The sequence below is a fragment of the Kogia breviceps genome, chromosome 19, assembly GCF_026419965.1.
Source record: "Kogia breviceps isolate mKogBre1 chromosome 19, mKogBre1 haplotype 1, whole genome shotgun sequence".
Taxonomy (NCBI): Eukaryota; Metazoa; Chordata; class Mammalia; order Artiodactyla; family Physeteridae; genus Kogia; species Kogia breviceps.
Window position 1 is genome coordinate 6,380,640 of NC_081328.1, and position 71,540 is coordinate 6,452,179.

The 71,540-nt window shown below is 44.6% G+C and overlaps 2 protein-coding genes across 2 annotated transcripts; both read left to right on the plus strand.

Moving 5' to 3' along the window:
• Positions 1–1,867: 1,867 nt before the first annotated feature.
• Positions 1,868–28,793, plus strand: LOC131746625 (myosin-8). The gene is made up of 40 exons (XM_067021526.1): positions 1,868–1,974; positions 2,178–2,208; positions 3,732–3,970; positions 4,663–4,806; positions 4,892–5,048; positions 6,599–6,626; positions 6,728–6,842; positions 6,926–7,018; positions 7,158–7,221; positions 7,889–7,987; positions 8,079–8,182; positions 8,337–8,475; positions 9,567–9,685; positions 9,762–9,911; positions 11,051–11,221; positions 12,118–12,427; positions 12,536–12,603; positions 14,383–14,470; positions 14,556–14,673; positions 15,022–15,145; positions 15,236–15,372; positions 16,873–17,128; positions 19,041–19,283; positions 19,375–19,551; positions 19,626–19,771; positions 19,856–19,946; positions 20,033–20,422; positions 20,843–20,969; positions 21,304–21,422; positions 21,550–21,746; positions 22,876–23,059; positions 23,145–23,310; positions 23,406–23,530; positions 24,443–24,751; positions 25,707–25,910; positions 26,191–26,316; positions 26,409–26,579; positions 26,747–26,851; positions 27,417–27,512; positions 28,521–28,793. Exons 3-40 carry the CDS (start codon positions 3,761–3,763, stop codon positions 28,668–28,670), a joined length of 5,820 nt encoding a protein of 1,939 aa, XP_066877627.1. The 5' UTR covers positions 1,868–1,974; positions 2,178–2,208; positions 3,732–3,760; the 3' UTR covers positions 28,671–28,793.
• Positions 28,794–53,369: 24,576 nt separating this feature from the next.
• On the plus strand, positions 53,370–61,023 carry LOC131746326 (myosin-7-like). The gene is made up of 7 exons (XM_067021484.1): positions 53,370–53,647; positions 55,658–55,781; positions 56,079–56,254; positions 58,606–58,693; positions 58,786–58,881; positions 60,385–60,518; positions 60,948–61,023. Exons 1-7 carry the CDS (start codon positions 53,370–53,372, stop codon positions 61,021–61,023), a joined length of 972 nt encoding a protein of 323 aa, XP_066877585.1.
• The last annotated feature ends 10,517 nt before the right edge of the window (positions 61,024–71,540 follow it).

The following is a 71,540-nucleotide window of genomic DNA, read 5'->3' on the forward strand; positions in this document are numbered from 1 at the left end:
AGTGTTTTCAAGGTTCATCCATGCTGTATCATGTATCAGTACTTCATTCCTTTTCATGACTGAATAATATACCACTGTATGGATATACCACATTTTATTTATCCATTTGTCTGTTGATGGACATGTGGTTGTTTCCACTTAGCTATTATGGATAATGCTGTTATGAACATTTATGTGCAAGTTTTTGTATAAGCGTATGTTTTCAATTCTCTTGGCCTTATATCTGGAATGGAACAGTTTAATTCACATTTATGATTACAATTATCAGAAAACCAGATATAAAGTATACAACAAATATCATATTTGATGAAACATTAGATGCAATCCAATTCATTTTAGTCTAATCTACAAGGCTTTAATTTTTCATACAATTAGAACGTAAGAGGTTACGCAACAGCACGTTTATCGAAACTCACAGAAATGAAGTTCTGCATCCTGCCTACACCAGTGGTCACAAGAAAGAGTGCACATGCAAAAACTCACAGAACTATAAAACAAAAGAAGTGAATTTTATTGTAAATTTAAAAATTTTTTTAAATAGCAGCAGAAAAACTCTCATATAACCGTCACCTAAAAAGAGTCAATTTTGCTGTATATAAATTATACCTCAATATCCCTAGCCATTAAAAAAAGAAAAGATTCTAATTTTAAAAGAATGATTATAATATAATTTGTTTAAAGAATAAGGGTGTAGGGACTTCGCTGGAGGCACAGTGGTTAAGAATCTGCCTGCTAATGCAGGGCACACAGGTTGAGCCCTGGTCCGGGAAGATCCCACAAGCCGCGGAGCAGCTAAGCCCGTGCGCCACAGCTACAGAGCCTGCGCTCTACAGCCCACGAGTCACAGCAACTGAGCCCACATGCCACAGCTAGTGAGGCCCGCGCACCTAGAGCCCGTGCTCCACAACATAGGGTAGTCCCCCGCTCGCCACAACTACAGAAAGCCTGTGTGCAGCAACGAAGACCAAATGCAGCCAAAATTAATTAATTATTATTATTTTTTTTTTTGCGGTACGTGGGCCTCTCACTGCTGTGGCCTCTCCCCTTGTGGAGCACAGGCTCCGGATGCGCAGGCTCAGCGGCCACGGCTCACGGGCCCAGCAGCTCCGCGGCACGTGGGATCTTCCCGGACAGGGGTACGAACCCGCGTCCCCTGCATCGGCAGGCGGACCCTCAACCACTGCGCCACCAGGGAAGCCCTAATTAATTTTTTTAAAAAAGAATAAGGGTGTAAATTTCATTAATGGTATGAAAATTACCTGTGATATAATTTTTAAAGTAGGTTGTAAGACATGTATGTACTTATGTGTCTATATCTTATCTCTGCATATTGGGATTATAGACATTTTTTCTCTTTGCTTACCTGTATTTTTTCCTACAATGAATATGTATTATTTTGTAATAAATAATCATTTTTTTCAGTGTTGGGTGGATGGGCACTGACCCGACGGTAGAGACTCAGGATAGCATCTCCTCTCACCTTGGCCCTGCTGCCCGAGCCCAGACTCCAAGGGGGAGCCTTGGCAGCGGCCCAAGGGTGTGGAGGAGGTGGGGGCTCCTGTGGTACCAAAGAAGGAAAAGTGGTTATAGGGCCCCGAAAGCAATGCGTCGCTGGGTATGTGATCACTGGGTCACCACAGGCATGTGCGAGAGGGCTTGCCAAAACGCATATAGCTTTTAGGAGGCCCCACCAGGCACTGTCAAAGATTCCCTTCCCAGCACACTAGAAAGCATTCTCTGCCAGCAGATTGGTCGCTGTCAAGTTATTTATAGGAGATTGGTTCACATACTCAAAATAATATGAATACTTCTAATTATATCCAAACATGACAAATGTTAGTACAAATTATTCTGAGGGTTCATGCTGCCAAATGTCTTGCTCTAACAAAGAGGAGGTAGCTGCAGCATCAGCACATCAGCCCCTATATAAGCACAAAGGAGCCCTCCTGCTTCATCTCCACCAAGAACCCAGAGGTAAGTGATGGGGGCCTTGGGACCTGAAGGGCTCTGGGGGCAGAGACAGCTTACCCCGTGGCCCATCTCTGAGCATGAGACTGTTCCCCCCAACTTTGACTTTTATTTTCATACAGCCAAGTTTTAGGCCAGGGAAATATTTTAGTTCTGTAACTATCTGACTGGAACTTCAGAGCTTTGCTAACAAGAAACTTGTTTTACAGTGTTAAGCGCTTCTGAACCTGCAATCCAGAGGTAAGACTCTGCTTTACTCATTTATTGGTGGCAGAGGGGATTCATTTAGGGTAACGAAGCTGGGAACAGCTCTTCACTGTACACCATTTCCGTATTTTTGCAGTTATGTAAATAGACTGTGCTTCCAAATGTCTGCTTATAAATGCTGGGAAATCATGTTTTCAGAATCTCTTATGCTCAGAGACCACCCGCATCTGAATTCCAGGATTAAAGGACCATTTAGGAAAGAATGAATTTTGACAGTGAGTTCTCAGCTGCACTTAGAACTGTCCAGGGGCAATGGACTATTCCATGCCAACCTCCCCCTCCAGACAAGCACTGAATACTCATACACGTTACCAATATTTTTTTTAAATGCTCAGAAAAATTCTTAATCTAAAAATGTAAGCAAAAACAAACATCTTGTTAAAACCATAGTATTTTAGCTACTTTTCCATGATTCACTGTCGTTTTTAGAAAGGTGTGTTATTGTTCGTTTAAAAACTCACAAGTATTACACCCACAGAGGGGTAAATATCATACCTAATTTAGAAGAGATCCTGGCCCTCCCCCCAGGGAATTCACTGCCTGAGAGCAAAGGAGAGACCCAACCGGAGTAACACGCCAACACTGAGAGACGTAGCTATCAACGGAGGACCATGGCTCACATACATGTGCTGAACTCTTAAATTTTTGTCTCTTTTCTTTCTCTGGATGGAAAGAAAAGAAGCCTATGGAATTTATGTGGGATGAAGAAACTTCTCCGTGCTGAAGCTCTCATTTCTCTGTGGTTAGATCTGTTAACTGACAGGTGAAATCTCTCATGCCAAAAGGAGAATGTTAAAAGAGATTTTGGAATTAAGGCAATGCTAAGTCTCTTGGTAACAAGCCCAAATGATAAAAAAAAAAAAAAAAAACCTAGAATGATAAGAATTTATTATGGGTTTTTTAATGACCCACCAAGAGATATAACACCAAATATTAACATAAAGTAGATGTTAAAAATAATTATTTGGCTCATGAGAGGAAAAAATGGCCATCTAAAAGGCAAAGATGTTTTCGATAGCTTGGAAAATATCAATCTCCATTTGCACAAAACAAACTTTCCCTCCTAACTCTACGATTGTCCTGGCAAATGGCAGATGCAAACATTAAGCAGAAGGAAAAGTGGGGATTAAAGAATGACAGTTGCTAGAAAACAATCCATCAACAACAGTCTTAGCTATAGATATTGTTACAGCTTAGAGAATAAAACATGCAAGGATTCCGTTCTCACTCGGTTGTAGATGCCCTAGCCCTGAAGGTCAAGATATGCCACCTGGGAAGGAAATTTTCAAGGCCCTAAAAATGAAGCCTCACACTGGTCATTCCAAACCAGCCCCGTGCTTGGGTTACTGTATGAGAACACTGGTCAGCAACAGCTTGGAAGAATAGTTAACAGCCCAGGCAGGCGACGGAGCCTCAACGTTTCTTGCATTTCAAATCCTAGCTCCCATGTATAACTTGTGGTTTCTATTTCCCCTCTCCCTCATTTTTCCCCCAAGGCAACATTCTCTCTGAATAAATCGCAGCCATGAGTGCGAGTTTGGATGCTGAGATGGCTGTTTTTGGCGAAGCTGCTCCCTACCTTCGAAAATCGGAAAAGGAGCGGATTGAAGCCCAAAACAAGCCCTTCGATGCTAAAGCATCAGTCTTTGTGGTGGAGCCCAAGGAATCCTATGTGAAGAGCATCATACAAAGCAAAGAAGGAGGGAAAGTAACTGTAAAGACAGAGTGTGGAGCAGTAAGTAAAAACAGAAGGAGAAGACACTCCCTGCTTTATTCCTCCACCTCCTCGCTTCAAACTGAAGCCTTCCTTGCTCACAATCTCTAAGCCTGTGCCAATACAGACACCCTTCTGGTCCATTAACAGACATCAGATTTGGAAGATAAAAGACATTCTCAGCAGTAACCTCATTTCTCCCTTTCCCAACTACCCAAAGGACTTTAAAGCCACGAGGCTTGGCCTCCAGCACCTTCCTTCAATTCCTCACTTCCCAGTCTAAATCCCCAAAGTTGGGAGAAATAAAAACTAGCTTCTCCTATCAAAACAATTACTATCTATTTAGATAAACAATGTGTTAATATCCCCATTACTTCCCCCCAAATTGAAGTTTCTTGTAATAAATGGCCAGAAAAAATGAAAAATTAAACCCATTTAAGTAAAATGATATAAACTGATAAATAAACCTGGGACAAGGAAATGTGGGAGGAAAAAAGTATTTTTTAAAGAGTAGTAAGTATTCTAGCTCATCAGAGGGGACAGATTTTCTTACCATCAAATGCTAAGATTAATGTATTTTCATGCCTTTATTTAAAGGACACCGAATAATAAAATGGAAAGTGTCCACCACTGTAGTCTTATAATTAAAGCAGATAAACATGAATCCTACCTCCAACTGTTAATACAAACTTGTCTCTTACTTTACTTGCCAGACTCTAACTGTCAGAGAGGACCAGGTCTTCCCCGTGAACCCTCCCAAGTTTGACAAGATCGAGGACATGGCCATGATGACCCACCTGCACGAGCCAGGGGTGCTGTACAACCTCAAAGAGCGCTACGCGGCCTGGATGATCTACGTGAGCGCCCTTCAATATCCCTTTATTCCACCTGTCTCTCCAAGTAAAAACAAATCCCTCATGTTGAATGTTCTGGTTTTCTCAGACCTACTCGGGCCTCTTCTGTGTCACCGTCAACCCCTACAAGTGGCTGCCGGTGTACAACCCCGAGGTGGTGGCTGCCTACAGAGGCAAAAAGCGCCAGGAGGCCCCGCCCCACATCTTCTCCATCTCTGACAACGCCTTTCAGTTCATGCTGACTGGTGAGTGAGTGATGCATCTATATTTACAGAAATGTGGAAACAGAACCTTTAATGAACAAACAGACTTTGATGTGAACTGTAGGCCCCAATACAGCATGAAAACCTTTTATCGGCACACATCAAATGTATTGCCTTTGGAAATATTCTAAATTCCTGAGTTTCCTGTTCTTCCATGAGATATTAGAAACTGGAGAAGATTCTGTTCCTTTTTGTTTTTTTTTATTTGATTGTTTGTTTTTTTTGCACTGTTTTTAAATTGTCTTTTAAAGGAGAAGGATATCATGCCAGGAAACTGTTCTTTGGTTGTCAGCAGAAGCTAGCTACCTTCCAGAAATTATCCAAATGTGGGCTCATTCCAGAGGTTTTAACACTTAGCAGTTGCATTTACATTGCTATGTACACCACCACCCCTACAGAGGTCCCCACGCCCCCAAGTTTTGGGACTGCTCCAAATTCAAGATTACTTATCTCCAAATGTGATTTTTGTAAAAAAAAAAAAAAAACCACCCAAAACTGTGGCATTTGACCAGGTTAGAGACTAGAACATTGTTTTCTTATCTATGCTCCCACTAGATGTGATATCTTTCTTGATTTTTCTTCTACTGGAAAAAGAAATCAACCTGAATATGTTCCAAAATCTCTCTCTACTTCCCTGAATAGAGCTTTGAAGTTCTCTAAAGTCTATATCCACATCTAAATAGCACCCAAATTAGCATCTATTTCTCTGAATAGATTTTTTTAGATTTGAGAATGCTCTAAAATCTATATCAGTATAGAATTAAAGATTTAACAAATCAGAAAATTGGTATATATCCAACATATCAGTCATATAACTAGTGACAATTTTTGGTTTTATTACCTAGAAACGTGCATAAAATAAAGAGGAAAATAAAAGTAAATGAACACCAACATTTACAATTCCAGATCCCTTCCTTTTTTAGTATTACCAGCTGTCAAATTAATATGAAAAACCGGGAGGAGGCCAGGTAGCAGAAAAATATATAAACTGTTAGTCAAATAGACCTAAACATCTTGATAAGCTATGTAACTATTAGAAAAGTAACTTATTTCTCGCTGGGTTTGTTTCTTCATCTGTTAAATGAAACTTCAGAATTGTATGATTCTTAATGAAGTAGTTACAGATGAAATTATATGATGCCTGGAATTTTCTTTAAAATAACCAAGTGAGTTTAGGATGGGAGTACAGGTTATACAAAGCTGGCCAAATAATAACTGTTGAAACTGTATGATGGGTACATAGGAGCTCTTTATACATTATTGCCTCTACCTCTGTATACGTTTGAAACGTCCCATAAGTTTTAAAACTAATAATATTTTCAGAAGAAACAGATGATTCTTTGCCTCTCGTTTTCACAAATTTTACTCCAAGAGGCAAGTACTATCTGGGAGCTGCACACAAAACCAAGATCACAGGCAACATCTTCAAAATGTTAAAAAGGATAAACTGATTAATCTTTACAGAGTCAATAATCTTTGTATTGAATGTGTACTATTTTTAAAAACTGAGGGTCTTGATTTCTTTTTTACAGATCGTGAGAACCAGTCCATCCTGATCACGTATGTGATTTTTTTTCTTCTTCTCTGGTTTGTGGTGACTGTCTTAGATGTCGACAACGTGAGCTGTAGTTCTGATCTCTTCTCTGGTTTCTGTCTGACAGCGGAGAATCCGGGGCTGGGAAGACGGTGAACACGAAGCGTGTCATCCAGTACTTTGCAACAATTGCAGTCACTGGGGAGAAGAGGAAGGACGAAGCTACTTCTGGCAAAATGCAGGTGGGTCTGACCGGCGGCTCAGAACCAAGACTGGCAGGGCGCACAGGAAGCGCCAGATGTGAGGACTGCTCTTGCCTTCACAGGGGACTCTGGAAGACCAGATCATCAGCGCCAACCCGCTGCTGGAGGCCTTTGGCAACGCCAAGACCGTGAGGAACGACAACTCCTCTCGCTTTGTGAGTCTCTGGGTCACAGAAGGGTTTTCTCAGGCCTTAAATGCCCAAAAAGGCCTGTCTGAGTTACTAACTCAATCCCTTCTTACTCGTGTGCTAACAGTGTTGTATATAACATCACATCGTCTTTTTCACTTGCAAGGGTAAATTCATCAGGATCCACTTCGGTACCACAGGGAAACTGGCTTCTGCTGATATTGAGACATGTGAGTAACAGGACCATTGAAAATCAAACAGAGAAACAAGTGATGTCATCTGCAGGGATATTTCGCAACACTCGTTGAGCACTGAGCCTGCTGGCAGTGCTGCCCGGGAGCTCATGCCAGACTTACCCATAATCGCTGTGTGCTCCATTTACCTCAGTCTCAGGCTGATGGCTCTATAACACATTCTGCAATTCCTGCCTCAGAAGCAACTATGACATTTTCTCCAGGAAAAACAGTAGGACTATCTACGGACTCCTATGAGTTATCTATAGGCTTACAATACATTTCTGTGATTTGCTCTTGATCTGAGCTTTGGTAGGTGTTTCCAAGGTCGTCCCTCACCAAAGAATCCAAGGTGATCTGAGGACGGAGGGGATATTAAGGATCAATCATGATACAGAGGTCGCAGGTCATCCATATGCAAAGTCGATTTTTACTGGAGCGTGCATACCTCACTCTCTGCTCTTAGATGGTGAGGACCGTGGGTAATTGCCATACGTGTTTGGAATTCTCACACGTAGTACCGACAGGGTTGATCATCACGTTGACATCTCAATGGAGCCTAATGTAATGTCCCCAATTTTAGCCAAAGACACTGCACTTCATTTAGTATCTCAGCAGCATTGATATTTCTTCTAATTCAATGTCTATTTCCCTCTCTTTCCAGATCTTCTAGAAAAGTCTCGAGTTACTTTCCAGTTAAAGGCAGAAAGAAGCTACCATATTTTTTATCAGATCACTTCCAATAAGAAGCCAGATCTGATTGGTAAGGATGAACTGAAATTCACAGACAAAAGTTAATATTTTTGTTGACAACTTCTCATGTAAAACATACACCCTGAATTCTATGTACCCAGAAACGCTCCTGATCACCACCAACCCATATGACTACGCCTTCGTCAGTCAAGGGGAGATCACAGTCCCCAGCATTGATGACCAAGAAGAGCTGATGGCCACTGATGTAAGACACACACTCACTTTTAAAAAATCCATTATGTACGGAAATGACAATAGCAACCACACTATAAGTGTGGTTACCTTAGAATAGAGTGTAAATTCTCCAAAATACGTTAGTCTCTTCTGCCCTATCTTTGTCCTATCATTTCTCCTGGCAGAGAGCCATTGACATCCTGGGCTTTACTCCTGAGGAGAAAGTGTCCATCTACAAGCTCACGGGGGCTGTGATGCATTATGGGAACATGAAATTCAAGCAAAAGCAGCGTGAGGAGCAAGCGGAGCCAGATGGCACCGAAGGTACCAAATGAACCTCCATCGGGGTTTAAATTAGAGAATACGCCAAGGAAAAAAAAAGGTTATTCTAAACTCACATTTCCTTTGTAGCTGGACTTCTGAGGGGCACGCACACATTTACACACACTGCAGGCTTTCCTCACCCCCCTTCCCTCCTCACATCTCCATATCTCCATCTTTCTATGCAGCCCAAATGAACCCTAACAGCCACTTGTAAGGATATATCTAAAAAGCACAACCTGGGGCCAGATCACTAGAGAGGGAATGAGACAGAGCCTTGACTTGCTTTGCCTTAGCAGTGGCGAGAAGGTATACAGGATAACTTGGCATATTGGTCTATTTCAGCACCAGCTGGGTAAACCTAGTGGAGGGATACAGGGTCTTGCCCAAACACAGAGCTGGGGCTGGAGGACATCTGTGCACGTGTGTGTGCGTTGTCTACATTTAACCCTCAGACAATCTAGGCAACAAGTAAGATAAAAAAGAAACTGAGAAAGAAAAATCATACACTCTATGTATGGAAAGAACATGGAACTTACAGGATCTACCATGGAAGCTAAAGTTATCTGCTCCTTTAAGCCTTTCCTGACCCCCCTGGCTTGACATTCTCTCTCCCTCATTTACATCATAGTCACTGACAAAATTTTAGAAGGGGACTCTGTAGGAATCATGCACTAAAATTTAAGCCTCACATTTTCAGATAAAGAAGCTAATTCGTTGAGGTTAAATTGGGAGGAGCCAAATTGAGATAAGGTGTATTTATCTTACCTTCCACCCCCACCTACTGTGTCTTAAGAGCAGGGACTCTTGGCTTTTGTGTTACATAAATTATTTCCATAAACACTGGACAAGTTTTTACTGTTGTTGAATTTCTCAGGAGTTGCTTGCAACAATTCACCAAAAGCCAGGGTAACTGCCTGACCATTTATTAGCAAGTGTATGCTCTAATATACAGAGAGCCTCACCTGATCTTCTATAGAATTATTTAAAGCTTTTAATTTAAATAATAACGAAAATGGATGGAGGAAAGTGGACAGACGACCTTGAAGAAGGATCTGCTGTTGAACAACATTCCGTGAACTGTGTCTCTGCAGTTGCTGACAAGGCTGCCTATCTCCAGAGTCTGAACTCTGCTGACCTGCTCAAAGCCCTCTGCTACCCCAGGGTCAAGGTCGGCAATGAGTACGTCACCAAAGGCCAGACTGTGCAGCAGGTAATGGCGCAGCCTCAGAGGATCTCACACTTCCCAGGCCTTTCATAGTGCCAACAACCTTACTCTGTCCGTGAAGGTGTACAACGCGGTGGGCGCCCTGGCCAGAGCCGTCTACGAGAAGATGTTCCTGTGGACGGTCACCCGCATCAACCAGCAGCTGGACACCAAGCAGCCCAGGCAGCACTTCATTGGCGTCCTGGACATCGCGGGCTTTGAGATCTTTGACGTGAGTGTATCTTCATGTTAATAAAAAGTGGGAGAAAGGCAATCTGGGTTTGGATGTACTGAGTATTATCCTTCATTTACACTTGTAGTGCTTACATTGCTTTCTCCAGCATGGCAGCTAGAACGAAATAGCCAGGAAGTAACTGGATAATAACAGAAGTAATCATAATAGCTAACATTTATCACGAAGCCTGTATTTCTGGCACTCTACTAAGCACTTCAAAATGTTACCTCATTTAATCCTCACAACAACCCATGAAGGAGTAACTAATATTACTTCTAATTACACGTGGAGAAACAGATGCAAGAAAATCAAAACACGTGCTAAAGATCCTCCAGCCATATAAGGCAAAGCCACGCCAGGAACCTGGCTATGCAATGTTTGGTCCATACACAAGGCACCTCCCACGGAGGAGAAATGGCCTAGAGGTAGAAGCGTGGTGACAGTCCATAGTCCTCCCTTTTCCAGATTCATCTGACACACACCATTTCCCCTCTGGGGCATCGGCCTTATCATCTATAAAATGAGGGTGTCAATTATTATAAAGACTCCATCAGATCTTCAATTTCTGTACCACGCCAGGTCCCCACTTTCACAGACCTGACAATGAGGATTTACCAAATGTCTGATATGAATAGAAGAGCAATTAGCCTATTAATTTCACTCTGCACATCAACTAAAGGTCTTAAGAAAAGCTTTCCTTAATAATGTGATGCCAAAAGTGAAAATGTGACCTTTATCTTGAATTGGGGGGGGGGGGGTAAAAGAAGTGAGGCTTTGCAATGAATTACTTTCACCCTTAAAACTGAACCGTAACTCACAGGATCATGGTTATACTTTTAATGCCCATGCAAAAAGCACATTTTTGCCCATGCAATCTTCAGAGGTGGAAAGAGGTAGATTGTACCAGAACTCTTGCTATGTGATTGACAGCTGTGCCTTTAAATAATGCTCAGAAATCATGAAAAGGGTTCATGTCAAAAATGATCATTTTTTCCCCCAGGATTTCTGAAGAGACAACAATCAGTTTAAACTTTATTTCATTACTGTATTCCACATATTTTCAATAAAAGATTTTTCAGTGATGAATTCTACTGCTATAAAAATCCCCTTAATGTTGGAAATTTGGTTTTGTGCAGTTCAACAGCCTGGAGCAGCTGTGCATCAACTTCACCAACGAGAAACTGCAACAGTTTTTCAACCACCACATGTTCGTGCTGGAGCAGGAGGAGTACAAGAAGGAGGGCATCGAGTGGACGTTCATCGACTTCGGCATGGACCTGGCCGCCTGCATTGAGCTCATCGAGAAGGTCCGTTTGACTTCTAAAGGAAACCCGAACTGAAAGGATAACTTCCCCAAGTGCCTTAAGCAACTCCAGAATGTACTACTGTAATCTTAAATAGACTGATATCAGAACAAGTTAGAAAATTACTTCAGAAATGACTTTCTCTTTTCAACTTTTACGTAAGGAGAATCAGAGAGTGTTTAGCTTCATTTTGTCGTAACAAGATCTGTTCTAACACTGACTCAGATCCAAGTTTAAAGCAGCATCTCTATTGAGATGGTCTGCTTCACTAGAAGAACTACCTCATTTGTTCTAAATCTATCTCCACTATGATCCAAGATGTCAACAATAGAAATAACTGCTTTCTAAATCAAAATTAATGCACAGGTAACACAGCTAGGGTTTATATCAAAGGTAATCTGTTTGGAAGTTAAGAGTCAAGTTGCAATGCTTCTTCATAATCTATCTTTAAGGGATTAAATGCACAAAATGTCTTAAATAAGGTTTGCATTATTTATACTGTTAAGTTATTGCATATATAAAGTAAACATCATTCTAAGTCAGTAAGTCCTTTCCATAGAAAAATAAAACTCTGACAATAGATTAATTCACCAAACAGGGGAAAATGTGGTAATCACGGAACATTTTAATAAGTCGCCCCCACTTATGCAGTGCTGACATTTGGAGTTTATATCCAGCTATTCTTTTAATTGAAAACAATGCTATGGATTGAATGTGAGAAAGAATAGTGGAAAAGTCATTCTAGTGAAAACAAAAGGACCTCTTTGCGCTATGACCCTGGTTTACTTTATAAATATATTTAATTAGGAGTGCTCATAATTCAATCGAATGACGGCCACTATGTCTACATCTTTTGAGACAAGATAGGTTGACACCAATGTCTACTTTTCTGAATTCAGCCACTGGGCATCTTCTCCATCCTGGAAGAGGAGTGCATGTTCCCCAAGGCCACAGACACCTCCTTCAAGAACAAGCTGTATGACCAGCACCTGGGCAAGTCTGCCAACTTCCAGAAGCCCAAGGTGGTCAAGGGCAGGGCCGAGGCCCACTTCTCGCTGATCCACTACGCGGGCACCGTGGACTACAACATTACCGGCTGGCTGGACAAGAACAAGGACCCCCTGAACGACACGGTGGTCGGGCTGTACCAGAAGTCCGCAATGAAGACTCTGGCCAGCCTCTTTTCCACATACGCTAGTGCTGAAGCAGGTACTTTCTGGGCCCCTGATCTAACTTCACCTATCCCCACAGAATGTTCACATACCATTCCAGCCGCTGGGATTCTACTTCCGTTGATGGGTTTTCTTTTTATCTTAGACAGCGGCACAAAGAAAAGTGCTAAGAAGAAGGGGTCTTCCTTCCAGACTGTGTCAGCCCTTTTCAGGGTAAAGTACAAATTTAATTCGAAAAGTCTATTCAGTTTCTATGACTTATCATAATTAGGATAAGAGTAAAGGATTTAGAATAAAATAGGAGGGAATGGAATGTTAATAGGAATTCCTTCAAATATGCTTTCTTGTCAGGGTACAGCCAAAGCAATCCTCCTCCCGTAGGGCTGAATGTTGCACCTCTTATTCCTTATTATGCTCATCTAATGTATTCAGGAATTCCGAAATGCCCTCAGAAGCTTTCTCGTTATATAATATGGCCGATTTTTAAGGAAGCACAGCTGAACTTCAGAGGTCGCCCTGTGGAAAGCCGCATTTTTATGGCACGAATAATGCTGCCCTTGAGAATGTTCCTGAGTTCCCCTCTGACGATTGAGCCCGAGACACACCCTTTAGGACGTCCTTCCATCAAATCACATCTTTGTCCTCCGAGGTGGATTTAATTTTTGGTGATAGCTGAAAATTATCTAAAGCCAAACCTAGTGATTTAGATGGATGATTAAGATAGAAAAATAACAGTAATAATAACATTACTACAAATAATGTGATTCTCTTAGATGGCTTAAAAACTGGCTCTTCTGGGGCTTCCCTGGTGGCGCAGTGGTTGAGAGTCCGCCTGCCAATGCAGGAGACACGGGTTCGTGCCCCGGTCCGGGAGGATCCCACGTGCCGCGGAGCAACTAAGCCCGTAAAAAAAAAAAAAAACTGGCTCCTCTAAAGGGGAACATGCGGAGCATCTGGTCTAATGGCTGCTTTGTCAGGATTTCTGGGGCTAAGTCTCGTTCTTTTTAGAACTAAAATGCAGATACTATGTATGACCTAAACAAGAAAACAGCCCTGTTCCTTCTTTTCTCACTACCAATTTGCATTATTTCACCAAATATGCCCTTGTTTCATCAACTTATCCTTGTACATAATTGCAAGATTAGAAACTCACATAACTTATTTTGTTTACTTCCTAATAGTTAACTGAGATATGAAAAATAAAGCACCTCCGCCTTCTCAACGAATATACCTAAGAAATACTGAGAAATAGCTACTTGCTAGTTTTCTGTGATGGAGTAAAACACCACTGTCTGTCATAATCAGTTACTCTATTTCTGGAATAACTCCCCCCATATGCTTCAGACTGTGATCATTCTCAGGTACCCAAGATCCACTCACACAAGGTCATATAGCCTTATGACTTTAGACTCTTCCCCCCCCCCCAAAAAAAAAAAAACCCGAAAAACAAGAGGTTACAGGTCCCAGGGAGATAATACACTCAAGGAAGGAACGGCAAACACTGGGACAGTGGCTAACCTAGGTTACCTCTGTAAACTACTACCGCGAAAAATATTAGCACTGAGAGAGATGGAAGAGGCCGTAGAGGTAATCCCAACTATTTCCAGATGAGGCCCAGAAAGAGAAAAGGGAGTTCATAGAGTCAAGCAGCTCACTAGTGGCAAAGCGAGACTGTAGACTCTTGTCCTCTGATTCTCGGTCAAGAATACTTCCTGTGTGTCAAGGCTACTGAATTTGCAGTTTGTTTACAGCAGAGATCCTAGGTGTCATAAATGAATTCCAGGGAGAGCTGCATTTCTTCCCAGAACTTTAGCCCTTCGGTTACTTGGCAGGCTAGAATTCTTGAGGCCTTTAAAACACAGAGCAACCGAAGCCTCACAGACTTTTACCGATTATAGTTAAAGAAGTACCTAGGTTCGTTCCATATAGTTACCAAAAACAGCAACCTGAAAGAGAACTTTCTCATCAAGTCCCTTCTACCTGGTTTTCTAGGAAAATTTAAGTAAACTGATGACCAATCTGAAGAGCACACACCCTCACTTCGTACGGTGTATCATTCCCAATGAAACCAAAACTCCTGGTAAGATCTAAGAGCATGAAATAATCAAACAGGCGCAAGTTTGAGCATTCAGTGCCCAGTAGTCAGTACTCTGATTTATTTTTAGGGGCCATGGATCACGATCTTGTCCTGCACCAGCTGAGGTGTAACGGGGTGCTGGAGGGCATCCGCATCTGCAGGAAGGGCTTCCCAAGCAGAATCTTATATGGGGATTTTAAACAAAGGCCAGTCTCCCTCTGTCATATTTCACTGAATGCTGTGACTAATTGATCATTTTCACTGTTGTCCTCTGTTCATTGTTTTTATGTATCCTGCTTCGCCAATACTATGAAATTAAGTCAAATAATATAGTCTTGTGGTGCTAGAACAGAATACAAGCCAGAGAAGGTGGCATTTCTTAAAAACAGGATGGAAGCATGCATTAGCTTGTGGAAAAATCATATTGTTTTACTATCTGAACCTAAAAGGACAGTTGGATTTTCTACTTTTGCTTTTTCTCTTTTTACTGACGTTTTCTTTCGGTGTCATTTGGTTTTCATATATGATCACACCTTCCTAATCATTCTGAACAGATACAAAGTTTTAAATGCAAGTGCTATTCCAGACGGACAGTTCATTGACAGCAAGAAGGCTTCTGAGAAACTTCTCGCCTCTATTGATATTGATCACACCCAGTACAAGTTTGGACATACAAAGGTATGGCTATTACTTACCCCTGACCCAAGTCCTCTGCCATGGCTGTATTCCTGTAGCCTGGGGATGATTTGTAACTTCTCCTCTCTCCAGGTTTTCTTCAAAGCTGGCCTGCTGGGTCTTCTGGAAGAAATGAGAGATGAAAAGTTGGCCCAGATTATAACAAGAACTCAAGCCATCTGTAGGGGATTCCTAATGAGGGCAGAGTATCAGAAGATGCTGCAAAGGAGGTAACCATGCAGAGGATGAGGACTGTAAGGTCTCTTAGGGACTTTACATCGCTCTTCCTTATTCATTAACTCTTTCATCTTGTGGGTAATATGCACGTCTCACCCAGTTCGGAACTCACTCTTACAACACGTCAGCCTCTGCTTAACCCCTCACGCTGGGATTCCCTTCAAAACTTCTCTCCTCCCTCAGTTTCTCCCTTTCATTCATCTCACATACAGCAGCAGGAATCATTTGCAGTAAACACTATTTTCACCACGCCGTATCTGTCTGTGGTTCCCCACGGTCTCCCACATCAAATTCAAGTTGCCTGTGTGTCTGTCAAGGCCACTCTCTACTCCCCACCTCATCTATAATCTCCCACCGCACAGCCTTTTCCAGCCAGGCTAAACAATGTGCTTATCTCCTTCTCTCCTGTTTGCACAAGCCCTTCCCCCCCCCAGCCTAATTTATCTCTTTGCCAATTCAAGGCTTCCATTTCTGCTTCCTCTAATTAACCTCATCCAACCCATTCACCCAGCACTACTGCATTCCCTGTCCTTACACACACGTTTTGCATTCATTTTGCTCATCTGTACGTATTTACTTCTGTGGTATAAGTGTTCCCAAGTCTTTTCCATGTGTCAACATTACAGTTTATGTCATGAAATCTGCCTTCTCAGAGATATGGTTCTTATAAATTGGACCTATAGAAATAGAATCTCCATTTTAACAAGCTTGAAGAGGCAAACACATTGTTATAAGGCAGGTAAACCTTGCCAGTCTATTGCTACAGTGTGCAGGAGGAGTATCTTTTATTAATATTTTAAAATGTTATTTAAATAAAACAAATTTCGTAGCTCAATCCACGCTAAATGCTCTGCAGACATTAACAATCTAACTGAGCAGATAAGAAGTAGGCATTTGAAAGGACTTGAGAAAAGCCAGTCTATTATGTGAAGAAACTAACAGAAGTTGTTTATGGAGTAGATAATTCAGCAGCGATTAAAATGAAAGGAGAGGTTTCAAGGAAAACAGGATAAACCATAAGCTCAATTTAGGTGGGCAGTTAGGAAAGCAAGCCATGCCCTTTCACAGGTCACATCAGTGTGCCGAAGGCCAAGCAGCACAGTTAACTTACACCTGCCACACCCACTCCCAAGTCACTAATATTGTGACTTCTCAAATGTTCTTAAAATGGTATGTGTTGCTCATATATACAAAGTACTCCTCCTCTAAAGTCAGCTTCTTTGCTAATGTGACAGGGGCTTGAGCACACACGATCGTTCAGCATGAGCAGTGCACACCAGCAAAGTGGTCATACTGAGGACCGCTCTGAGTGTGAGGGCACGTGTGTGTGCGTGTGTGCGTGTGTGTCCTGCATATAAAATACACAGAATTTGACACATCACTTACATGTGCCGGGGTCATTAAAAGGGGAGCTTGTATGTAAAAAAAATAATACTAACAATAACATTGTCTCTAATGGATCAGTCTACACTGCTACTTTTCGGTCATTTCAGAGAAGCCCTTTTCTGCATCCAGTATAATGTACGTGCCTTCATGAACGTCAAGCACTGGCCCTGGATGAAACTCTTCTTCAAGATCAAGCCCCTCCTCAAGAGTGCGGAAACAGAGAAGGAGATGACCACCATGAAGGAAGATTTCCAGAAAACTAAAGATGAACTTGCCAAGTCAGAGGCAAAAAGGAAGGAACTGGAAGAAAAAATGGTGACTCTCTTGATAGAGAAAAATGAGCTGCAGCTCCAGGTTCAATCTGTGAGTACTCTGTGTGCTGAATGTACCATGTCATGGAAGCTTTCCTGGAATTCACATACACTCTGGATTTACAAATGGCCTTTTCTTGAAAAAGAAAAATTTCTAGTTGCTATTTGCAGTATTTCACTTAACTTTCAATATTCCTGTGAAGTAAGGCACCAACTACTTCCAAATTGCAAATGGAAAATGGGAGATTGAAGAATTTGTTTAACTATATCACAGGGCTTCCCTGGTGGCGCAGTGGTTGAGAGTCCGCCTGCCGATGCAGGGGACGCGGGTTCGTGCCCCGGTCCGGGAGGATCCCACGTGCCGCGGAGCGGCTGGGCCCGTGAGCCACGGCCGCTGAGCCTGCGCGTCCGGAGCCTGTGCTCCGCAACGGGAGAGGCCACAACAGTGAGAGGCCCGCGTACGGCAAAAAAAAAAAAAAAAAACCACAATATCACAAATGTAATAGGAATGAAGGAAGCAGTTTAAAGGCAAAGCCCCCAAATCTCAGTCGTTTTACTCCTCTGCCTTGCCTCCTTCATCCCAGTCTTAAGAGCCCTATTTCCTGAATACAAGTGTATGAGATTGTATTTAAACTCATAAAAGACAGTTATTCTTATTTCTCTCTGTACCTCTTTTCCTCAACCCCCAGGATTTAGCTCAATAAATTCATCTGCAGTTACCTGAACTGAACTACCACGGTGCAAGCCAGAGCTAGTGACCTCTGGGCTTCTTCCTTTGACACTGACCCTGAGTGCTCACGGCCTCTGTTTATTGGTTCAGGAAGAAGCTGTCATCAGAGTGGGGGCAGGCCTGGCATCAGCACTCTGGCCAAACAGAACCTCCCATTTCCCTGGTCCAACAAGCCCAACAACGTCAGGAAGAAAAAAAAAAAAAAGAAAGGTTTTCTTAAAATGTTTAAGCTATTTTCAACTTTTCCTTCTGATAAGTTCACTTATATGAAGGTTACATTTTCCCAATCACAGCCTCTTCACCTTAACCTCTTTTCATTGGTATTATCATTAGTCAGTGAGTAAATATATACTGAGTGTATGACTATTAAAAATAAAAGCAAAGGAACCCTGGAAGTCCTCATTATCAAACGTTTAAGCATTTTAAAAACTTAAGATATAAACACACACGGAGAAGTTAAAGAAATTCCCCAGCCCAGAGTAGTAAGGTCTTGGCTGAACTGATTTTTATGAGTCCTTTAATCATTTATAAAAAACCTCACTGAGTTATGTCGTTTCTCAAAATTACAAGTTCTTATATAGGCTAATATTCATTTTGAGACTAATAGGTAATTCTTAAAATGGAAATGGAAACCTTGGACAATTATACAGCACTGTTACGGTCTGTCAGGGAGGTTTTGAGTATATGAAAAATGCTTCATGGAAATGTATTTACAGGCATAATATTACGTAGTTTTTCTTTTTAAAATCCAGTGTAGCAGCTAGCTGTTTGAGGCAAGTAGGGAACGATCAAAACCAAAACTAACCAATTTGACTAAGTCAAAACTCTTTGATTATTGTAGTTGAAATGTTCTTAGCAATCATTTATTCCAATCCTCTTAATTACATGAGATAATTGAGGGTAAGAGGAGTAAATCAATTTGTGCGAGGTCATACATATGGAGGCAAATTTGGGACAAGGAGCCAGGCTTCCTTTGGTCCTTCCACTCTTCTACACAATACTTTTTAAAATAGTCAATTGCTTCAATCCAGTCATTTTTCAGGCTAATTTGCTTCTAAATCTATAGGGCCATATCTAATTAGCTATGTTTCTCCAGACAATGGAATGATGTTCAATTAATTTAGATTCATACTGAAAAATTCATTAGCATTCAGTAAACAGTACTATTTTGTGCAAAGAACAAGTTCAAAATAAGTAACAAATTCTCTAAACAGCTCAGCAAATCTCTCCACAGGAAGCTGACGCTTTGGCTGATGCAGAGGAAAGGTGTGAGCAACTGATTAAAAACAAAATCCAGCTGGAGGCCAAGATCAAGGAGGTGACCGAGAGAGCTGAGGATGAGGAAGAGATCAATGCCGAGCTGACCGCCAAGAAGAGGAAACTGGAGGACGAATGCTCGGAACTGAAGAAAGACATAGATGACCTTGAGCTGACACTGGCCAAGGTTGAGAAGGAGAAACATGCCACAGAGAACAAGGTATGAAATACATTTGTATACAGCACAGAAGAGACTGCCATCTAACTAAGCTGCTTTAGAGCAGAGATAATCTCTTCCTTAACCCTTCTAGGTGAAAAACCTCACAGAAGAGATGGCAGGCCTGGACGAAACCATCGCAAAGCTGACCAAGGAGAAGAAGGCCCTCCAGGAGGCCCACCAGCAGACCCTGGATGACCTCCAGGCTGAAGAGGACAAAGTCAACACCCTGACCAAAGCTAAGGCCAAGCTAGAGCAGCAAGAGGATGATGTGTGTTTTTAATACCCATTTGAAAGTTGTTTTTTCATATACTTTCAATTTTTAACAGTTTATTTTCTCATTAGCTTGAAGGGTCTCTAGAACAAGAAAAGAAACTTCGAATGGATCTAGAAAGAGCCAAGAGGAAACTGGAGGGTGACCTAAAATTGGCCCAAGAATCCATAGTAGATATAGAAAATGACAAACAACAACTTGATGAGAAACTTAAAAAGTAGGAACTCCAGAAAATAAATTCTAGGCAACATCATCTCTCAATTCTTATGGGTACTAATCTGCCTTGTCCTTCTGTCTAAAGGAAAGAATTTGAAATCAGCAGCCTGCTAAGCAAAATCGAAGATGAGCAGGCAGTGGAAGTTCAACTACAGAAGAAGATCAAAGAGCTGCAGGTGGGTCGTCTCACCTCCATTTGCTTCTGCGCCCAAAAGAACTGAAACTGAGGTGAGTCCATGTTAATGTGCTGTGTCACTGCCAGGCCCGCATCGAGGAGCTGGAGGAGGAGATCGAGGCAGAGCGGGCCTCCCGCGCCAAAGCAGAGAAGCAGCGCTCGGACCTCTCCCGGGAGCTGGAGGAGATCAGCGAGCGGCTGGAGGAGGCCGGCGGGGCCACTTCGGCCCAGATTGAGATGAACAAGAAACGGGAGGCCGAGTTCCTGAAGCTGCGCCGGGACCTGGAGGAGGCCACCCTGCAGCACGAGGCCACGGCGGCCGCGCTGAGGAAGAAGCACGCGGACAGCGTGGCCGAGCTGGGGGAGCAGATTGACAGCCTGCAGAGGGTCAAGCAGAAGCTGGAGAAGGAGAAGAGCGAGCTGAAGATGGAGATCGACGACCTCAGCAGTAATGCAGAGACCATTTCCAAAGCCAAGGTACCCAATACTGTCTTTAAACGAGATAGTTAATAACTGTAAGAACCCTCATTGTTCTCTGGCATTAAACATTGTTTGTAGGCAGTTTATAGCACTGATCTAAAATTTTGTATTCTAATATATTCCATTTTATTTCATTTTTTTTAAATGCTGGATATAATTTGTTATATGATTATTTCAAAATCTACTTTGTCTGTGTCAAGTATCATTGGGATAAAGTCCCAACAATGAGCGCTTTGGGGAGATTATGCACCCGTCATACTTGAATCCTAGCATGTTCCATAGAGTTGGTGCCATAAGTTTCAACTACACCTGACATAAATTTATTCACTCTAAAAATATTTTAAGAATCCAGTGGTAACTTTTTTTTTTTTTTGACTGTATTCAATGTCTCATCTTTCGTGGGTCCATGTGCCGCAGGGAAACCTTGAAAAGATGTGCCGCGCTCTAGAAGACCAAGTGAGTGAACTTAAGACGAAGGAGGAAGAAGAGCAGCGGCTGATCAGTGACCTGACGGCTCAGAGGGCGCGTCTGCAGACGGAAGCAGGTAGAGATTTCCCTCAGTCCTGCAATTATGTCCTAGACAAAAGCAGTTCCGGGGGTTCTGAATTATTAGCGATCCTCCCACATTAGAGGAGAGTCATCAACTATAGGAGTTTGCTGGGCGGGTTAGAAGAAATTTTAAAAAGCAAGAAAGAATCAGCAGACTAGTTTATTTGTTACCCTACAATAGCAGTGCTGCTTTTTAGTCTAGCCAGTTCTGTAGCAATATTTATAATTAGTTAAAGTATATATTTGTCATATACATACAATTATATATACAAACTTTAGGCTTGTTTGTTTACGCCCTGAACAAATTCCCTTACTTCGATAATTCTTAGGTGAATATTCCCGACAATTGGATGAGAAAGATGCTTTGGTCTCTCAGCTTTCAAGGACCAAACAAGCATCTACGCAGCAGATTGAGGAGCTGAAATGTCAGCTCGAGGAAGAAACGAAAGTAAGTTTTACCAAAAGTATCCTTGGCTGATCAAACCTAAACATATTCAGTTAGGTGCTCCTTTAAGTGTATAAATTAAATATCACTGAAGAAATGACTTTAAGTCACTGAACTCATACCTCCGCAGGCCAAGAGCGCCCTGGCCCACGCCCTGCAGTCCTCCCGCCACGACTGCGAGCTGCTGCGGGAACAGTGCGAGGAGGAGCAGGAAGCCAAGGCCGAGCTGCAGAGGGCGCTGTCCAAGGCCAACAGCGAGGTGGCCCAGTGGAGGACCAAGTACGAGACGGACGCCATCCAGCGCACGGAGGAGCTGGAGGAGGCCAAGTGTGTACTGTCAACTCTAGAGGAGGGAGGGACATGACAATGGTTTCCTAGCTGCCCAGCTCAGCAACTCCCAGAACACAGCTGTGACCATAACAAAAGCAGAAGCTACCCTAAGTGCATACCGTGGGTCAAATACTATCCTATATCAAGTCATTTAGTTTTCACAGCAACATTACATTGCGTTATTATTCATATCCCTGTTTTACAGACGAGGAAATTGAGACTGTGAGAGGTTAACCAACTAACACAAAAGCCTATGATTTATAAAACAGTACAGCTGAGATTAGAACCAGACATTCTGCTTCCAGAGACCACCTTCTTAAGTATTGTAGTACAAAGACAGATACTCATGTTGGAGGCCATCCGAACTGCGCATAATGTTCAGGGTTAGTCTGAATAAAGTAAAGCCTTAGTCTGGGTACAGATCAGAGGAGGCCTGCAGGTAGATCTTCTAGAGCATTAGGGCTAACGGTTTTTGTGTACATCAGGCACGTATAGTTGGCACACAATTGGGAGTAAAGCAAGAATGTAGACGATTCAGAAGGAATAAAAAGAAAAACCCTGCCTTTGCTTAGACTACATGAATTATCCTGATTTATTTATCCATTCTTCTCTCAGGTGAGACTGACCAAATATATATTATGAGAAGAACCTGGCTATTTTTCTCTAGGAAGAAAAGTATATAAAATAAAATAGAAAGTCTGAGAAAGCAAAAGAATATGCCCAGTGTATCTGTGACCAACAAAATATCTAGTTAGTCTCAAATCCTTTTTGGAATGAGATGAGATATAAATCAATCGATAGAATTGCCCTGGCTAGTCATTCTCCATACCGTACTCAATCAGAAGCCCTGAAGATCCTGCAATCATACGCTGTAAGATACATACAGACAATGTCAGCTCCAACAATGGCCTCTAACAATTCAAAAACAAAAAGGACTTGAGTCCAGTTGTTCACCACTTTGGACCTTTTCACAGTTTAATCCATCTAGAGAGCAGTTCTGGCTACCACAGTTTTGAAAACCATGCTACTTGACACTGTAGAAAAAGGATTTTGAAACGGGGCTGAGGAGTTGAGCGCTTGCCCCTGTTCCTGACCTCTCTCCTTAACTGCCTGGCGAACTTCTCAGGAAGAAGCTGGCCCAGCGTCTGCAGGAAGCCGAGGAACACGTAGAAGCCGTGAACGCCAAATGCGCTTCCCTTGAGAAGACCAAGCAGCGGCTCCAGAATGAGGTCGAGGACCTCATGCTCGATATCGAGAAGTCTAACGCTGCCTGCGCGGCTCTCGATAAGAAGCAAAGGAACTTTGACAAGGTGGCCCGGCCTGCTCCAAACTCCATCGATGTTTGACCTAGTCTCCCTTTCTCCTTCCATTAGCTGACAATGTACTGCCTTTCAGGTCCTATCAGAATGGAAACAGAAGTATGAGGAAACCCAGGCTGAACTTGAGGCCTCCCAGAAGGAGTCCCGTTCTCTCAGCACTGAGCTGTTCAAGGTCAAGAATGCCTACGAGGAATCCCTGGAACAACTTGAAATGCTAAAGAGAGAACATAAGAACTTGCAGCGTGAGTGCTCTTGAACTTCCCTACCCTAGATGGCCCTGCAAAGGCCTTGCCATGTTCTATCGGTCTGATCACTTCTCCCTTCTGTTCACCCACAGAGGAGATTTCTGACCTCACTGAGCAGATTGCTGAGGGGGGGAAGCAAATCCACGAGCTGGAGAAAATAAAGAAGCAAGTGGAACAAGAGAAATGTGAAGTTCAGGCTGCCTTAGAGGAAGCAGAGGTGCGTATACGGATGTTGTGGGGGGAAAGTCAAAGACGAACATCGGTGGAAACACCACTGTTTTCACTGGGCAATAGCACTATGCGATGGATCCGTTATTACAGAGCAGGTGAGAATCTGAACTCATAGAACCTTTATGAAGGGCAATTTGGCAATAGTTATCCAAAGTCTTAAAAATGTAATAATATGACCTATCAGTCCTATTTCTAAGACTCTATCCCAAGAAAATTATCCTAAATGGAGGCAAAGTTTAAACACAAGATGTCCAATCCAAAAACAAGGTAAAGCAAACTATACAACATCCATATGATGCAATTTTCTACAGCCATTAAATGCAGTTAATACTTGTGGTAGAGGATAGTTTTCAAAGCAAGACACACATTTGCATATGTAATATAACTTTATCATGTATAAATATATATAAATAGAAAAAAACTAGAAAAAAAATGTACCACATGAAAATTGTGCCTCTAAGTGGAGGCAAAATAGGAAGGTTCTGTTTTTATAAATTACCCCACATTCTACAATGGACACATATTTTGTAATCAAAAATATATATGTTTTAAAACTGAGAATGTCTACAACAGGAATTAGTATATCACGTGAACATTTTAATTTTTAGAACGGGAGAGAATTCCTGTTTACTACACATAAGTTTAATCATATAATTTTTGTTACTACTCATATGAATAATATTTGCATAGCACTTTATAGCACCCTAATTACAGAGTTGCCCAATAGAGTCTATGACTGAACAAATTAAAGGATGATTTACCTAGTAGGGTCCTAGAGCTCTTTTATTGTACTCTGTAATATCAGACAAACTGATATTAGTAAGAGTTTGGCTCACAAGGGAATACCCTCCAAATATTCATGTTCCATTATTAATTAATTGATCACTGTTATGTTAAGGCATCTCTTGAACACGAGGAGGGGAAGATCCTGCGTATCCAGCTAGAGTTGAACCAGGTCAAGTCTGAAGTTGACAGGAAAATTGCTGAAAAGGATGAGGAGATCGACCAGCTGAAGAGGAACCACATTAGAGTCGTGGAGTCCATGCAGAGCACGCTGGACGCAGAGATCCGGAGCAGGAACGATGCCCTGAGAGTCAAGAAGAAGATGGAGGGAGACCTGAACGAAATGGAAATCCAGCTGAACCACGCCAACCGCTTGGCAGCAGAGAGCTTGAGGAACTACAGGAACACCCAAGGGCTCCTGAAGGTAAATGGGTCCACATTAAGAGCCCAGACAAGCCAGGGAAGTGACCCATCTCCCATTCATCACAACACCTTCTCGTCACACCATCCTTTTTTTTTCTTTTAACAAATTATACAGTTCATAGTATGGAGGAAGCTAAAAATAAATACACACAGAATATATATCTATTTATTTTTGGCTGCATTGGGTCTTTGTTGCTGCGCGCGGGCTTTCTCTAGTTGCGTCGAGCAGGGTCTACTCTTTGTTGCGGTGCACGGGCTTCTCATTGCGGTGGCTTCTCTTGTCATGGAGCACAAGCTCTAGAGCGCAGGCTCAGTAGTTGTGGCACACACGCTTAGTTGCTCCGTGGCATGTGGGATCTTCCCGGACCAGGGCTCGAACCCGTGTGCCCTGCCTTGGTAGGCAGATTCTTAACCACTGCGCCACCAGGGAAGTCCGAATATATTATTTTTAAAGAAACGTTATATAAAAGAACAGAAGCCCAGAGATAAGCTATGATACGAGAGAAAGTAAAAGACTTAGGCACCAATAGGCCTGAGGTTGAGTCTTAGTTTTGTCGCTTACTAGCTGCCTGATTTTAGGCAAGTTATTATAACCTCTCAGAACCTCTGTTTCTTCTACAAATTAAGAATGAAACTACCCATCTCACAGGGTTACTTGTGAGGATGAAGTGAGAAGACAGATGTCAAGTGCTGGGTACAGCATATGGAAAACGCTCCATAAATTATAGATACTGGTGACTCGCACATGAAAAATAACCAGTTGATAGCATAAAACACAACAAGAATCAGTCTCCTGATAATCCTCTCACCTAAGCAGGTGACATCCCCATTTTCATGCTCATTCAAATGACAGGCCTGTCATTTCCCGTTCCTGGCACCAACCCATTCTTCCAGTTCATCTCCTGGGATGTTCACATCTTCTTCAGAGTGTCTAAGACTTTTTATTAACTTAACAGGATACCCAGCTCCACCTGGATGATGCCCTCCGGGGCCAGGAGGACCTGAAGGAGCAGCTGGCGATCGTGGAGCGCAGAGCCAACCTGCTGCAGGCCGAGATCGAGGAGCTGCGGGCCACCCTGGAGCAGACGGAGAGGAGCAGGAAGATGGCAGAGCAGGAGCTCCTGGACGCCAGCGAGCGCGTCCAGCTCCTGCACACCCAGGTGGGACCCTCACATCAAACAAACGCTGGTGTACCGGACAGTGATGAGTCACAATGATAATACGGAAGCACTCTAGTTTTATAAATATGTGTGTATTTAAAAGGATGGGGGAGACGCTTTAAAATACGAATTGCAATTACCTCGAAGTGCCGCAGTTATAGATGATTTTTTGCTGTGTGTTCTTCTTCAGATTTTCTACCAAATGGGGCAGGGGCATTACTTCTTTAAACATAAGATTTGGGCAACTGCAGGTCTTGTAAATTTTCACTACTTTTAACAGAACACCAGCCTGATCAATACAAAGAAGAAGCTGGAGACAGACATCTCCCAAATGCAAGGAGAGATGGAGGACATTCTCCAGGAAGCGCGCAACGCAGAAGAGAAGGCCAAGAAGGCCGTCACTGACGTGAGCAGAGCGCCACACGGGGGTGGTCAAACTATACAGTCTTGATGCTCTACCTCAGCTCTCTCCACTGGTTTTGTTTCACTGCTAATCAGGCGGCCATGATGGCCGAGGAGCTGAAGAAGGAGCAGGACACGAGCGCCCACCTGGAGCGGATGAAGAAGAACCTGGAGCAGACGGTGAAGGAGCTGCAGCAGCGGCTGGACGAGGCTGAGCAGCTGGCCCTGAAGGGCGGGAGGAAGCAGATCCAGAAGCTGGAGGCACGGGTGGGTCTCTCAATCCCTCCGAATCCGGGAAGTGAAAACGGCACTCCCCCATCCTTGACTCCCATCCTTATCCTGTGGCTGGGGACAGCCACCCAATATCTTCAGTAGGTCCTGAGTTAATTAACATCCCCCCAAACTGACTATATAAATGTCTTTCTTGATTGTAGGTACGTGAGCTTGAAGGAGAGGTTGAAAGTGAGCAGAAACGTAATGCTGAGGCTGTTAAAGGTTTGCGGAAACACGAGAGAAGAGTAAAGGAACTCACCTACCAGGTAAGGGGAAGAGCTTTCTAGAATATCCAGACTTCCTGCACAAAGGGAAATTGAAAACCTGGTGACTATGTGGTACTCACAAATAGCTACATAGTAACTTGATATGTATAAGGGGCAAATGACGCAGTCACCTATCACAGACCCTTTCCTAAGCAAGGAAAATCAGGAAGGCCTTTAGAAAATAGTGTAAGTGAGGAAAGAATATAGGTTTCAAAGACAGATAAACTGGTTATTAGTCCTGGTTTGGCCTCTCTTACTTTTTAAACTTGGACAGGTTACCTAACACTCTAAACCTTAATTCATCACCTGTAAAATAGAATAAAAACATCTACCCACCAGAGTAGGGAGGTAAGGATTAGAGACGTGTATAACTGTCCAATATAGTGCCTGCACACGCTGGACATTTAACAAGAGTGGCTACTGTTAATACTGTGAAGGAAGCCTTGAAGAGTTGACCACATTTACCCCAGGCCCACCTGCCATCATATCAAAGTGATTTACTTCACCACCTGTAGTGGGTTTATTTCGCTGGATTCAATACAGACCACTTTTTCCAAACTTCCAGACTGAGGAAGACGGCAAGAATGTTCTCAGGCTGCAAGACCTGGTAGAGAAATTACAGGCGAAGGTGAAATCATACAAGAGACAAGCTGAGGAGGCTGTACGTATCTTTAAGCCCTTGAGGGAAGAAGAAAACTTCTTTGGGGGTAGAAAGTGGATTAAGAGAATGCGTTAATGAGAAAGAATGAGACCAAGTAAGAATATGTCATTCTTATTTTAAGAGAGATGATATAAATATGAATTTACTCCCAAATCCTAATTATAGAATAAGACTTCAAGATGAGATATTTTTATTATTAAGCAATTTGTAGGGCTTGGGGGGAAAAAAAAGAAAATTCCAAATAACCCACCTTACTTGATAGCTGCAAAGAATATCCAGCAGAAAATCTAACACCATGATAAATATTCCTCTCCCCCTAGAAATGCACAAAATCAATTGTTCCCAAAAGCCAAACAGAAATCTTTTACCCCAGCTGACTCCTTCCCTCACCACCAGTGTCATCAGCAGGGACCTATCCCTGCACATTCGCTGTAGCAAACTCGGATGTGTTGGAAGATTCTCCAGCTACACTTTTCCTGGTTGTCCCCCACTCTCCCAGACACAATGTAGTGGGTAAGAGGTAAGAAAAGGGAACACGAAAGGGAGAGGCACGAATGGAAGTTAAGTCCAGCCAACAGAGGGCATACTTTCTTCCTATCCCCATCGCCCCAGCCGCAGCATCTCTGGATACCAGAGTCAAAATATATGGCAAAAACATTTCAGCTGGGATTTTCCCAAAGTTAGAATTTGACTTTACATTTACTTTCTAACCTCTGTGAGCGAGCGTACATGGGTCTCTCTTCCTCCTTTCCACCCAGTCCATACATCGTACATAGATTTCACGTATACATGGCTTTGACATAATGAGCTTGTCTTCCATTTCAAAACTGTTTCTTCTTTCATTCTTTAGAGTAAAAAATGTAATGGAAGTTACAAGTTCTGTCTGGATTTGAAATCAGATATGACAAGCAAACCATAAGAAGGAAATATCTGAGTTGAGGAAATAATCCTGTTTGTGACAAGTGCAATGAGAACCCCAAAGTCTAACTCTCACAACTTTATTCTTAGGAGGAACAGTCCAACGCTAATCTTGCCAAATTCCGCAAGCTCCAGCACGAGCTGGAGGAGGCCGAGGAACGGGCTGACATTGCCGAGTCCCAGGTCAACAAGCTGCGGGTGAAGAGCCGGGAGATTCACGCAAAAGTCAGTCCAGAGTGAACACATCTGCCTGATGCTGCCAAGGGGCTGACGAAATGCACAAAATGTGCTATTTTGGGTCACTTGCTTTGTGATGTTTTTCTCTTAATGTTGAATAAATAAAAACTACAGTGAACTGATCAACTGAACCAGACTCATTTATTTCCAAAATTATTTATTCTCAAACACAGTTCTCACCTAGCTATTATATTTTTTTAACATTATATATGGCTTTGTGGAACATTCAATATTTGTACCTCCCTCACCACCCAGCATCCCCTTTTTCCCACCTCCAGCTCCACCGTACACACACAATTATCTTTTACTGGACTTAATTTTATTAAATCTCTCTAGATTGTTACAGATTACTAAGGAAAACACTCATTGAGGTTTTACCCCTTCAGACAGGGCACACTCGTGCACCCTCTGCACAGGTGGTTGCTGAGCAGCTACTATGCACCGGGCACTGCTCTCAGTACTATGGGAAGAGCAGTGAACAAAGCAGAGTTCCCTCCCTCCGGGAACTTCTATTCTGCAAGGAAAGAAAGGCAGTCAACAAATAAGAAGCCGTGTCTACTATATTTAAACTAGATAATCAACAAGAACCTACTGTATAGCACAGGGAACTCGGCTCAGTATTCCGTAATAACCGAAATGGGAAAAGAATTTGAAAAAGAATGGATACTTGTGTGGGTATAAATGAATCACTTCGCCGTATTCACCGTACACCTGTAACTAACACATCATTGTTAATCAACTATACTCCAGTATAAAATAAAAATTTTTTTAAAAGATCTACAAAAAAATTAAGAAGCTGTGTAATATGTCAGATAAGTGCTCATGAGAAATAAAAAAAGTAAGAGGGAGGCAGTTAGTACTTTGTAGAGAGTCAAGCAAGGCCTCTCTAATAAAAAGACATTTGAGCTGAGACCTGAAGTAAGCAAGAGTATTCCACGCAGAGGGAACAAAAGAAAATGCAAAGGCCCTGAGGCAGGGGCAGTTTGGCACGTCCCAGGGATAGGAAGGAGGCCAGCAGGGCTAGAGGAGAATGAGCAAGATAGTTAAGGCATAAGAGAGGAACCTGGGACCCCAGGGATCATGTAGGCCTTCAGGGCCACCTGAGGACTTTTTTCTTCACCCAGAGTGAGATGGGAAATCTTTGGAGTGTTTTGAGCAGAGGAGTGATATTAACACACATTTTAAAAGAATCACTCTGGGGACTTCCCTGGTGGCGCAGTGGTTAAGAATCCACCTGCCAATGCAGGGGACACGGGTTCGAGCCCCGGTCCGGGAAGATCCCACATGCCATGGAGCAACAAAGCCCGTGCGCCACAACTACCGAGCCTGTGCTCTAGAGCCCGCAAGCCACAACTACTGAGCCCGCTTGCTGCAACTACTGAAACCCGCGCGCCTAGAGCCCGTGCTCTGCAACAAGAGAAGCCACCGCCATGAGAAGCCTCTTTACCGCAACGAAGAGTAGCCCCCGCTCGCCGCAACTAGAGAAAGCCCGTGCGCAGCAACGAAGACCCAACGCAGCCAAAATGAATAAATAGATAAGCCTTTAAAAAAAAGCAAAGAATCACTCTGCTGCATTGAGAATACACTGAAGGGAGCAGGGGGAGAAACTGTGAGACCAGTTAGGAGCCTACTGCAAAATAGAAGATAAGAAATGACAGTGGCTTAGAGCAGAGAGGCAGGCAGGCACTGGGAGATGACGAGAGGCCGATGGACTCTAGATGTATCGGGAAGGCAGCGCACACAGGGCTTCCTGACAGGCTGGATGGATGCGTGCGTGAGAGAGACAGACAGAGAAAGGACTTACGAAAGGAGGAAGGAAGCATAAGGCCAGAAAGATTTAGCGCAGTATGAACATGAGGAGTCTCGTATCTAGAAAGAGAGGAAGCAGTAGAACAAAAATGCAATCTAGACAAAAACTGTACTCCTGTCACTTCCACCTTCCACCATCCACACTCCCCTGCCTCCCAACCCATATCAGCCTCACTCCCTTACAGTATACAGTGCACAGGCCTCAATCACAAAAATGTCTAAAATTAATAACAGTTTAAAACAAAAAAATTCAAAATACTCTCCTAAATTAAATTTTGGATCACAGAGGAAACCAAAAGTAGAATCACAAAAACTTCTGGAAGTAAACATAAGAGTAAATCTTTGTGACCTTGGTTTACACAAAGATTTCTTAGATGCCAACACCAAAAGCACAAGCCATGAGAGAAAAAATTGATAAACTGGATTTCATCGAAATTCAGTTTCTGCACTTTGAAAAACAGTTAGAATGAAAGGACAAGCCACTGACTGAGAAAAAGTATTTGCAAATTATACCTCTGATAAAGGACTTGTGTCCAGAATACATATAGAAATCTACATCTTCACTAAAAAGAAAACAAATCACCAAATATTTTATATTGGAGTATAGTTGATTAACAATTTTTAAAGAGCCAAAAGATTTAAACAAACATTTCACCAAAGAAGATATACACAGAGCACATGAAAAATACTCATCATGAATCATTAGGAGAATAATAATTAAAACATAATGAGATATCACAACACACCTCTTACAATGACTAAAAGTCCAAGTGTTGGCCAAGAGGTGGAGGAACTGGACCTCTCACACCTGCTAGTGGTCATGTAAAACAGCATAACCATTTTGGAAAATAATTTGGCAGCCTCTTAAAAGGTTAAGAAATTACCCATTTGTTCCAGACGTTCCACTTCTAGGTATTTACTCAAGAGAAGTGAAAACGTATGTCCACACAAAAACTCTGAACACAAATATTCACAGCATATTTATCTGTAACAGCCCCAAACTGAAAACAACCCAAATGGCCAGTAACAGGTGGATGGATAAACACATTGTGATAAATCCATATAATGTAACAAAATGATAAAAATAAACGAGGGGGTTTCCCCGGTGGCGCAGCGGCTGAGCATCCGCCTGCCGATGCAGGGGGCGCGGGTTCGAGCCCCGGTCCGGGAAGATCCCGCATGCCGCGGAGCAACTAAGCCCGTGTGCCACAACTGCTGAGCCTGTGCTCTAGAGCCACAGCTCCTGAAGCCCGCGCTCCTAGAGCCCCTGTTCCGCAACAAGAGAAGCCACCGCCGCAACGAAGAGTAGCCCTCGCTCGCCGCAACCAGAGAAAAGCCCACCCACAGCAATGAAGACCCAATGCCTCCAGAAACAATAAATAATAAATTTTTTAATGATTAAAAATAAACTATTAACACATACAAAAACATGGATGGATCTCAAAATAATAATGCTGATTTAAAGTAGTCAGACCAAAAAAGTGTAGACTCTATTATTCCATTTATATAAAATTCTAGAAAAAAAAAAGACTCTACAGTGACTGAAAGCTGACCAGTGGTTGCCTAGGGATAGAGAGGCAGGATTTATGGGAGGCACAGAAGGACAGTAGGATGTATTACAAAGGAGCAGGAGGAAACTTTGGGAGTGACGGACATGTTCATTAACTGATTCAGATGATGGTGTCACAGTGTATACATATGTCAAGACTCTTTAAATATGTACAGTTCATTATACATCAATTATAACCCCATAACGCTGTTAAATTTTTTCATTGAGGGAAATACTACGATTATAGTGCTTTGGGAAAATAATAATTAGGATACTGTATGTCAAACTTTAAAGCCAGAGTTATAATTTTTGATAGGAATTACACTAAATCTATCTACCAGTTTGGGGAAAACTAGCTTACTTACTATGTTGATTCTTCCAACTCGTGAATAAAGTACGTTTTTCCATTTATTTAGATCTTCTTCAATTTCTTCCTTGTTTTACAGTTTCCAGCATACAAGTCCTGTAAACGTTTTGTTAGATTTACACCTAAATTCTTCATTTTCTTTCTTTTTGTTTTTAAGTAATTTTAAATTGTATTGTATTTCTTTCTTTTTTCTTTTTTTTTTTGGCTGCATTGGGCCTTTGTTGCTGCATGCAGGCTTTCTCTAGTTGCGGGGAGCGGGCTCTACTCTTTGTTTTGATGCGCGGGCTTCTCATTGCGGTGGCTTCTCTTGTGGAGCACGGGCTCTAGGCACGCAGGCTTCAGTAGTTGTGGCTCTCGGGCTCTAGAGCACAGGCTCAGTTGTTGTGGTGCACAAGCTGAGTTGCTCCATGGCATGTGGGATCTTCCCGGACCAGGGATCAAACCTGTGTCCCCTGCATTGGCAGGCAGATTTTTAACCACTGCGCCATCAGGGAAGTCCCTGTATTTCTAATTTTGGTGTCCACATGTTCACTGCTAGCATACAGCATAAAGAAATACAACTGATTTTTGTATGTTTATGTTATACCCTGAAACCCTCCTGAACTCGCTTCATACTTCTGAGTTTGGGGGGAAATTCTTTGGGATTTTCTACATCAACAATCATGTACCTCAGAAAACAACCACTTAAGGTGAATCTAACTTAATTAAAATGAAGTCCAAAATTACACAGTAAATTGTGGGGGAAAAGTCTGATTGGGATTTTATCATAAAAATCAAGCCAGAAGTGCTGAAATACATTTATTTTCTCTTATACTTCACAAGATTTACATTATAGCTGCATCTCTGTTAATTCTTAGAACAAAGAATGAATCGATGTTGGAGCTGGGAGGAAAGGAACATCATTCTCACAATCTTGTATGATGTGGCACCTTTTACGTTTAACTTTTGCAAAGCAATCATAAAGAATGTCCTTTTTTGCAAAAACTATATGATGTCTTCATTGATATTTTAAGGGTCTTCCTAATCCTTTGATCCTAAACTCACTCTCCTGAAGCACTTATTGGATCATCATCTTTGTCCATGTTCAGAACTTTAATTATTAACTAATTCAGTGCTGCTGCATCACCCTGGCCAGTGGCTTTGCAAAATTCAAGCAGATTTCTAATACCACTTTCATCAACTTCATTAAATTCTGAACATTTTGCAGTATTTGTCATCTTATTTTGCAGTCATGTTGCACTGACTATTGCATATTTACCACACTTGATAATCAGCATGCTCCTGTACTAGGGAATAACAAAACTGACTCCATATTAGATCTGTTTCTTTTACTTTAACCTTTGTACTCCATTGTTTTTGCTACAACTTAATGTTGCCTATAGCCTGAAATATACAGGATAGCCAATTCTCAAGGCTCTGGCCTTCACAGGTGTAACACTTTTCCATTCACATAGAGATAACAAGTTGCAGAACAGAGAATAACATTTGTCTTGCTAGAGGTTTACAGGAACACCATGACCTGACCTACGTGGACAGCTGCAAGACCAAAGGATTCCGACACCAAGTTTGCAACAGCTAACAACACTCCCTCCCTTTTAGTATAAAAAAAAGCCTGAATTCTGCCTCGGGGAAGATGGTTCTAGTCCATCTTACCTGAGAACCCTAGTCCACCATCTTCTCAGTCTGCTGCCTTTCCCAATAAAGTCACTATTCCTTGCCCCAACAGCTCGTCTCTCGATTTGTTGACCTGCTGTGTGGCAAGCAGTACGAGCTCGGGCTCGGTAACAATCATTCGAGAATATACTTAATTGTTTTCTTACGCCACATCACTACTGTGGAGACTCTAACAACAGGCATTATACTACCGCAAACCTTAAAACAGTCATAGCCTTTGCCCAGAAAGTCTATTCTATAAATATCATAAAGATATGCAAAAACATATGCACACATGTTTACAGGAATATTTAAAAGAAAAAAAAGTAGCGCACCCTAAATGCCCCAAAACAGAAAACTGAGTACAGTCATAGATGGAACGATATGTAACTATTAAAAATCATGATGTAGAAGAAGAGTTAATATCACGTTAAAATTTCCCATAATCTGTTAAGTTGTAAAGGCAGAACACAAAACCATGCTTACAGGCTGATACCCTAATTGTGTATTTGTTTAAAGCACGTGTTTAAAAAAACAAAAGTGTGCATGTGTTTACAAGTAAACATTAAAAAAAGGTGTAAAAGGACTTAATCCAAATTTAGGTAGAGATTACTTCTATGCTAAAATCTGAGGAGTGATTTAAATTTTTCCTTCGGTATGTTTCATTATGTTTTTCAATCTTTCTACAATGTGTACCTCACTTGGGGAATTTTTTTAAAGGCTCATATTTTTTAAATACAATAAATAAAAGGAACGTGCTTCTTAAGAGGACTTCATATCCAATTCTCATCAAAGGCATGGGTATAACAGACAAGAGAAAGGCGAAGAGGAGAGGGTCATCTGATGGATGAGACTATTATAGCACAACTACTAAAAGCTGTTGCCTTTCGTCCCAGTTTTCGGTAAGCATTAACATTCCAGGGCTAACACAGCAGCTGTCAGTGAGCAAACTTAAAGTCGGCCTCCTGGCTGTGACAGAGTTCGGGACACATGTTACCCTGACACCAGTGTCCCCAGGCACCTTCACTGTGGACTCAGTCGGTCCCATTTTCCTAAGTGGGACGCTGAAGAATCAGCTGTGGGCAGATGGAAAGAACAAGGACGGAATTTACCAGCCTGACTCCTCCCTCCGGCCTCCAGGCGCCACCCAGATGCTGCTTCCGGAGCCCACAAGAGAAAAAGAAAGCCTCTTCGGGGGCTTCCCTGGTGGCGCAGTGGTTGGGAGTCCGCCTGCGGATGCAGGGGGCGCGGGTTCGTGCCCGGGTCCGGGAAGATCCCACGTGCCGCGGAGCGGCTGGGCCCGTGAGCCGTGGCCGCTGCGCCTGCGCGTCCGGAGCCTGTGCTCCGCAACGGGAGAGGCCGCAACAGTGAGAGGCCCGCGTACCGCAAAAAAAAAAAAAAAAAAAAAAAAAAAAAAAGAAAGCCTCTTCGCTGATGAAGGAGAAAACATTCCCCTTGGGGAACACACCCCAAACAGGACTTTTCTTATGTTACAGTACCCTGACCTTCCCAAGAGGGCGGGCTATTTTCTCAGCTCCTCAAAGAAACAATGGCTTATGGCTCTCTCTCGGGGAGAGAGAGGTACAACACAGGGGGAGCCCTCAAATTATGAAAAACGTTGTTAAGAGGATGGATGGGAAAGGTGGTATCTTTGGAGAAAGAGAATCATATTTTTTTCCGGTATATTCTGAAAAATAATTCTATGGATGGATACCCACAGTTTTTAGTGCCCCAAAATGGATTTAGCCCTATATATTACATAAGTATATGTACATGCAATGTAATAAAATGCCTATAAACGTACTGAAAAACTTCAAATGGAATTTGGCGACTTGAGAATTTTCAGAAATTCCCTTGCGGCCCAGCCACGTCAAGAGCCGGGTGTTCGAATTCCCTCGCCACATCCGGTTTCACACCCTCCCACCACACACATAGTTACGCTCTGGAATCGCGGAGCTGACGAGGGAGGCCTGCCTCTCTCACAAACTCCAAACGTACACTCACCGGCCAGGGCCCCTCACCGACTCCAGGCTGCTCCCAACCATGGCCGAATCACTTCCAGCCTTTCCTTCCCGGGTGGCGCACTCCTCCCATGATGCCCTGGGGCGCACCGGAAGCAAATCCTCCCCTCGCTGGGAAACTGAAACCGACTTTCTTCTCTGTAGTTATCGGGTGTTTCCTTGGAAGCCCACGGCTGCTGATTTTTTCACGTGTTTTCAATACTGTGATCCACCCACCCTCCCCTAACTAGATGGTAAGCTGTTTGAGAGAACCAACTTCTAATCCCCAATGCCTGAAACAGTGTCTTTATAAACCATTTGTTAAATGAAGAGCAGATGCTAAACTTTTTGTTTGACAGAACGAAGCAAAGCTGAGTAGAAAAACAGCAGATAACAGAGCCAACCCTCAGCAGAGAATATGGAAGAATAGCGTTACCTTTATAATAACAGCCGGCATTTAAAACCCTAAATCCTTACCTTAGTTTGCAAGGCTCTAAAGGCTCTAAGCATCTGGCCCCTAGCCGCTTCTGCCACTTCATTCCTTGCTACTGTATCCCCGGCTCCTTTCATCCCTGCCCTGCTGGCCTTTAGTCTGTTCTTGTGCAGGCACATTCCCCTCCCAGAGCCTTTGCATTTGTTTTCTCTGCCTGGAATACTGTGCCCCGGTGATATTCTCCTGGCTTGCTCTTTCTCCAAGTGCTCAAATATCATCTCTTTAGAGAAGCTTATCCTGATTGATCTATTTCAAACCCACACAGCCACTGTTTCCTTATCCGAATTTTCTTTTCCTTCAGAGAATTTATCACTAATTGACCTTTGATATCTGTTTGTTTGTTGTCTGTCCCCACATTCGCACACACTAGAATAGAATTTCCATGAGGGCAGAGACTTTGCCTGTTCTGTTCCCTAGTGCTTAAAATCTTCCCAGCATGTAGTAAGCCCTCAATGAATGTTTGATGAACAAACAACTGAATAAGTGCATGCTCCCTGTTACCTGCTCTGTGCATCGCAGCTTCAAAATTAGCAATTCCATATGTGAATTTCAATCACCATCCTGGTTTTGTGAGAGATCCCAAGCCGGTTCCATCTAGCCCCATCTTGGTCAAGTTTGAGGAGTCTGCCATCTTACCCCCAACCACCTTTTGGGTAGGGTGATAAATTTACCTGAGTTTGCCCAGGACTGTCCTGATTTTAAAACTGAAGTCTCAGGAATCTCTTCAATTCCAAGCAAATTAGGAAGGTTGGTCACCCTGCTTTGAGGTGTCTAGGCTCCATCTTCCTCATCTTGTTTTATTGTTGTGAGTGTGTGGAATGGGGGGGTGGGGGGTGGCGGTGACTCAAGAGTGTTCTGGGCCATCTGGAGAGGAAATTGCCTATATGTAGTGGGTAGAATGGGAGGACTGGATGGACAGTAGTCAGGCTGTGGTCAGCTGATGGGCCTTACCAAACGGCAACAAAAAAGAGGTGAAAGAACAACATAGAAGATGCCGTCCTGGCTTCCAGAGCCCTCTGCCACAGGCAATGGTTGGTACATTCTCTAGAGGAAGTTCCTGGCTTCTAAGTCTCAGGCTCTGCTGTTGACATGGCCTCACCCACTCCATGTCACTTTCAAAAAGTAGCCTATCATGCATTTACTAACTCAGTTGTCACAAGAACCCCATGAGTTAGGTATTGTTATTATCCCCACTTTACAGATGAAGAAACTGAGGCTCAGAAAAGTAGAATAAGTTGCGCAAATTCAAATAGTTTAAATAGTGAAGTCAGGATTTGAACCTCAGTATTCTGACTCTCAAAGTCCACTCTTAGTCACTACATTATCATGCAGCTCTTAACAGTGTAAATATACATTTGGGCTATGCCTAGCCAAGGGCATAAAATTTTTTTTTTTTTAGGTTATGTTGTTTCATACCCCAACAGTTGAAATTAAAAGTAACTGATCACGCTTTTCTTAGCACTGAAGAAACCAAAATACAACTACTAGACAAAAAAGGGCAAATGACATAGACCCTAACTCTCACAGGCATCAGTCAAGATTATGAGGCCACGTAAGAAAGTCTCCAGTTTACTGGCCAGACCTAACTGGCAGAATTTCTTCTCTGAACACAATGTTCCCAGGCCATGCACACACTCTCTCCATGATGTTTTCAGAGAAGTATGCCTCGTTTGTGTGTAATTCTGAGAAGCATGTATAATTCTGAGAGTGTTAGTGTCTTAACAGGATCTTGCAAAGCCAGAAACAGCTGTCTTACAGTGAAAACGCAAACTGGACTTGGAGTCAAACCAGACTCGTTCTAGCTCCCATTCTGCCTCTTACTAGCTGTATGACTAGTCACTTAATCTTGCCAAGCCTCAGTTTTCCAACCTGTAAAACTGATAAATCTATGTCCTCACTGATTGAAGGAAAATCAGTTTAAATAATTCTCTGGATAATCCCCCATCAACTTTTTGCTTTGCAAAATTATAGTGTATAAAAGCCAGCAGTATGGAAGGTTATGTATTGCACTTGAAAGAGTTCTGAACTAGCGCTCTTGGATCTGAGAGTAGAATGGGAAGGGGGTCTCTCTCATTAATTAGCATTAATTAGGTAACCTGTCCTGTTTCTGATTCTGTAACATCGGGGTTAGATTAAGTAATATTCAAGGTTCCCCTCTAGTTCTGGAATCTAATATTCTCACTCAATATTTTTAATCAGGCGATTAAATATAAATTTGTATCATTCACTAATGTACCTGTGTCCTATGACTTTTGCCCAGAAATTTGTTTCCGGATGGGGAACTTCTTACTGCTTTTGGAAATTTCATCTGTTACATAAGCTTTTAGATAGCTGTAACGGGTAAGGGATGATCCTCCTATCAGCACAATTAACTGCCCTCTCTTCTCAAGTAGCCCTCTGCGGAATGAACTTGATTGATTACACTTGTTTTCTGGGCCTCTCTATTTGGCCCTGCTGCTGCTTTCTCCATCCAAATCTGCATTTCCTCTGAATGCGCCTTATATAGTGATTGGTGGAGAGATTTGCTCCCAAGGAAATCAGGAAAACTTTTGCCTCCTCCGTAACACCTGCTCACTCCTTAATCCTTGCCTTCAAAGCTTCCACCCCCACCATCCTGCTGACGTTAATGTCAGGATCACCTCTCTGACTGACCCAATGCCCTTTTCATGGTCCTCCTTTTCTCCATCTTCTCTGTAGAGCTTTTTACTATATCCTCTCTCTTGAAGATACCACCCTCTCGAAAATACCACCTCCCTTGACTTCTTCTGACACTAATAATAAAGTTCCCATCACTTTAGAGTTGAGGGAATGATTTTGGAACAAGACTGGAGAAATCCCTCATTGACAGAACTCCTCTCAGGGTTGGGGAGATGGAATGATGGTGTGGGGTGTGAGCTGGGGACTACAGGGCCTAGTGGTGGGATAAAGATGGAGCTCCCAAAGGGAATATGTGAGTAAAAATAGGTGACCACCAAACTTTCTAAGGATAAAAGTGGTGTTCTTTACTTGAGGACTTTTATTTTGTTGAGAAACCAGATGAGTAGGAATGCAGGTCAATGGCAGAGCTAAATGGCCCCATGTAACAGAGGAACAACTGAGTACCCATAGGGGTCAGGCAGACACCTCAGGGGAAGAAAGGAAATCAACTACCTGCATCAGTGTGAAGGAAAATGGACTTGGTGGAAGTCATTGCTGATGGAAACGGAATACTTTAGGGGACGTAATATAATCCTCTTCTAGTCTCCTCTACAAAATCTTCAGTAAAGTCTGCATTGCTCACTTATGTATTTTGTGCTAGTGGATTATTTGCCAAGGTCTGTGTCAAGGTTGATACAGACTGAAGCATACTGTTTGGCACCGGCTGGAAACAGACTGCCTGCGGACACAGCCACATCTTGACAGTATCTCCTTTGATCCCCACACCATCCTCATGACTCGGGCAGAAACAGAATTATGTTTCTGATTTTGCAGCGGAAGGGGAAGCCATCACAGCTGCAAAGAGAGGTGATGGGACCTGCCTTTTATGGCAGTAAGTGACAGAAGTAAAATATGGACCCACGGGGCTCTTTTGACTCCAACAAGATCTCACTCAGGTATTTGTTTAACTGAAGAACAACCTCCTGTTTTTTCCCACTCTTTTTGTCTTCATTTCTGCCTCTCACCTCCTCAGCGTGCAGCCTTTCTCTGAGAACCCAACTTCCTTAACAAGTTCAACTATCAACTGCATACAGGCGACACTCTCACGCTCACAGACCTACATCTTCAGTCTTAATGTCTCCTGTAAACTTTGAACCCGCATCTCTACCTGCTTAGCTGGCTGTCACCGTCATCTCAATCTCAATCTGTCCAAAATCTAAATTCATATTTCCCCCCCTTCAGTGTTTCTCCTGGGCTGGTATCATGCCCCTAGATTTCTAGGCCGCAATGAGGGCTGGACGAAAGGTAGGATCCTCTGATTCCTTTTTCCTCCTCAAACCCAGCATCACCAAAGTCCTGTGGATCCTGCCTTCAGGGTATCCCTGGGCTTTTCTCTTTCCTTTTACATCTCATTTCTGTACCGCTTAATCAAGGCCCTCTTCATTTTACACCATGATTATTTTTATATTCAATGCAAACAGATATTACTTGCATGTTTAATATATGTTGAGAGGATTTTAATATGTTAATGTGGGATAGGGCCTCAAAAAATAAGTCTAGAGGACTTCCCAGTGGTCCAGTGGGTAAGACTCCGTGCTCCCAATGTAGGGGGCTCCCAGGTTCGACCCCTGGTCGGGGAACTAGATCCCATGTGCATGCCACAACTAAAGATCCCACGTGCCACAACAAAGATCTCACATGCCGCAACTAAGACCTGGAGCGGCCTAAATAAATAAATAAATCTTAAAAATAATCATAATAAGTCTAGAGCTCTGAGAGGTCTTAAATGAGCTAAACATAGTCCTTTCAGCTCCTGGGCTTCTCTTTTTGCCAGGCCTAAACGGAACAGTGAGGCAGACAACTTCAAGCCCACACAATACTCTTTCCGAATCTACAGGATGGACCCGGAGATACCAGGGCACAGTCACTGGGAAAGCCAGCCCTCTGGTGCTATGGAGAGTTTTAACACGGATCTGAATTTATAGGGTCATCCACGGGTTAACTCTAACTGCCCACCTACTCCCATAAATCATATCAGAGCCTGTATAGTCATCTTGGCAAGTTGTACACCAAGATTTTCTAAATAGTTGCTAAGTGGTTCTAGGACCTCAGGTTCTCCCTCTCCATTATATATCCTACCATCAGTTCTATACTAATCTTCAGATATATGTGTGTGTCTACACACACACACACACACACACACACGTTCACACTCTTCTGCTTAAAACCTTGAAAGGTTCCCCAGTGATCTCAGAATGATGTCCTGACTCCTTCCATGGGCACTGGAAGCCCATCACAGACAAGCCCAGCCCACTTCTCCAGCCTCACCTCCATGTTACCCCCAACCCTTCCATCCAGGCTTGCCCGGTCCACCTTCCTGAAACACACCCTGGGAAGTCTTGTTTCTCACCACAATCCCTAAGTTCCCTAAGCCTGGGACCCCCTCCCTCTACTCTTAAAATCTGCCTCCTTTAAGAGAGAGTAGAGGATGGAGGAGAAGGTGAGGCTTTGGAATCAGCAACCTGGGACCCCCACTGTGGCTCCATTGCCTACGAGCTATGGGGCCTTTGGGTCAATCACTGAACTCCCTTAGGCCTCAGTTCCCCATATGGACAATGGGAATAATAAAAATATAAACAGTATAACCCCCTAAGGCTTGCAGAGAAAAATAAACATAATAAAATGTACAAAACTGCTATGTAAACTGGAAAAAACTACAAAAAACATTATTATCTCCACAGTCACCATCCCCTTCAGATCTCTCCTCCAAAGCAGTATCATTATTCTTAATAACAATTCTGAGAATATTTTACGTACACACATACCTTACTGGTTTTTAAATACCTTGTCCATACATCTAGTCCACTATGCAACTCATTCATCTTGGCACTTAACCTTGGAAAAGTAATTTATCTTTTCGTGTCTATGCTATGTACTCTTTTCCCATGTCCATTATCACCTCCTTTGGAGCAATGTCCCTATTTCATATCTCCTTTCCCCATTGCCAGCACTCAGAAGTGATGGGCTTGCAAAAGTGAAAGGTTATAGGCATTGGCTCTAGAGCCAGAGTGGATGTGACCTCCATTTCTGCCGCTTACTAGTTGTGTGGCCTTAGGCAGTTTATTTAAACTCTCAGTGGCCCAGTTTCTTCGGCCATAAAATGGGAATGATGGTAGCACCTACCCCATAAAACCATTATGATGCTTAAGTGAGCCAATATGGATAAAGCCTGGCACGTAGTGAGTTCTTAATAAATATAAACTATTCCTATTAAGTGAGACTGAGTCTGATTCCATTCTCTTCTGCCTTATCACTTCAGCCCTCTTTCAACACACATTCCCCATGAATCGTCCTTATTCATTTATACGCAGGAACAAAATCTACTGAGCATCTGTTACATACAAAAGACTGTCCCTTGAATAAAAGCAGCTGTGTTTATGCCTGATCACTCTCTGTTGCTTTCTTCTGGGCCAAATGGTACTAAGACTGAGACAAGTTCTCTGCGGATTGCAGCCTCAGCCTTCTCTCTCGTTTTCTCAAGCACGGAGTAAGGTGGTGTTCCAACATCAAATCACCAGGTACAGAAAAGTTCTTCATATTTTTTACGGAAAGGCTTCTCAGGCCTCTTAACATGCTGGTACTTATGGTGAATCTCCAACAACAGGGAAGAGAGTTGCCCACATTTCCTGAACCCATTTAGCCACGGGACCTTTTATTTCACAGTTTCTCTCAGAATCAGCATTCTGTCAAATCTACTTTGGAAAATGCTACGTGGAAGTCCTGTTCCTATCTGTTTCTCCTTTGCCCACAATTTCATTTTGACTAATGTAAACTGTCCTTGGAAATGCCTCCCCTATATGAGACTACCCACTGTAAGACTAGAGAATCTTTTTTTCTTTTTCATTGAAGTCGAGTTGATTTACAATATTGTGTTAGTTTCAGGTGTATGGAAAAGTGACTCAGTTATATTGTTTTCAGATTATATTCCATTATAGGTTATTACAAAATATTGAGTATAATTCAGTACACATCGATCATATACAACATGAACAAGTCAGACTGTATTGCTGTAAATGGCTCTAACTTCTAAAATGTATGGTAATTCCTACATAGTCAAACATTACTTATGTTTCAGCCAAAAAACAACCCCAAGCAACCATAAGAGTTGTCACAAAGACCATGTATTTTCATTAGAACTTCTAGAACTTCCCATGGAACTTATGACTCCTTTTTTTCTTTTCTTTTAGCCTGCTCATCTGTTTCCCATTCTATAGCAGATTAGAAAAAGGAAGATTGGGCTCACAGAGGCAAACACACTAACCACAGACAGAATACAGCTGAGTATCTTGCCGTGAAGGTGTAGATATAAAAACTAGAAAGGTGACACAAAAATTCATTGCAACCTAGGAACAATTAGTGCAGGGTAAAATCCACAAAGAAACTATAATATCCCTGACAACTTTATTACATCACCTCCCAGGCCCCTGAGTGATCAAGGAAAAGTTAAAGTCTATTCAAGATACTAGATTAAGTAAATCAAGATAATATATAATACATTTTAGAAAGTTTTCCATCTACAATGGATTTTTTAACAAAATACATTAATGGATAAGAATAGATGTGTTAGATGGACCTAGAGATTATCACACTAAGTGAAGTAAGCCAGACAAAGACAAACATACGATACCGTTTATATGTGGAATCTAAAAAAAAAAAAGATACAAATGAAATTATTTACAAAACAGAAATAGACCTACAGACATAGAAAACAAATTTATGGTTACCTAAGGGGAAAGGGAGGGGGAGGGATAAATTAGGAGTTTGGGATTAACATATACACACCACTATATATAAAATAGAAAAACAACAAGGACCTACTGCATAGCACAGGGAACCATACTCAGTATTTTGTAATAACCTATATGGGAAATGAATCTGAAAAAGAATATATAGATATATACGTGTGTGTGTGTGTGTACATATATATATATATATATATGAATCTCTTTGCTGTATACCTGAAACTAACACAACATTGTAAATCAAATATACTTCAATTAAAAAATAACGTTAAAAAAAAAAAAGAATGGATGTGTTAAAAATGGCCAATCTTATGTTTTCCGGAGATTTCTGAGAAGAGGCGCACACCACCCCATGTTTACGATGCTGGGTAAAGGAGATGTAGTTAGTATCCATGCTATTGATCACCCATCGCTTGACAATTCACCCTGTGGCTCTGCCCTTCACTGACCTTCGTAGCACACTCTGCCCCAGTCCTGCTCAGCCTCTAGGACTCTCTAAGTCTCAAAGATCTGCGTCCAACGTCAACATCCCTACGCAGCTGACTTGGCATTATACAGCCTCCACTGGTCATTTATCCAAGTAACTGAACAAGAGTGAGAGATCAGGGCTACGACGCGTCTGCATCTAAGGAGTAAATGGTGATCCCCCAAATACAGCCAAGGTAGAGTGCTGGGCTTGCACACTTGGGAGTATAAAGGGAGCTGGGGCGCCACACTTTCGAAACTGCTTCGACCGCAGCATCGCAAGCTAAGTGCTCACAGGTGCCCGCTTTTGTGCTCCATGTAGCTGTCCTGATCAGGTTACCTGGAGAGGAGAGAAGGCAACACGGCAGCCTTTGCTGAGGGCCTACTAAGCATAAGGAACTGTGTTAAGGGCAATATGGGAGACAAGATGGCGAGGCCTTTCAAGAAGCTTCTACAAAGAGTAAACAGACAAGAATATAAGCAATTATGACACACACACAAAAAAAACTAACCTGCAGGATATAAAGCTGAATATAATGTGTACTTACCCCTCTAATTGTTTAGGTCAGTATTATCACTGCAGTTAGCAAATAAACATGCTAATTTGTGATATCTCTTCTGTGATTGCCTTGAAGTATTGTTTGAAATTTTTGTGGTTATGTAAATTTTTTTCTTATGGCAGGATTTCTGGGAGATCCTTGTGGGAAGAAATTCTCCCATGCATTTTATGCATCTCAGAATGCATCCTAGTTTGCTAACTAATGACCAGTTTCCCGACTGCTCATGCATGGCGTGCCTTGTGGACGTCGGGCTGGGTCATGTCTGACGCTGCAGGAGCATCCCCAGAGCGATTCTATAGCTTTAGGAGACTTGCGATGCTTTGATTTCTGGCCACCATCTTCACCAGCATACCTTCTGTCATACATTCACAGGGCTAAGAGAAATCTTGGGGATTTTCTGGTCCATCTGCCTCATTTTACAGAAGGAAACCAAAGCTCAAAGAAATTACAACAGCTACTTTACAGAGCTGGCATCAGAAAACTGAGGTTTTGCCTCCAAGTGTGATTTCGTTTGAACCAAGGGTTCAGAATATGATACTTAATCATGTACTCTTTTCCTGAGAAAGTTGTGAGAATTTTAGGATAGAGCTGGAGATTATTAGAGACTCATAAAAGGAAGAGACCAAGAGTAGGCAACCGAAGTAGGAAAGCAAGTGTTGAAATGTCTCTTCCTGCCTACATGGTATTTCACGACATGTTCCCCAGGTTCCATAAAAGTACTGTGTGGTAAACGGGAAGTTTAAGTTAAATGTGATGTTGAAAATTATTCAGCCTCTTATGGTATCCTGAGATCTTCATGTAGGTTATAAACTTCTGGACTGAGATTCCTTAGTCCCAAATAAGCTGTCAGCTACCCTACCTTCATCTTCTCCAAGAGAATACAGGATAGTTAAGACAGTGCCCTTCCTAGACCTCTTAAAGAAGTCTTGCCCGTAATTCACAACTTTTCTCTCATTGCCAAAGAATTCAACTTCTGGTCTAAAAGCATCCAAGTTACAATCCGGTTCATTTCCCTCCCTCCTTCCTTTGTTTTTTGACCCCTCACAGCCCCCTACCTTCAACCAGAAGCATCATCTCTCTAAGTCCCCATATCACTTCATTGAGATGCTTACAGAATTTGTATTATTCTTCCTTGTTCAAAGATTTATTTGAGCATTTCTCTTAGCTGTACCTAAATTTTGCATTCCTTTAGGGTAGAGACTGTCTTTATCCTTTTTTATACCCCCTTAAGGAGCTGACATGGTACTTTGCACACACAGAAGATACTCAAAACAATTGTTAATCAATGCTGTAATTACCCAATTATTTCAAGAATGACGATTTAACCGAAGGGAAAAATGGAAAATTTATTTCCAGCCCACACCATCCACTGTGTACTATTTAAATGTAGCTAAACTTAGAAAAGTACAATTTCTAGATTTATTTAAACTCTTCATAGTTCATTTGTTCTTTGTTTGGTTTGGTTTTGATTTCTGGAATCACTCTCTCAGAAGCTACTTCGTTCCTGAAGGACACTAACCATTGCTTTGGAGACCAAGAAGGTAAGAGTCACTTTCATCTTGACTGGGAATACAATAACTGAAATTAGCAGTGTTTTACACGTTCTCATTCCTGCCACACTCGTAGGAATCTGAAATTGATGAAATTAAAATCCATTACTGGGGCTTCCCTGGTGGCGCAGTGGTTGGGAGTCCACCTGCCGATGCAGGGGACACAGGTTCGTGCCCCGGTCTGGGAGGATCCCACATGCCGCGGAGCGGCTGGGCCCGTGAGCCATGGCCACTGAGCCTGAGCGTCCGGAGCCTGTGCTCCACAACGGGAGAGGCCACAACAGTGAGGCCCGCATACCACACACACACAAAAAAAAAATCCATTACTTAAGTACTTCTAAAGACAGATTACAAAATATGCAGCTAAGGAAGCAGGGCTTCCCAAATTTGCTCATCACACTAACAGGAATAAAACACACTGCAGAACTGTGACACCCAAGCTCCACGTCAATATACTTAGGTTGGCCACAAACATGATGTTCGTAGGCTCAAGATTCCGTCTTCACACAAGTCTAACTTTGCTGTTTTTTGAGCAGAGTCCGCACCCCTGAATCCACTCAGCTGTGTCTCTACTCACAAATAACGCTGAGAGAATAAGGAGAAATGGATTCAAACCTATGTCCATTGTGGTAATACAAAAAAATTACTCCCCCACCTCAAAATCTGTGTTTATTGGAAGTAATTCCAGATGAATTAGGACCAAGGAAACCAAAGTATAATTAAGTCATGACCACAGCGTTGCTGACAAGACGCAGTAGCTGAGAAATTCCCAGGAGAGGGATGAAAGTTGAGAGCAGTGTCATACTCTGCACTGACGGCAGAAAGAGGGGCTGGAGCTTAGGTAGACTGGGATGGCCATCCCCATTGGAAGACCCCCTAAAGACAGGAGCAGAGGGGATGGCTGGAGGGACCCAGCTGTGTGGGGCTGGAAGGAGGTCAAGCTCTCAAAACCAAGAAGAAGATGATTAGGGGACTTTCTGGGGGTAGAGTTTCCAGGGACACCATGAGTCACGCCAAGAGAGGTGGATGAGACCTAACAAGGGAGAGTTTTATCAGCCAAGAGTAAATGGTTTTAGCCTTGGGTCGCAGAGTACAGTTGTATAAATACGGGGACGAGATCGGACTTAGCAACCGCACGCACGCAGCGTGCATTGAGGGGCTTTGCCTGACGGTGAGTTGAGAGTCACTGGTGTGAGGAGGCTGCCAGAGGGCAGTCAGCACCTCGGGCATGACACCTGGGTCAGGAGAGGTGAGGGCACGTGCTGATGGAGGACGACATGTGGTCTGGGTGGCACACTTAAGAGATGAACAGGAGTGAGCTCACTGTGATGGTAAAGGCGATGCGGAAGCACGTCACGGAAGAAACAACTGAAGACAGCACCGGGGCTACTTAGCCGGGAAAAGAAAAAGCTAAGGAGGGACTTCCCTGGAGGTCCAGTGGTTAAGACTTCGCCTTCCAGGCTCAATCCCTGGTCGGGGAGCTAAGATCCTACATGCCTTGCAGCCAAAAAACCAAAACATAAGACAGAAGCAATACTGTAACAAATTCAATAAAGACTTTAAAAATGGTCCACATTAGGGGCTTCCCTGGTGGCGCAGTGGTTGAGAGGCCGCCTGCCGATGCAGGGGACGCGAGTTCGTGCCCCAATCCAGGAGGATCCCACGTGCCGCGGAGCAACTAAGCCCGTGAGCCATGGCCGCTGCGCCTGCGCGTCCGGAGCCTGTGCTCCGCAACGGGAGAGGCCACAGCAGTGAGAGGCCCGCGTACCGCAAAAAAAGAAAAAAAAAGTCCACATTAAAAAAAAAAAAAAAAGCTAAGGAGAACCCAGAGCAGCCATCAAATGGGTGAAGAGTTGTCTTGTGGGGAGAAGGTTTGAACTCTTTCTGTTGTTACCAAGAGCCGAAAGGAGGATCAAACATCCTGAAGTCACAGTGAGACAGATTTCAGTTTAAAGCAAGACGTCTCTTTGGCCTGCAGAAACTACCCCAAGTGATTTTGCAAAGTTTCCAAAAGAGAAAAAAGTCATCTTGAAGGTATTTTGAGTAGGCTGGACAACACTTTAGCAAGAATATCGCTGAGACAACTCATGCATCATCTAGGCAGTAAAACTAGGAGATACTGGATTCTGAGTCATGCTTAGAGCTGTGGGTGGAAGAAGAAAAAATCTCCACCTCAACACACGCAGTGACTTGAATCCCAGACGGAGAGTCTTGTTTTTCTAAGAGACCTAAAGGTATAGTTTGACTATACTAAAGGTATAGTTTGACCATAGTTTGAGTCACTATAGCCTTTCCTCAACTTCAGACTTCATTCTTTTACTACTGTCACAAATTTTACAATACCCATTTAAGACCAGTACTGCTAATTCACTTAATATTTTGATTTACCTTGATTCCTTTATCTTCTTAGATGCGTTTTTCAAAGTTACCCTATATGCTTGCTATGAAAGTCTGGACCGTCTATCTCAGCATCAGCTGAGACATTTAGATATTCCAAATCTCAAACTCTACTCCAGATCTGCTGAATCAGAATATCTATTTCAACAAGATTCCCAGTTGGATTCCAATGCCCACCAAAGTCTGAGAAACACTGCTTTATATCACTACTATAAACAGATATTTCACTGTCTCTATGTGGTTAGCACATAGTATTCTATTTTATTCTAACTTTCTTCACATTTTCACAAAATATTATCTCTAAACTTGGGATGCATCTCATAATCAATGAAAGGGGTATTGTAATTAGCAGGGTGTTTTCCTGTATTAGTGGGACACAAAACAGTTTATCTTACAATCGACGGCATCTTACATTTTGCCAAAATAAGGTAATAGACTTTAATATAACTATTAAAATTAAGAAATAGTTGCCTAAAATCATTTTGTATTTGACCATCGGGACCATGCCATGGTTTTGGAAAGAGCGGCTTTATAAAAGCAAAATAATGCTCCCAAACATCACTGCGTTTGAGGCCCTTGAGAGCAATTCCGTTTCCTCAGTCCCAACCACAGAGATTCTGTTGCAGATGATTTTGATTGGATCAACTTTCAACACTTTGGGTGGCAGGCTGAACACTAAGTCAAGGTAAATGACATCAGATCACAAACTTGCAGCCTGACGAGATTCCCTCACACTAGAGTGCAACCATTCTCAAACTGTGGCCCATGGATCCTTGGAGATTCCTAAGAACTTTTCAAGAGGTACATGAGGTCAAAACGGTTTTCATAATAATACCCAGATGCCATGTGCTTTCTTCACTGTGTTGACTTATGATGCAAAAGCAAGGATGGATAGAAGTTCTGACACTTTATTACAAATCAAGACATGGCACCAAGCTGTACTAGTAGTCATAGTGTTCTTCACAGCCATACACTGACGGTGAAAACAAACTTCTAATTTAAAAAGCCAGCTTCCCTGGAGGCGCAGTGGCTGAGAATCCGCCTGCCAATGCAGGGGACACGGGTTCGAGCCCTGGTCCGGGAAGGTCCCACATGCCGCGGAACAACTGAGCCCGTGTGCCACAACTACTGAGCCTGAGCTCTAGAGCCCGTGAGCCACAACCCCTGAGCCCGCGTGCCACAACTACTGAAGCCTGCATGCCTAGAGCCCGTGCTCCACAACAAGAGAAGCCACCGCAATGAGAAGCCCGCGCACCGCAACTAAGGGTAGCGCTCGCTGCAACTAGAGAAAGCCCGCACGCAGCAACGAAGACCCAATGCAGCCAAAGATAAATATAAATAAATAAATAAATAATTTTTTTAAAAAGCCACCTTCATTGAAAAATGACCTAAAATTTGCAGCAGTGGAAAGTATTAATTTTATTACATCTCAATTTCATCCACACCTTTATAATATTCTACGTGATCAAACAGGAGGTCCATGAAAAGCACTCCTTTTGCACACTGGACTTTGACATTTGTCTCAAGGAAAAACACATGTGCAGTTGTCTGAGTTGCAAGATGAACCAGCCACTTGATTCATGAAGCACCATTTTTACTTGAAAGAATGACTAGCGGACAAACTATTGTTTCTCAGACTTGGATATCTGGCAGACATTTTCTCAAAAAGCAGTGAAGTGTGTTTATCCTTTCAAGGAAAACTACTGACAGTATTTTTTACTAATGATATAGTTGAGTTTTCAAGCAAAAATTAAAATTTCGGAAGACTTGTATCTACTATCATTAGCTTGACGACTTCCTGATATTTGAATTTTCTAATGAGATCAGTACTGATGTTAATTATTGTGATTTTTTATACTGTATAATGTAACATGCCAATATTTGGAAGTTCTGTATAATTCAGTGAACAATATTTTCCAAATGATCCATGTATGATGTTTACACATGGGTAAAAGTTTCATTCAAAGTTCAACACAGACCAACAGATCATAATGTTTGTTGATATGGTTTCAGATTCCACATTGCAGCTAGCCTTTAAGGAACGACCACGTGTCAAGTTTTGGTATAGTATCTAAAAAGAATATCTGCAATTATTTGAGAGGGCAATTAAAGTACTCTTTCCTTTTCCAAATTATTTATCTGTAAAGATTTTCTGTATCTACTTTAACCAAAAAACCAGAAAAAACAAAAAACCATACAGCAACAGACTGACTACAGAAGCAGGCATGAAAATCCGTCCATCTTCTACTCAGCAGACATTAAAGTGAGTTGCAAAAATGAAAAACAATGGTACTCTGGCCACTACGTTTTTTGTTTTGGAAAATATAGTCATTTTCATAAAAATACGTCATTAATGTTAACATGCAATGAGTTTGACAGGAATTTTAAATAATTAGATTGTCTCAATTTTGACTTCTAATATCGTAAATATTGGTAGATATGACCTGCATAAACCAAACTCACTGGGTTCTCAATGATTTTTAAGAGTGTGAAGGGGTTCTGAGAAAACAAAGTTTGAGAACTGCTGCTGTCTTAAAACTCACTTAAGCCACAAAAGTAGGGACTATCTTCACAGATGGGGAAATAATATGGATGAATCTTCCTCTCCACCAGGCGGTAACTGAGAAAATTTAAACCGCATGAAGCCTGCAAGCCAGAGGTCCTCTTTGTGGTGCTATATTGAGTTCCAATCTCTTAACTGTGAAAACTTAACCACGAGCACACAGATGGTTCAGCAGAGCCGCTGGCTAAAGTAAAATCGAAATGCAACTTATCCTGAATAAGATCCAGAGGGAAGCAGTTACTCCTCTCTCTGTAGAACTAGATCCCCCCAGAATCTCAAGGAGGGATATTGAAACAACAGTCAGTTACCAATGAAGAGTAATTTCATAAAGTGTAAGATTGGGGGCGGGGGAAGTTCCAAGAGACAACTATAAAATGTTCAATTTTCCTACTTTTAATAGGAAACATAAAAGGCCTTATTCAAAACCTATCAACTATTTCTTAAGAGAGATATGGGGATACATGTGTGTAATTGAACTCCATTTTATGGTCACTTACAGAAGAATGTATGGAAAAGAAAAAGCAGAGAAAGAAAGGGAGAAGGGGGAGAGTTGTGGGGAAAAGAAGTAGAGGGTCAGGAAGGATGCGGGAAGAGGTCCAGAGGGAACAGGAAAAGCAAATGCAGAAGAGGAAAAGGAACCAGAAAAGTCACACAACCTGCAGGGGCCTTAGAAATGAGCTAGGCTTGCTTCTTCATTTTAAGTGAAATTAGTGGCCCAAAGAAGTTAAGTGGTTTGACCAAGTTCAGTGCCAGGACTTTAAGCCACATTTTCTAGCTTCTAAGCAAGGAAAACACATAAAGAGAAGGTCTGTGAAAGGGAATGGTTTGGAAAGAAGTGACGGGAGGGATGGGAGGGAGGGTGGACAGAGAGAGAGAGGCAGAAAGATACATAAACACGCCATACACGCACATGCACACACACACACGCTCACACACACACACACACTAAGCAGTGAGTTCTAAAGCAAGTATTTAATTAAACACTGTCTGTCACACCCCGACACTGCTACACATAACTAAAGTTTGGAGACCCCTGCCTTAAGCCCAGTACTTCTCAACTCTACTATGCCTAGAAATCACCTAGAGGTCTTCTTGTTAAAGTGCAGATTCTGGTTTTGTAACGCAGGATGGTTCTGAGATTCTGAGTGTCTAACAACTCCTCGGTGGTGCTGATGCAACCTGTTCCAGGAGCACCCTTGGAGTCAGAAGGCCCTACACCAGCAGTTCTGAGAGTGTGCCTCCTGGACCAGCAGCGTCAGAGCTGCCTAGGAACTTGCTAGACATGCAGACCCTCAGGCCCCATCCCATACCTACTGAATCAGAAGCCCTGGGGGTGAGGCCCAGAAATCGGTGTTTTAACAAGCTCTCCAGGTAATTCTGGTGCATATTAAAGTTTGGAACCATTGCACCAGGCCATAATGTCTCCTATCACCTTGTTGCCTGTAATTGGCTAAACAAGTGTGGCAGCACTATATGTTCAAGTCATTACTTTTCACTGGGCTATCTGAACTTTCGACTAGGAATTACCAACATTCCAATAATTCTTTTCAGACACCCTTAAGATTTGGGAATGACACCGAGATCATGAGGCTCAAATGTGATGTGTAATTAAGGAAGTATTTTCTGAGGCCTCCTTTATTAGGCTCAGCTTGGCTTCCTCTAATTGGTTTAGACTTCCACACCTGGAGCTGGACTAAGAGATGTCCCCTCAAACTTTTTTCTTGGAGTAAAATATCCCCTTTAGCTCACCCCCACTTGCCCACTCTGGGCCCCTATACCAGGTCCTGGATTCCTCAGAACGTAGGTTAATCCCAGGAACTTTTGAATCTGGCCCCCTGTCTGAATGGAAATAACAGGATGGAGCTCTCCAAAGCTCCAGACTCAGCAGCCCTGACCTTCCCAGACCCTGCAGTCATGAGCTCTGATGTGGAGATGGCCGTTTTTGGAGAAGCAGCTCCCTACCTGCGGAAATCAGAGAAGGAGAGAATCGAGCCTCCAAATCACCCATTTGATTCTAAGAAAGCTTGCTTTGCAGTGGATGATAAGGAATTGTATGTGAAAGGTATAATCCAGAGCAAGGAAAATGACAAAGTCACAGTCAAGACCCTCGACGACCGGGTAAGTGTTGATCTCAGGTGTCCTTGCTAATACGGGCATCCTCCTTTTCCTTTGGAGTAGAATAGGAGAAATTGCATGCTGGTCCATAGGAATCCGAAGACAGAACAAGACTCACATTGATCTACTCTGAGTGAAGTCACAGGTAAAAACTGCCACGGCACATACCTTTGCTCTGGCTCTTTCCTTCGAGGACTTGGGCTTTGAGAGTTTTTATGACGTTTGCTTTGGAGAAAGGGGAAGGTGGTGGTGGAAGAGTTTGGACTGTTGAAGGGAGAGATTGATACAGATCGCTGCTGGATGGGCGAAGATACCAAATAGAGCTCTCTAGGCTGCAGAGTGACTTACAGAGGAAGCTCCGGAGGCAAAATGCCTAATTTAATGCAGAGAATTACAGAGCACCATTCAATTCGATACCTACTGGACACCCATCATGTCTAGGTCACAGTGTCTATCACTTTAGAAATATGAGCAAATCTCAGTCCTGCTTCCCCAAAGTTTATCATCTAGTGTAGAAATCAAGAGTACATGGTGGGTATGGGGGCTTCTCTGGTGGCACAGAGGTTAAGAATTCGCCTGCCGATGCAGGGGACACGGGGCCTGCCGCCAGCCGCGGCGGGTCCTCAAAGTGCAGCAACAATCGACGAGAGGGGGTAGGGAACTGAACGCACCAAGGTGTGGGATCAGAAGGGCACAAGCAACTGATGGTTGCAAGGCAAGTTTAACAACAAAGCATAGCCATATATATACCCCTAAAGCAGGGAATTTGCTTCGTCACGCCTTATCAGCATCAGCTGGGTGATTGGCTTCTCCGCTTCTCCCTCAAAGGCACCAATTTCCCCTCCAGGGTTGCCAACGCAGGGGACACGGGTTCGAGCCCTGGTCTGGGAGGATCCCACATGCCGCGGAGCAACTAGGCCCGTGCGCCACAACTACTGAGCCTGCGCGTCTGGAGCCTGTGCTCCGCAACAAGAGAGGCCGCGACAGTGAGAGGCCCGCGCACCACGATGAAGAGTGGCCCCCACTCGCCGCAACTAGGGAAAGCCCTCGCACAGAAACGAAGACCCAACACAGCCAAAAATAAATAAATAAATAAATAAATTAAAAAACAACAACTATTTTTTGAATTAGCCAAAAAAATAGGAAAATACCAACCATACTGTTAGCATTTTGGGATCTCTTATTCTAGGCTCGTTTCTATACATAAATATGATATTTTTTTGTAAACGTGATCAATCTTTTTGCAACTTTTTTTCATTTAACGTGTTGTGAACATATTTCTATATTTTAAAATAGTTTTCTACGATACAGTTCTTTTTTTTGATACAGTTTTTTAATGGCAGAAAAGAAGTCCATTTTAGTTGTGTATTATAGCTTTTTTTTTTTTTTTTGGTACGCGGGCCTCTCACTGTCGCAGCCTCTCCCGCTGCGGAGCACAGGCTGCGGACGCGCAGGCTCGGTGGCCATGGCTCATGGGCCCAGATGCTCCGCGGCACGTGGGATCTTCCCGGACCGGGGCACGAACCCGTGTCCCCTGCGTCGGCAGGCAGACTCTCAACCACTGCGCCACCAGGGAAGCCCCCTTTTTTCTTAGTGATTTGTCTTTTTTACATATTAAGGAAGGAAATATTTTTTTCAGTAATGCACATTGCAAATGTCTTCTCGTTTGTCATCATCCTAACCACTCTATGTACAATGTTTTGATCATGAGAATTATTTTTCATTTCACATAGTTATGTCAACCATTTCCTTGTTCCAGCACCTTTAACTAAATAATCTATCCTTCCTCAAATATTGGAACGTCCACATTTATCATTTACTCAGTTCTTTTATGTACAATTCTCGGGCCTATTTTGGGATATCTGTCCTATCAAAAACGAAAGCCTTTTTAATTTTGTTTCACCTCTGTGAAAAATAAGAAATGGAACGTTCTTGAGATTGACTTCTTTCCCCACCCAACCCTCTCCCTTCCAATCGCTGTTAAGTGTCCAAATGTAGCCCGAACCCCTTATCTAATTTTTCTTGTGGAGCACATGCCTGATAAATAGCAAGAAAAAACTGGAAGCTGGCACAGCCCAGCGCCAGGCAGAGGTGGAGAGCCCTATCCAGGAGTCCAGAATTGCAGAGGAGGAGGCCAAGAAGGCCATCACGGATGTGAGCGCCTTTCTCATCAGAGATGCTGTCTGCAGGTAAGAAAGGGGCTTCTAAGCCAGGACCTGCAAGTAGGTTTCCTCTCCTCACCCCTGCAATTCAGTCAGCGGTGGCTTCCTGGAGAGACGGAAGGAGGTGGAGCCTCGGCGGAGGCAAAGTGGGAGGGGAGCCATGCAGAACCAGTGGTGGCTGCGCGAAGGAGGAAAGCGTCAGCATGCCTATAGCAGCCTCACAGCGCCCTCTGTGTGCCCGCATAGGAGGGGTGGGTGGCCCACTGCTGCCTCCTGTGAACTTAACCAGGCGGCCATGATGGCCGAGGAGCTGAAGAAGGCGCAGGACACAAGCGCCCACCTGGAGCGGATGAAGAAGAACCTGGAGCAGACGGTGAAGGAGCTGCGGCAGCGGCTGGACGAGGCTGAGCAGCTGGCCCTGAAAGGCGGGAGGAAGCAGATCCAGAAGCTGGAGGCGCGGGTGGGGTGGCGGGAGAGGACTGTCACTCCCAGAGTGACACCAGTTCAGCCGCCTCTGGCAGAGCCACAGTCCAGAAGCTTAGGTGGCGGGAAACTGGGCACTGAGTCAACTGCAGGTTCAGTTTGAGGCCCACCTGTGAAGCTCCCCGTGAGCCAAATGTCCCCTCTACTTCTCCTTCTCCGGTCCCTACGCCCCACGACACACACAAACCCACTTTCGAATGTGTATGCCTCGATACCTACAATGTAATGACATTTCAAATGTTCACATTCTGTTTTTTTTTGTTTTTTTTTTTTTTTATTATTATTTTTTTTATTTTTTGTGGTACGCGGGCCTCTCACTGTCGTGGCCTCTCCCGTTGCGGAGCACAGGCTCCGGACGCGCAGGCTCAGCGGCCACGGCTCACGGGCCCAGCCGCTCCGCGGCATGTGGGATCTTCCCGGACCGGGGCACGAACCCGCGTCCCCTGCATCGGCAGGCGGACCCCCAACCACTGCGCCACCAGGGAAGCCCCCACATTCTGTTTTTATACAGATTCAGATCTTTATAAATGGTGGGGGAAACATACTTTACAATCCTAAGATTACACATTTTGGTGTAAGTTACATTTTGGACCAAGCTCCACTTTGACAAACAATGGCCCATCCTACATAAGATACGCAGTCTCCCTTCCCCTCCCATTCGAGGATCTCATTCCCTTCCCAGATTTGCTAACGTCACAACTTGCGATTCCGATTCCGCTGCCTTTCTCACTCCATCCTAAATGCACGGTGATTGGCGCTTCCCCCAGGCTAACTCGCCAGCAAAGTGCGATCCACACACAGGACAGTCCTGATTTTTCCTTACCTGGGAGCGTATTTTGTAGTTTTTAGTTTCTTTGCTGGTGGTTCCCTTTGTTTCCTATACCCCTTGCTTTTCCCGTTAGACCCTGGATGGTTTGTTTTGTTTTTTTAAACAGGCTGCATTACGCATTTGCAGTTTGGAGAAGCGCTGAGAGGAGGAGGATGTTAAACTGTCTCTGTTGTCCCCCAGAGAAGGGACATGAAAGAGGGAAAGAGGATGAAGGGGAGGAGAAGAGAAGGAAACAACTTCTCCCAGCAGGAAAGACCCAGACGCATTCTTCATGCCGGCCTCCCAAGGATGTGGTCACTAGTACTTGTACACTTTAAATGTGAAACCATTTTTTGGCTAAAAACTACAAGGCTGTAGACACATGAGTAACAAAAGTAAACACCAGGGAAGTCAGAGCTCCCCCCAAAATTCTTTAAATGCTTATTTTTAATTATTCCCAGTCCTCTTCTATTAAAACAAACTTGGGCTTGTCCTTCACATGGACCCCTCCCTGGACGGAGGAATTAGATCCCATGCCACCCTCTTTGATACTTTGACTCCTGGGTTGGCAGGGAACCCTCCGCCAACCTCTCCTCTGCCGTGGTGGGGCAACTTGACTGTCCTCCAATCCCCAGCTGCCCAGGTATCTTAGTTCCATGAACCTTACAGAGGCCTAGAGAGAATTCCCAGGGAAGCTGATGGAAGACAGCTTCCCGGGGCCGGTGAGTGGGGTCTTCTCTGCAACAGTGCCCAGAGCCGCCTGTCCCACTGGTAGATTTCAAGGTTGATCCAGTGAGTCCGCAGGCCCAGAGCCGCCCTCTCTGTGGCTACTGGGATGCCCAGTGACTGGCTGCCACCTCCACCACTGGGCTCTCTCTGGATTGAGGAATCGGGCCCCAGGTGGTGACCCTGCACTCTCAGTGGCTGTCCTGCCCCCTCACGACTTCAGGAAAGGCAGACACAGCTATGAAATCAACACCACCTGTGTAGTGCTGTATCCTCAAAAAATACTTTCACAGACTTTGTCTCATTTGATCCCCACATTCAAGGCAGTTTGGGCAGGAATTATCATCACCGTTCTAAATACACAGAAACTCGTACTCGGTGATGACGGCGGACTTACTTTGGGTCGATCAGCTGGACTGGGGGCTGAAACACACCTTTGACTCTACCTGGCCCAGGCTCTCTCCATGAGCCCTGCCACCTTCCTCGATCAGGAAGCCCTCACCGAGCTGCAACGGCGCCAGAGGAGGCGTCGCTTTTTTGCAAAGCCTGGTCCACTAGGCAAGGCGCGTGCACCCGGGGCTGCTGCTGCCCAAAGACGGAGGCTCGTTGTCACTTGCACAAAGCCGCGGCACGGACTAGTGGCGGCCTTGGGAACCACAAGTGTTCCTGAGCCCTAGGAGGAGACATCTGCGCAAAATGTAAGTAGAGCATCTTGAGTTTACCCTAAAACAACCGGCACGTGAGTGGGTGAGAAAAGCCTGGGAGGCGTGAGCTGACCTCTGTGTTCTCTTCTAGACAGCGGGCTAGAGGCTGAGCAGAGGAGGGGAGCCGAGGCCCTGAAGGGCGCGCACAGATACGAACGGAAGGTCAAGGAAATGACTTACCAGGTAGGCAACGGCTCTCCTGCATCCTCTGGATCAGACCCGGCAGAAGCAGCGGGGGAGGGGGTCTGGGGCCCTGGCACCGACGCTGTGGGCAGGCCGAGGAGGACCGCAAGAGCATACTCAGGCTCCAGGACCTGGTGGACAAGCTGCAGGCCAAAGTGAAGGCTTCCAGGAAGCAGGCGGAGGAGGCCGTGAGTAGGGGGTCCCGTGGGGGTGGGGGGGGCGCCCTGGCCCCGAGCAGGAGTCCGTCCCTGTTTCACATCGCCCTTGGCAGCTGAGGCCTGAGTCTTCATTTGCAGGCTATAAACACAAGCTCAGCACGCCTGCCCTTTCCCTCCCGGGTCTGCTTTATGCAAACCTGCCCCCCACCCCTCCCCTCCCCTGGGCCTCCTGACTCACTAGCCCTGGCCCCGCCCCTCCATCCCTTCCCTGGCCTCAGCCCACCTGGCCTTAATCCCACCCACACTGGCTGACTCCACCCACCCCCAATTTACTCAGAATTCCCTGCCCTGTGAGCTAACCGTGAACACCTGGCCCTGATTCGCGTCATCCCATCTCAGCCCTGGCCCTGGCTTCTCCCACCTCCATCCTTCCCTGGCCTCCCTAGCTCCCACCCTCCAGTTCAGCCTTTTTGATCTGCCCTTGAGCAAACAGGTGAAACCAACAGGGAGGAAAAAGTTTGGGCCGAAACCAACATCTCCCAAACATCTTCTGGAGACACTAGGTCTGGAGGATGTTAATAGCAGGAAGCTGGAGCAGCCGGTGGGGGGAGGGGGAGGTATTTTACAGAAAAGAAATCGTTTGGGAAACTCTGGGGGGAGGGGGAGGTATTTTACAGAAAAGAAATCGTTTGGGAAACTCTGGGTTACACAAAGCTGGACGACGGGTGGCTTTACTTCAAGGATTTCTCAGATTTCGCAGGTAATACGGGATGGACTCCACAGTGGAAAAGGCGTTCTAGACTGTAGCATTTCCCACCCTCTAATGGACCTTGGCATCTTTATATTGGAGGCAGATCCTCCCACAGGACTCGTGTCCTGAGGAACAAAACCTGGGGGGGTCTGCCCTCGATAAATGACCGAGAGGATGTGGCTTCTCCCGTGTCCTTCTTACTCCCCGCCCAAGAGCCTGGTGCTTCTGTCCTGACCTCTGGGAAGCAGATCTGAACTGGTTAAGGTGGGGAAGGATCAGTACAGTTGCCGCAGGACTGGCCAGGCTGGAGGGGCCCCGGGAGGCCACCTTCATCAGAAACCCCTGGATGGCCCTCAGACTCATACAGTGGCCTGGCTGCAGGCAGACAGTACGGGGAGCAGGCCCAGGGCGGGGCTGGGGGCGGGGGGGGGGGCCGGGGGCTGGACCTTTGGTCTCTGACAGCTCCACATGCCTTGTGGACACTTGGATTTCCTCCAGAGAGCTCCGGGGTTGGGGGGATGGCAGGGAGGCGGGGTGCAGGGGAACATGCAGGCGTCCTGGGGGGCAGCAGGCCTGCAAGGGAACCAGGCAGTGCCCACAGTCAGGAGCCAGGGCATCGTCTTCACTGCTGCAGAGCTCAGCTTCCCCTCCTCTGCCGTCAGGGAGTTGGGGGCCCAAGCTCTCCCGCTTCCGCAGTTCCCCAGAGGCCATCAGGGACCGGGGGCCTCAGCGGCAGGGTGAGGGACTTCCTCAGCCTCCTGTCCCCCCCACCTTCCGTTCAGGAGGAGCAGGCCAACACGCAGCTGTCCAGGTGCCGGCGGGTCCAGCACAAGCTGGAGGAGGCCAAGGAACGGGCAGACATCGCCGAGTCCCAGGTCAACAAGCTGCGGGCCAAGAGCCGAGACGTGGGGCCCAGGTGAGAGCAGACTTCCTGCCCAGACGTCCTAGGACCCAGGACCAGGCAGCACCCTGCAGAGTTTGGAGGGTGCCTGTCAGTGCATCTTCCCCGCTACTGGTCGTGCATCCACAGCTGTCACTGCTTTAGCCTGGACCCCGTGGTTCCAGGCTCACAGGAGCAGTGCAGGACCAGGGGCCAGACGACCCTATCATCCCCGCCCCTCCCTGCTGCAAGAGGCGCTGCCGGAGAAGCCCCTGCTTTTGGGGGGATTCACCCCAACTCCGGGAGCTCGACTGGTTTGTTTTTACAACGCGCGAAGGGAGATAAAGCCATGCCTGAATATTTTTCTGAGGCTCCAGCATCTCCAGCCTCCCCCACTTGAAGACAGTGCCCAGGCTCACCTTTGGTTTGACTCATTTCCTGTGTACAATTCCTCTTCTCCCCCAGAAGATGGAAGAATGAGCCCTTCGCAATGCCCGTTGCCATGGGACACCTCGGGGAAAACGGAGAGAAGGTGTCGTGAGAAATAAATTCTCCTGACTGCTCGGATCCCTGGCTCTACTGTGTTTATCGTCACGGTCCATTCCTCCTCCGTGGGGTGGTTTTCAGATTCTTGCCAGGTCTATTTATAAACTATAAGGAAAGTAAGGGATGTGAAAGCAGACCCTCCTGGCCCCGAGAAGGAAAGGTGGAAATCCAACCCATCGTGAGATATATCACCAGCTCCCCAGCAGTTAAAAATAAAAACCTGGGCTTCCCTGGTGGCGCAGTGGTTGAGAATCCGCCTGACGATGCAGGGGACGCGGGTTCGTGCCCCGGTCCGGGAAGATCCCACGTGCCGCGGAGCGGCTGGGCCCGCGAGCCACGGCCACTGCGCCTGCGCGTCCGGAGCCTGTGCTCCGCAGCGGGAGAGGCCACAACAGTGAGAGGCCCGCGTAACGCAAATAATAATAAATAATGATGATATCGTTGTTCTTGTTGTTATTATTATTATCATTCAGCAGTGAAACCTAGCCACCAAACCTGGGCTTCGAGTTCTGGGGCCTGGGAGAACAGAACCTACCCTGACCCACAGGCCTCTTCAAAACAGAGCTTTGCTGCCACCTCCTGGCTATGGAAAGACATGCTTTTCATTTTGCAAATAACCTAGAGATCGCACCCATGAAGTCTTGACATTAGACGTTCCGAGTCAGAGGTGTCCTTGCGAATCAGGATCATCCCATCCAGGCCCCTGGTTTTGCAGATGAGAAAATTCAGATTCGTGATAGGATCTGGTAACCCCACAGGATGAAGTGTCAGAGCCAGACGCCCAGGTCTCGGGGCTCCCAGACCAGGGCCCCCTCAACTGAGTGTCCATAGGAGAGGACCCTGCAGAATCTGAGATGGAGGCCTAGGACCGGACAGGCAGCAAGTGGGCCCCAGTGGTGACCCTGACAGCAGAGGGTGGGACCGTGGCCAAGGGTCTTCTCCCAGACCTCATTCTCCTCATCCCAGGAACCACCAAGCTGGAAGAGACGTGCTGGCCCCAGAGTGGAAGGCAGTAGGCCTCCACAAACAGCCCTCTGCCCCTAGCAGGGGTGGGTGATCAGACGCCGGCTTTCTCTGGGATGAAGGCGGCCCGTGGAGGTTCCAAAAGTGAGTCTCTCGGCCCTCTTCCTAGGCCCAAGACAAAGAATCAGGGCGTCCACTCCACCGTGAGATACCCAAGCCAAGACCTTTGCCATCTGATCCTTCACACCCCTCCCACCTTTCTCCTGTCCCGAAAGGGGTCGAAACAACGGGTTTCCTTGCCCTCTGGCCTTTGGGTGGATCCAGCCAACAGGGAGCTGAGGCAGAAAAGCAGAGGGGAAGAGGAGAGAGAGGCCCTTCATTCCCTGCATCCCGCCCTGCAAGCAAAGGTCCCATTTCCTTCAGGCATCGCACTCCCCACCTCTCTGTGTCCATCTCCAGTGACCGGTCCCCTCACCCTGCTTGCAGCTGGAGCTCTGCCCTACCCCTGCGGCCTGCTGCCCACACCTCCCAAAACAGTCTCTCCCTCAAACACCCCACACATGCTGATCTGAGTGTGTCGCCTGCTTCCTGCTGGAGCCCTGGCTGATACACTCCCCGCCCTGCACATCTATTTCCCTGCTCCACGGCCCTCCTATGGAGCGGGGCCAGCTGACCATGCAAAGCACCACTACCTCGCCGCGGGCAGCGTACATCTCCAGGTCATAAATCCCATTCGGATCGCTAATGACCCATTCACTTTCCCTGCACACTTCAACTTGACGCAGACCTCCCCTCAAATCAAGCTTTTAGGATTGCATCCAGGTCCCTTTTTTCCATTTAAACTCATAGCTCTTAAACCCAGGAAGAAGCAGTCCTTTCCTGCTGAGATCTAAGTGGCATCGGTGGTGTCCTGGATCCAGCCCGTACCGGTTCGCAAGAGCCAATTATAAAAATGTTTAGGAATTCTGTGAACCAGTTCTTACACTTAAATTTCATAATTTACTTACTATTACAATTAAATTTTGTAATATTACAATGAGATAAATTACAGATCTTCCTCGACTTATGATGGAGTCACACCCCAGTAAACCCAATGTAAACTGAAAACACTGTTAAGTCAAAAATGCATTTAATACACGTCAAACCTACCGAACGTTGTAGGTTAGCCCAGCCCCCCCGAACGCAGTCAGAACCCTTACATTAGCCTACAGTTGGGCAAAATCATCTAACACAAAGCCTCTTTGATAGTGAAGTGTTGACTGTCTCATGTAATGTATTGAAAACGGTACTGAAAGTGAAAACTACAGTAGTCGTCTGGGTGCAGAATGGCTGTAAGTGTATCAGTTGTTTCCCCTTGTGACTGCATCGCTGCCTGGGACCTGTGGCCGCTGCCCTGCCAGCATCACCAGACGATCAGACTGCATTCCGCTAGGCCGGGGAAAAGATCCAAATTCAAAATTCAAAGCACAGTTTCTACTCAATGCGTATTGCTTTCATAATGTTGAAAAATTGTGAGTCGAACCATCGTAAGTCAGGGAGGACCTGCACACTAAAAACAAAGGTACTAAAAAATCAATACATATAACTAATTTACTACATTTTGTTATGATCTATGATTCATGACTATTAAATCTGTGTGGTAGAAATACTCTCCAACGGAGTCCTACTTACATCTCTTCCTGTCTCCGCGTTCAGTAATGTCATGGGGGACCCTGAACCTGGCCGCGGCGGAAATATTTACACCACGGAAACTGGCAGACACGCCAATGCAGGGCTTTTTTATTTGTTAGCTTGTTAAACATTTACCAGCACACCATTAAGTGGATCCCATGAGACCCAAGTAAAAACAAATGTGCATTTCTGTAGGGAAAGATATTGGAGTATGTAGGGCCAAGCCCACCCGCCATGTTCCCACAAGTCCTACCAGGTCAACTGATTCAAGGCAGCAAATCGAGAGGATTTCTCAGGGCTGAGAACTGCGTCCTGCAGAGTGCGGGGAAGGTGGGGAGGACGGGAAGGCACAGTGGACCATGCCATCCAAGTCCCGATTCCACGGCTAGGGCATAGGAACTCATTCAGCTGTGACAGAAGTTCAGCTTCAATGTCTAGGCAAAAAAGAAGATTTATTGGTTCACCTAAAAGAAAAATTTCAAGGGTAGTCAATCTTCAGGCTGACTGGGCCCCCAGACGTGTAGTTGGATCTAGGTTTTCAGAGGATTTCTTATTTTTCTCTTTCCATCTCTCCCTCTGCTTTCCTCTAAAGTAACTTTATTCCCAGGAAGGCTGCCCCTCTGAGATTACAAAATGGCCAGGCTTATATCCTGTATCTTACCATCTTATGCCAGCAGCCTAAGAGCTTCTCTTTCCCAGGAGTTCCTGCAAAAGCCAAAGGGCTGGTTTTCATTGGCTGTAATTGCCCGGATGGTCAGGCCCCTGGTCGGGAGATAGTAAGAGGACGTGAGGCTTTGGCTGGTCAGTTCTCAGGCATGGGGGACCAGCTGCACCCAAACCCCATGAACCCAGAGTCAGGAGGGGTGTTTCCTATTCCTCCTACTAGGTCAAGCTCCTATTCCCAGAAGCAGTGTCCGGGGGAAAAGGGCACCAACTCTTCATCACGAGGGCTCATGAGCACAGGGCCATGGGCTTTGCTGAGTCTGCTTTCTGCTTTTGGAACTGGGCTGCCTTCCCACAGGGTCACTGTGTGGACAAATCCATATGACAGCTGTAAACCCCCTGGCACAAAGTGCACTTCGAAACTGCCAGTTGGCATTTTCCTTTCTTCCTTATCTCTTTCCCACCAAAGAGGCACCACTGCTGACACAAGTCTCTCAGTCATAGGGTATGTATAGGATCTCTCTTCACTCACTGTGGACCCAGCTGGCACGGCAGACACCCCTCGTCCTTCAACACTCTGCTAGAGTGCAACTTCTCGTAACATCACATCATTTCCTCCCCCACCAGTGACCTGAATTCTACTAGGGCCTCTCACTGCTGACGGGAGAAGGAAAAGCCTGCAGCTCAGAGGCACTGACCCGAGGCCAGGAGCTTCCTGTCTCACGAGTCAGGAGGGAGAGGTCCGGGTGGAGCCAGACAAAACATCTGGACCCAGATCAGGACACGGCTGGGATCTGGACCCAGGGGCAGCCCACATAGGCTGGTGGCACTGCCAGGGCATTGCTCCTCCTAGAGAGCAAGCAGACAACGCATCCAGCCAACAGTAGATTGACGGAGGGCCTATGACATGCCAGGAGCTGTTCTAAGCTCTGGGAACAAAGTGGGGAAATAAAGAACAAGCCTTAGAAGTGCCTTCCTCCCAAAGGTATTACAAGTTCATCGCAAACCTCCAGGGCTCCACTGAGCGGTGCCTGACTCTCACCTGCCCCACTTGCCCTCTCCCATTCCTCTCTGGCCCCTTGGATTAGTGTAATCATCCACTTGCTGGTTTGTCCGCATCACTGAACTGCCATCTCTTCAAGGGCCAGCACCCTCTTCATCACCTTAGAATCCTCTAGTGCAGGTGAGGCGGTCCATAGAGGTTGCTGGAAAGGATGAACATTCATAACAGCATTTTCACAATAATAAAATAATTGCAAATAACCTAAAATGTTTAGTAATCGAGGGCTCCCTGAATACCTTATGGTAATAGTTATAACAGCAGCTGACATTAATTGAGCACTTTTTATGTGCTAGACTCTGTTTTAAGAACTTGACATGCATCATCTCATTTAATACTTAGAAAACTTCTCTGCTACTGGCTCCTATTTTCTCCTCATTTTACAAGTGTGGCTCAGAGAGGTTAAGAATTTGCTTAATGTCACACAGCTAGTAAGTGGTAGGGCCTGAGCTTGCAATCACCACTCTAGTCTAGGATTACTTGGAGGGTTATGTATCCTTTAAAAGGCAACAGCACAAGCAGCATGTGACTACATGAAGATGTAGATATTAACATATTCGCTCAAAGAAGTTAAATGAAAGAAGCTTAAGTTAATACATACATGCTGATGACAGCCCTGTGTCAGACAAGCCCACAATCAGGGGATGAAATGGAGTTTCCCATATGTTGAGGTTTCATTTCTCTGCAAAGCTGTGTATAATTTTTTAAAGTTATCTACTTGTGAGTTTTATGCCCTGGGGGCTGGGCAACCTACTCCCTAATCTGATAGACGAATCCTGGCTGAGATGTTAGGACATGAGGCTGACTCGGCTCTGCTCCTTCCCAGCAAACGCATTTTACAAGGATCTTCTGAAACAAAGCCCTGGCTGAAGGCTGGCTTTGGGGCGGTCCTGACAGATGGAGGAGGGGGCTTCCGGGTGGTGGGCGTGGGGGAATCCTTGTACAGAGAGTCACAAAAGTGTCAACTTAGTCACAGAAGCATCCCCTGGGCGCCCAGAAATGCAGAATCCCAGGCCCTCCCAGATGCAGTGGATCCAACTGTGCCCCTGAACAGGGTCTCCAGGTGATCTGTAAGCACATTCAATTTGAGAAGCACAGATCTGGAGCGATTCTACTCACGTTGTGGTTCAGAGGTCAGTGCCCATCTCTGACCTGTTTGTTAAGGGTCTCCCGCAGGATAAGTACAGAAATTGAGTGTTTGGAGGCTTCTAAAGCCGTGTGACAACTGTAGTGATATCCAATCTCCTGATCCGCGGACCACACTCTGACCGTCTTTGATGTTGCAGAGCCGGGGCGACGAGTTGCATCTGGTGTGAGTGGAGGGCTCGTCCTGCCCGGTAGGGCTCAGAATCACCAGGAGGGCTTGTTGAAGTGCAGCCAGCTGAGCCCCACCCCCAGCGTTTCTGATTCATTAGCTCCGGGGTGAGGCCTGGGAGTCTGCATTTCTAACACCCCCCAGATGACGCTGACACTGCTGGTCCTGGGGTCACATAGTGAGAAGACAGGTCCCGACCAGTGGGAAAGAGTTACAGCACCCATATTCTTGCTTAAGAGAAAGGAGAAAGTTCTAACGATGCTGTGTAGCACAGAAACAGATGAGCTCACTGTTTACAAAACGCTTTAACATTCCTTATTTCCCTTGGACCTCACAATAGCCCTGTGGACCAAGTTGTTACATTACCATTTCTATTCTAGAGATGAGGACACTGACCTGTCCAAGGTCAAGTGGCAGAACAGGTCCACATCACCTGGTGGTTCACATGGAGCCTGGGTGGGAGTTTGGGTCCTGCTGGTGTTAAGAGCCCCCCTACCTCAAAGAGACTGGGGCCTCTTCTTTCATGAATTCTAGCCAGCTGGCTTCACTGGGGCTCGTGCAGATTTCTCATCCTCTCCTCCCCAGAGACGAGGCTCTCCTTTCACTGGGGGTCAGGCTCTGGACTAAAGTGCTCAACCACAGTGAGCCTCAGACCCTACAGGGGTGATTGCTGTTAATGGGTTGTTGTCATTTTAGATGAATTAAATATTTTTAAATGCCTCAGTTTTATTTTCTAGCACAGTAAATATCCCTAGATAGGATCCATGTAGACAAAAGCCCTTTGGGGTCCTCAATAATTTTTTAAAGTATAAAAAAAGGTCCAGGGACGTCCCTGGTGACGCAGTGGTTAAGAATCCACCTGCCTTCCGGAGCCTGTGCTCTGCAACGGGAGAGGCCACAACAGTGAGAGGCCCGTGTACCACCAAAAAAAAAAAAAAAAAAAAAGATTGGGCTTCCCTGGTGGCGCAGTGGTTGAGAATCCGCCTGCCGATGCAGGGGACACGGGTTCGTGCCTCGCTCCGGGAAGATCCCACATGCCGCGGAGCGGCTGGGCCCATGGGCCATGGCCGCTGAGCCTGCGCATCCGGAGCCTGTGCTCCGCAACGGGAGAGGCCACAACAGTGAGAGGCCCGCGTACCACAAAAAAAAAAAAAAAAAAAAAAAAAAAAGAATCCACCTGCCAATGCAGGCGACACAGGTTCGAGCCCTGGTCTGGGAAGATCCCACATGCCGCGGAGCAACTAGGCCCGTGCGCCACAACTACTGAGCCTGCGCTCTAGAACCCATGAGCCACAACTACTGAGCCCGTGTGCCTGGAGCCCGTGCTCCACAACAAAAGAAGCCACCGCAAGGGGAAGCCTGCGCACTGCACTGAAGAGTAGCCGCCGCTCGCCTCAACTAGAAAATGCCCGCGTGCAGCAACAAAGACCCAATGCAGCCAAACATTAATTAATTAATTAATTTTTTTAAAAGGCCCAGAGAACAAGACTTTTGAGAACGGCTAGCATAGGACATTAGCTAAACCTTGAGGGGTCTGTTGAGGACAGAGCTTTGGAAAGGAAAGTAGATTCTCCTTCTACTCCTCTGCCAGCACAACCTCAACCTGCCTCCAGGACAGCAAACCTCCCCAGGATGCAGGACAGGAAGAGGCAAAAGGAACCCTTCTCTCTTGCTTCCTTTTCTGGAATGTGCCCCACCAGCCTCCCCACTGGTGTCACACCCTGTCCTTCCAAACAAATGCCCCTGGAGATGTCCCCATCAAGGAAGATGATGCTGCGAATGCCTTGGCCAGCGGGAGAAGCGAGGGTTAGAGGGAGAAGGTGGAGCTGTCTGTCATGCATACGCTTCGGTACTGATTCTGCTGCTCCTGGACAGACCTCCAAGGAAGAGCTTTGGAGTCAAGGTGAATTTCCCTGCTGCACTGGGTGCCTGGGGCTCTGCACCTTGGCTTTCTGTAATCCCCCATCTCCTCCCCACCCCCATAGACACACCCACGGGGGCACCTCCCCCGACCATCACGTATCTTCAGCCTAAGGAGCGACTGGTGTAAATGATCTGCGATCGGCCCATTGCCTCCAGTGTTGCGAAGCCCAGAGAGGATGACCCACACATGCTCCCCCCCTGGCTGTAAAGGCTTAGTGTAACCCACGAGGGGCACTCCAGGGCTCTGGAGAGAAACATACAGCGAAATGGTTGTGAGACACTCAAGTCAGGATCCTGTATTTCTTGGCCGTAGACACTCATGGGAGTGAAATATTTAAGGAAGAAATAATTCCAAACTTACCCAAACCCTTCCAGAGGAAAACACACACACACACACACACACACACACACACACACACCCCAGCTCATTTTATGAAGTCAATGTATAAACTTTGATATCAAAACAAAAATTATAGGGCTTCCCTGGTGGCGCAGTGGTTGAGAATCCGCCTGCCGATGCAGGGGACGCGGGTTCGTGCCCCGGTCCGGGAAGTTCCCACGTGCCGCGGAGCGGCTGGGCCCGTGAGCCGTGGCCGCTGAGCCTGCGCGTCCGGAGCCTGTGCTCCGCAACGGGAGAGGCCGCAACAGTGAGAGGCCCGCGTACCGCAAAAAAAAAAATTATAGGTTAATCTCAATCATGCACATGATCACCAATGCAAAAAACTCGCAAACATATATTAGCAAAGTGAATCCAGCCACATGTAAGAAAGATCGGGTATCCTGGGGTAACACTGGGTTTATTCCAGGACTGTAAATAAGAAGGACAGCCATGGAGGACAGACATAAACTGGTTAGAATCTACTAGGACCAAGATAGTGAACAATTTGACTTCCAGTGGACCTTGAGCCTCATTATATACTCATTGTAATACAACAGCATGCTGAATGACATACCCACCAGCGCCACGACAGCCATGACAGTTCCGAGGCTGACCACAAAAGGCCAAAAAGTGGGCAGTGACCCAATTCCTGGTAATCTCTACCCCTTTCCCAAAACAGTTGGAATAATCTTCCCACTCATTAGCCTATGAAATTACCGAGCCCATAAGAACTAACAACCTCGTACCCTGGGGCCTCTTGCCTTCTGAGATGGGCCACACTCTGTCTGTGGAGTGTGTATCTCCCTGAATCAACCTGCTTTCACTTTACTATGGCTCACTCTTGAATTCTTTCCTACTCGAAGCCAAGAACCCACACTGGCAGCCCATCCCAGGGACTCGCTGGAGACCTGGGACGTCATCATCCTCTTACAGCCCACCACTTTTCCCTGAAACAGGTGCAGGAAAAAGAAAGTGTTTGACAACATTCAACTCCCATTTACCATGTTAAGCATGTGCTATTACTATTGTCCCTCCATTTACCTTTTTTAAAATGCTTCTTCTTAAACTATAAACAAAAGGGAATGCCCATGATTGTACAACGAGTTTTTATACATGCTTGTAAATATATGCCTATAAAAAAACATCAAACTTAATGGTAAAATGGTAAAATGTTGAAAGCTTTTCATTTGAGATCAAGAATAAGACATGTAGGGACTTCCCTGGAGGTCCAGTGGTTAAGATACTTCCATTGCAGGGGGCGAGGGTTCCATCCCACTCTGGGGAATGAAGATCCTGCATGACACATGGTGTGCCCCCTCCCCCAAAATTAGGGAAAACTGGATGAGGGGTACACAGGAATTCTATACTATCTTTGCAACCTTTCTCTAAATCTAAAATTAATCCAAAATTAAAAGTTTACTTCTAAAAATTTAAAAATAAAAATGCAAAAGTAAATTATACTTGTATATTCAAGCACCAAACAAGTAGAAAATGATTTCTTAATTATCCTATTTATAATTGAAATTTAAAAATCGATTTCCTAGCAGCAAATAAAACAAAGCCCATACAAGAGCTCTACAGAGAAAATTACAGAACTATTAGACCTTAGATCATTAACAACTACTAAAAAAAAACCCTAAAACAAAGATACAGCATGTTAACTGATTAGAAGACTCCATAGAATAAAGGAATCATTTCCTCCCAAATCAATTTATAGACTCAGTACAATCCAAAGTAAACATTTCTATAGCCTTCCTTCTTTCTTCCTTCCTCCCTCATACCCTTCCTCTCCCCATCCCCCTTCCTTTGCCAGAAGTTAACAAGTTAATCCATTTTATAAGGAAATGCAAAAGATCAAGAATCACCAATGTATTATTGAAGAAGAAAAACAAGGTGAAAAGATTTGCTTGCTCTACCAAAAGGAACCCTGAGGGGCATAGGAAAGGATGGATTTCTTTTAAAAAGAAGCAGTTTAGAGGGCAGACAGCAGAAGCAAGAAGAACTACAATCCTACAGCCTGGGGAACAAAAACCACATTCACAGAAAGATAGATAAGATGTAAAGGCAGAGGGCTATGTACCAGATGAAGGAACAAGATAAAACCCCAGAAAAACAACTAAATGAAGTGGAGATAGGCAACCTTCCAGAAAAAGAATTCAGAATAATGATAGTGAAGATGATCCAGGACCTTGGAAAAAGAACGGAGGCAAAGATCGAGAAGATGCAAGAAATGTTTAACAAAGACCTAGAAGAATTAAAGAACAAACAAACAGAGATGGACAATACAATAACTGAAATGAAAAATACATTAGAAGGAATCAATAGCAGAATAACTGAGGCAGAAGAACGGATAAATGACCTGGATGACAGAATGGTGGAATTCACTGCTGTGGAACAGAATAAAGAAAAAAGAATGAAAAGAAATGAAGACAGCCTAAGAGACTTCTGGGACAACATTAAACACAACAACATTCACATTATAGGGGTCTCAGAAGGAGAAGAGAGAGAGAAAGGACCCGAGAAAATATTTGAAGAGAT

Coding starts and splice junctions, on each gene's coding strand:
- LOC131746625 (XM_067021526.1), top strand. CDS start 3,761: ATGAGTGCGAGTTTGGATGCTGAGATGGCTGTTTTTGGCGAAGCTGCT. Junction 14,471..14,555: donor CAATGAAACCAAAACTCCTG/GTAAGATCTAAG, acceptor ATTTATTTTTAG/GGGCCATGGATCACGATCTT. Junction 21,747..22,875: donor GAGGAGCTGGAGGAGGCCAA/GTGTGTACTGTC, acceptor CGAACTTCTCAG/GAAGAAGCTGGCCCAGCGTC.
- LOC131746326 (XM_067021484.1), top strand. CDS start 53,370: ATGGAGCTCTCCAAAGCTCCAGACTCAGCAGCCCTGACCTTCCCAGAC. Junction 58,694..58,785: donor TCAAGGAAATGACTTACCAG/GTAGGCAACGGC, acceptor CGCTGTGGGCAG/GCCGAGGAGGACCGCAAGAG. Junction 58,882..60,384: donor GGAAGCAGGCGGAGGAGGCC/GTGAGTAGGGGG, acceptor CCTTCCGTTCAG/GAGGAGCAGGCCAACACGCA.